The 65,602-nt window shown below is 42.3% G+C and overlaps 2 protein-coding genes across 2 annotated transcripts; one reads left to right on the top strand and one right to left on the bottom strand.

Moving 5' to 3' along the window:
- The first annotated feature begins 5,106 nt into the window (after positions 1-5,106).
- Arl6ip5 (ADP ribosylation factor like GTPase 6 interacting protein 5) lies at positions 5,107-27,267 on the top strand. Its single transcript, XM_027428942.2, has 3 exons — positions 5,107-5,343; positions 22,660-22,877; positions 26,342-27,267. Exons 1-3 carry the CDS (start codon positions 5,168-5,170, stop codon positions 26,512-26,514), a joined length of 567 nt encoding a protein of 188 aa, XP_027284743.1. The 5' UTR covers positions 5,107-5,167; the 3' UTR covers positions 26,515-27,267.
- Positions 27,268-29,669: 2,402 nt separating this feature from the next.
- Positions 29,670-44,578, bottom strand: Lmod3 (leiomodin 3). Its single transcript, XM_027428943.2, has 3 exons — positions 44,285-44,578; positions 39,388-40,758; positions 29,670-29,696 (listed from the first exon to the last, which is right to left on the bottom strand). The coding sequence occupies exons 1-3, from the start codon at positions 44,576-44,578 to the stop codon at positions 29,670-29,672; spliced, it is 1,692 nt and encodes a 563-aa protein (XP_027284744.1).
- Positions 44,579-65,602: the final 21,024 nt, after the last annotated feature.

Here is a 65,602-nt window from a genome sequence, read left to right as displayed (position 1 = left end):
CTGAACTGAATTTAAACCCTTACTACACAGCTACCAACTATGAGACCCTTGTTTGTAAAATGAGAGTAACAATATTTACCAATTAAGTGAAATCTTGATTGGTTCTCACATACAGTCCTTGGTCAGAATCACCTGAGTGTTACAAATACCAGGTTTTTTTTAGTTTTACAATAGGTGGTTTTATGGATGTGATGTTCAAAAACCAACAAAGTGCAGTAGATAAAGCTTTCAGGGTGCACATTAAAGTAGGGGCTGTTACTCGATTGTGGCATTTAATCTACTCTTTGTCCTGTTCTCCGTTGATCCTTAAGGAAGACTTGTCTGTTATGATCCCCCAGCTATGTTCATTAATAGCATGCATTGAACTAAAAAAAAAAAAAAAAAATCAGTCAGAGCCAGGCAGGGAGTCAAGGAATAGAATTCATGGGCCACACCAGGAGACACCCACCTCTTCCTAGGTCACATGCCTCAATACCAACACAGACATCTCTTTTTCTTGCCCAGACAGTCCCAGACATGGACCTTAGTAAGATGAAATCATTGCTGATCAAGATGGATTTTCTGTGGGCTAGGCCTTTGATACAAGTCAACAAATACCTTGTCCTCCTCAGAGAATAAAAATCAACGGAGATTGATTACCTATGTCACAGAGGGCGATACCAAGCCATAGAAATAAGACAGAAATGGCTACAAAAGAAGTCTGCAGAGATAGCAGTTAAGAGCCTTGCTGCTCTTCCAGGGGACTCCGGTTCAATTCAGTACCCATACAGTAACTCACAATAGCCTATACCTCTATGGGCACCCAGCACACAAGCAGTACAGATGTACCTGCAGACAAAACACCCAAAAAGGAGCCTACAGAGGTCTTCATCATTGTGTCTTGAGTGACATCATGCCTCACAATTTTGACTGCTGACACCAGACATCCATTAGATCAGCTGATTAGAAACTGTCATCTCCCTTTGCTCATACTGACAGTAATAGTGGCATGTGAGAAAAATCTTCAGTGGATTCATTTACAATGGAGCACATTGTAAACTGTTAGGCATCTGCTACAGTCTGTGGCCAGACAGAAGAATACTCAGGGTGATGCTCACAAAAACTTAAGTCCCTGTGGAAAAGCCCCAAGAGACTTTTTTTCTTTTAATTCTTTCTTTTTTATTTATTTAAATTAGAAATAATCTTATTTTATGTATCAATCCCAATTCCCCAGTTCCCTCTCTCCCTCCCATCCTCCCATGCCCCCCACCAACCCCCATCCCATCCCTCTTCTGCTCCATAGAAAGGGTGAGGCCTTTCATGAGGGAATCATCAAAGCCTGTCACGACATTTGGGGCAGGGTCTAGGCCCTCCCTTGTGTGTCTAGGCCGACAGAGTAACCCTCTTTGGGTAGCAGATCCCAAAGTCCATTCATATACTAGGGATAAATACTACTCCACTATCAGAGGCCCCATAGACTACCCAGGTCTCCTAACTGACACCTGCGTTCAGGAGGCCTGGTTCTGTCCTATGCTGGTTTCCAAGCTATCAGTCTGGGGTCCATGAGCTCCCCCTTGTTCAGGTCAGCTGTTTCTATGCGTTTCCCCAGCCTGATCTTGACCCCTTTTTATGTGTATGGACGTCATGTGTGTGTGCCCACAGACCAGAAAGAAAGGGCCAGATCCCCTGGAGCTGGAATTGCAAGCAACTGCAAGCCACTTGATGTGGTGCTGGGAACTGACCTCTGGTCCTCTGGAAGAAGAGCAAGCATTCTTAACTACTGAGCTGTCTCTCCAGCATTTGTAGAGAACATTTCTACAATTAATCTACTTACTCCTACTCCCCCCACCTAAAAACAGTGACAAAGAGCTGCTAATAATAGCTTTTAAACAGAGACTGGAGTAAAGTTGATTCAATGTGTGGTCATTGTCATTTAAAATCTTGGTGTGTGTGTGTGTGTGTGTGTGTGTGTGTGTGTGTGCAAACAAAAACCTACCCATAATCCACCCAGAGACAGAAGCATATTCAATATTATACTCCATATTTCAGAGAGAAATTTTATGCTATAAACAGAAAAACAAAAAAAAACTAGACCTTTTGGATTCTATTTCTCTTTTATTTGTAGTAATGAGGGATAAACCTAGGGATTTTTGCTTGCTAGAAAAAACTACCACTGAGCTACATCCATACCCATTTTCTTTTTATTTTGAAACAGAGTCTCACTAACCAATCCAAACAGGCCTTGAGCTTGCCTCAGTCTTCCAAGGAGCTAAGGATAGAGGCTTGCACCACTGTGCTCAACGGGTTTTGGAGGCTTAAGCAAATAAATAAAAATATAGCTGACTAATGTTTATTGACTACAGTTGCCTGTGATGGAGTGGTAATAATGTTACTAATACATTTTTGACAGCCTTTGTTCATGCAGTTCTGAGGAGCTGAACGAGAAAGCTCTTCCTTGTAGTTCCCAAAGCTCAGAGTTTCCTAACAGCTGTTGTGCTCTGTGTTCCCTCCCTGCCACTGGACCAAGATCATTTACTCAGGTTGCCCACACTGCTGCCTCTTTGAATTCTTACGCTCCAAGAATTCCTCCACACCCTCTGATTTCCTGTAACTGAGCACAGGCCTGGCACATCTCTATTTAGCACTCTTCTCACTGTCTCACACTTGAGTATTTCCTGCATTACAGGTCCTCTGAAGGGCAGGAGCTTCCCCTTTTTGAGTCCCCACAGTGCTTTCACAGAGCTTGGAAAGGACCTAGAATATCTATTGCACGGTACTAAACAGTCTCAATGTTTTCCTCCAATCCTGTCTATTCAGACAGAGCCACAGTGATCAATGGCAACATGATGGAGGAAAGTCAGTAGATGTTTATCACAAAAGTACAGAAAACAGGTTAAAACACTAGAAATACCAACCAGGTAAATCGCAGAGCTTTTTTGTTTTGTTTTTGTTGCAATAATGGGGACTGAACACAGGACCAATGTTGTTCCATGCGACACATGTGCTGATCACTGAACTATGTATTTCTAGCCCTCTTCTTTTTTTTTAATGTTCACCTGCTTTTGGGACCCCTTTCCTCCTACTGGGTTGCCTCATCCAGCTTTGATAAGAGGGTCTGTGTCAAGGCTTATTGTAACTTGTTATACCATGTTTGGTTCATATTCCTGGGTAGCCTGCTCTTTTCCGAAGGGAAAAACAGGAGGAGTGGATCTGGGGGAGAGGGGAGGTGATGGTGGTGGTGGTGGGAGGACAGACTAGGAGGCATGGGGGGAGCTGTGGTCAGAATATAGTGTATGAGAGAAAAATAATAATAAGGTCTGCTTTCCATCCTAGGACCTAAGTAAAAATATAGTCTTTCCATCTACTACCTTTCCATCTACTACCAATCACAGATTAAACCATACACGTGCAAAATCGTGTATGTTTTATTTTGATGAATATGTACATATTTTCTTCTTGCCATTATTAACTAAGTAACACAACACAGTTATTTGCAGCTCACTCAAGTGGCAGTGGGTATAATCAGAGCCTGGAGTTCCTCTGAAGTACAGGGTTTGTGTGTAAACACTATTGCATTTTGAATAAAAGCCGAAGCATCCAAGGAGGGTCCTAATGGGTAGGAAGAGCACTGTACCTTGTTCTCATGTTATTTGATATAAACGGTTTATTGGAGTGATGTTGCATATCCTTAGTCCCAGCACTTAGGTGGCTGATGCAAGTGGATCTCTTGTTAGTTCAAGGTCAGCCTGGTCTACACAAAAGAGGTCCAGGCCAGCTAGGGATACATACATACATGGTGAGATCTTGATTTAAAAAGCAGGGTGGTGGGGGGTGTGGGGGGGTGGTTAGGGCGTTATCCTCCCAACAAATACCTTACCTGGGCAAAAAATAAAAAATAAACAAAACAAAACAAAACAAAACAAAAACATGAGCCTTTGGAGAAAAATAGTGATAACCAATATAAGCTTTGGGGTAGGATGAAAATGTCTCTGTATCTATTAAGATCTGTGCTTGATCTGAGAAAAGGCTTAGTTAAGGTCCTGTAGGACTCCTACAGAGTACCTGAGTTCAGTTCCCAGAACCCTCACTGGGTGGTTAAAACTGCTATAACTCCAGTTCCAAGGAGTTCAATGGGGCCTTTTCTGGACTCCAAGGGTACCATATTCATATGTACACATACCCACACACATAATTTTTAAAATAAAATAAAACTTTTGGGCCTGGAGAGATGGCTCAGCAGTTAAGAGCTCTGACTGTTCTTCCAAAGGACCAGAGTTCAACTCCCAGTACCCACATTACAGCTCACAACTGTCTGTAACTCTAAGTCCAGGGGATGTGATTCCCCTGTACATACTTGCAGACAAAACACCAATGTATATAAAAAATAATTAAAAAAATAAAATAAAACTTTTTAAAAAGATACTGTTTTTTTTAGGTAAATGTTATTGGTTTAACATTGGAATAAAACTAAGAAAGCTTTTTGATGTGGAATCCATGATTGTCCAGAAACATGGACCACTGCAAGTGGTTGTTTGCTTTGAAGCTGTTAAGGGCACACCTAGCCAGAAGTGAAGCCACCCAGCACCTATGTGATCATCTATCTATTACGATGGCACGGCAGTTCAGTAATATTTGTCCCAAGACAACAGAAATGGAGAGCAAAGAAAAAGGTGAAGCCACAATCAGCCGTTCAACCCTCACTCCCGTTTTTCCAGTCTGATTTCACACAAAGTGATTCATGAAAATTGCATGCATATGTGAGGAGCTTAGCAATACTGGACGTCAAGTAGCACTGAGGTCGTCATTCCACTTAGATTGACATCCGAACAGCTGCCTTTTTCTCGCTCCAAGGCTGACAAAAAGGTTTCTAAAAGGAGATGGTTTATATTCAAACTGCTGGAGAGAATTGACACCACTTTTAGGCAGGGGATTTCCGCTGGTTACTTTCTGTCAGTTCTCTGTTCTACATTTGGTCCTTTGCTCAGTAGAAGGCCCCGGTTTTCTGTCACTAACCACTTCCAACCAATCACACGCAGACAAACTCACCCGCCCGAACCTAATTTCCTGGGCCCTGCGGTGCTCTAACCTCAGAGCCAATCCAAAGGAGCCGCTGTCATCTTTCACTCTACTGGGTTGCCGCTGCCGCCGCCTCCAGATTCCGGAGTCGAAGCAAGCTAAACGGAGGAACATGGACGTGGCTCTCGCCCCGCTCCGTGCCTGGGACGATTTCTTTCCGGGCTCTGATCGCTTCGCCCGGCCTGACTTCAAGGACATTTCCAAATGGAACAACCGTGTAGTGAGCAATCTGCTCTATTACCAGACCAACTACCTGGTGGTGGCTGCCATGATGATTTCAGTCGTGGGGTAAGTGGGGTCTCCCGCCCGCCCGGAGCACCTGCCCGCGGTCGGGACGTAGGGATTTCGGGGACAAGACCATGAGATGCAAGACTAGGTCCACGCAGAGCGCCTGCCCTACGCTCTCGGGAAGTGGCCAGGCCAGTGGAAGGAAACTTGTTCTCAGGGAGAGGCCGCATCTGCCTGGGGTCCCCGGTCTCTCTCTGCTCTAGAGCCTGAGACTTGACAAGGACCCTGGCGGGGAACAGGTGAGGGGAGCGCTGAGAACTTGGGGCAATAAAAGTTTCCCCCTCCCCACTCTCCCGTGCTGAGGTCAGGTGCCTGTCAGATGTTTTGTAGCACGCTGGGTGTTTTAAAAATAAGAAAAATGTGGTGTTGTAACCTTGTCCTGGGGCTGCCTAGAGAAGCCTGGAGTGACAGGGTGTGGACCTTGGGCGGTGGTTAAGTGGCTCCTCTGCCTAATGTTGGCAACACTGTACATGAGAGCTGAGTCTGGGCTCAAGAGGGTGCGCATCTCCGGGTGGCGCATCTTCCCGTGTGAGGTGACTCTGGGTACGAGGCCCATGACATTTTTTTCCCCCCAGAAGTTGCCAGACATGGTCATTTTAGCTTTGCTCCTTAGCCTGGGGTCTTATCCATATTTGAAAGCCCTTTTCAATGCTTGATTGTTAAGAAGAAGTACCTTGTGTTAATTAAGGTTATATGTGGGCATTCGGGCACACTCACGTACACATTTCCACACCTGTTTCCTTAGAAGTCGTCCTTCCTTGAGGTTTACCCTTTAAAAATGATTCTCCCACCTTTTACAAAATAAGTGGTTCTATTTACCATCTTGTTTATTATCTCTTACCTGGATTTAAAGAAAAGGCTTTACCAAGAAGTCCTTGTCTAAGTAAGGGCTGTCTTTCAGAACAGACCCAAAGAGAAAGAAAGCTGCCAGGAAAACGAAAAGGAGTGGAGGGCATTGAAGGGGTGAGGGAAAAGGTGCTGCCTTAAATTAGCCTGAGGTTAGTTGGCTTTATTTCCTGCATTACCTCTGGGCACCAGACCCCATGCCAAGTGCCGAGCAGACCAAGATGAATCAGACTTGAATTCTGGCCCAGGGACACTTGGTATTTGCTGAACCTCAAAAGGAGCAAAGTCGCACAGCACAGAGGAGACTGGCAGAATTCACCATACGGGTGTGGTTCAGAGTGGGCGCCAGTTCCCAAATGCAAGCTACGTGTGGGATCATTGCTGTGTGTGTGACTAGGGGAACTGCCAACTCTAGGGGTGGCCACACTGGTGAATTCTGCTAAGCTGGCAGCTGAGGAACCTTTAGTCAGGGTAAGAAGGCCTTGAGGTAGTTGTCCCTAAACCTGCCCCTAAGTCTGTGCTTCTTCCTAGAGAAAAACTACATGAAATAATACCTTTAAAACAAAATAACTAATAATGGGTCTACATATATGTATTTACTTTCATTTTCTTTTCTTCCTCTTTTGTGTGTATGTAGTTATGGGAGAATTTTCTTATCTTAAATAGAAAGATTTGACAGAGACCAATCAAATATAAAAGGAAAAAAATCCCCCTCCCCCAAAAGAAGTCTGTGCCCACAAGCTCTGGCCACCTTGTGGTCTTCCTAGTATCCATTTTTTCATAGCCAGCTCTTTAACTAAATATGGCTCTTTCATCATGGTCTCAGGCCACTAAAACAGGCAGTCTGGGAGTCTTAACCCTTATCATTCCCATCCCACATAGAAGTCTCAATTGTTAATGGCATCTTTGACAGAGAAAGAGAAAAAGTAACTGTTATTGTTATTATAGATCTGGAAAGAGACAGGCAAGGTACTGTGGCTCATACCTAGCACTCAAGAGGCTGAGGCAAGAGGAATGCCATGAGTCTCAGGCCAGCCAGGGCTACAGTGTGGGACTCTCCAGCAGTTGTTTTCAAAAACATGAGTACGTGCAAAACATGAAACTTTCTTTATACTCCAGCATTAATTTGGGCATGTATCCTTTGTTGTTGTTGTTGTTTTTCCCTATGCATCTCTAAACACTTTCTAGCTTTCCCCACAATTTCTTATTTTCTTTCTTTATAATTAATAATAAACATTTATTGAGAGTTCTGTGCTAAATACTTCTCGAAGTACTGTGTGTGCTAAGTATTTTCCTGCATTGTGTCACACATCTCCATAACTAAACTATTATTAAACCAGATGCTCAGTGAAGTTGAATGACTTACTTACAACCACAGACCTGGGCTTTGTCCCCTTAACTACTGTGGCATCTTCCCTAGGAGTCAGGAGGTTTAGAATTATAGTGACTGAAAGGTGGAAGAAATCCAATACCTTTGGGATCAGGGAGCTTGGCCGATTCCGGAACATTCCCTATTCTGAACAACACTGTCCCTGTCCTCTTTGGATACTGCAGTGGATGGGTGGGTGCGGACACTGCTGGAAGCTGCTTATCAAGGTCGTCTGCTAGTGGGTGATAGTTTCTCATGATGAAATGTGCAAATAAGGCATATTACCTAGGGTGAAAACCGTTCAGTGATTCCATCCCTGTGGCCAGGAGGCCCCCCTGGGGACAATGAATGGCTCTTGAGGTCCTTTAGTGTTTTGAGTTTGCTTGGCTGAGGACAGACAAGGGCTGGCTTTTCCAGATTTCGGCATAAAGAGAGGGAATATTGGAGGATGTGATGTAACTCCAGAAGCACTAGGAAGCACTGGCCCTAGGTGGAGATTAAGAGAAGTAAGATAGAGACAGAGATCCAGACTGGGTCCTGGTCAAGAAGGACTTGGGAGTCAGAAGTTAGGTCTTCAGGCCAGACATGGTGGTACACATTTTTTAGCCCAGTAATAGAGAGGATGAGGCAGGAGATAGTGAGCTTGAGGCCAGCCTGAGTTAAATAGTGAGTATGATGCTGGGTCACAAAACTTTATCTCCAAAAGAAGAGGAGGAGAAGGAGGAAGTTTGGTCTTCATCCTGAAACCACGGCTTTATTCAGGTCATGACTTCCGTGTGGTAGGTACTCTGTGTATCTCAGGTCCTGTGAGCTTGTAGCTGCTGCTGTTCCTCTCCTTCCTCCTCCTCTGCTTCTCTCTCCTCCTCTGCCTTCATCTTCCTTCCTTTTCTTTTCCTCTTCTCCCATGTCTTCTTTCTCCTCTCTTCTTTGCCCATCATCCTTCTCCTGCTCTCTATTTCTCCTCCCACCCCCTTTGGGTTTTTTGCTTGCTTGCTTGCTTGCTTTTTGTTTTGTGCCAGGCTTCTCAGTTTTGCTGCATGAAATGTTCCTTCTTTCTTATCACTGTTAGTGTTGCCAACTAGACAGCTTAGAAACCCCCGCCCCCGCATCTTTAGACCGGTGATTTCCACAGCCAAAGTCTAGCCCTTATCCATTCTCCCACTTCTGCAAGACTCATGGAGAAATATTGTCTCAATCTCATTGCCAGTGTTAACTGGATCCCATGTCAGTCCTTGTAGCTTTCCTGTTACCCAAGTCTTTTGTGTATACATGTACAGAAGAAAAGAAAGACATCTAAGATCAAAGACCAGAAACCATCTTCCTGTCCACTACAGGAGCCATAAATGCATTAAGATAGTATGTTTACATCACACTCATTAACTGAAGTTATCTTAGCCAATGTTCTATTGCTGTGAAGAGTCACCATGACCAAGGCAACTCTTATGAAAGAAACCATTTAATTGGGGGCTCGATTACAATTTCAGAGGCTTAGTCCATTATCATCATGATGGGGGCATGGGGCATGCATGGTTCTGGAGCACTAGCTGAGAACTGCATCTGACCCACAGGCTAACAGACGGAAGAGGGGAGGGTGGAAGAGACAGAGATACAGAGACTGGGCCTGGCATGGGCTTTTGATGCCTCAAAGTCCACCCCCAGTGACATATTTCCTCCAACAAGGTCAACTTTCTAATCCTTCTAATCTTTTCAAAGATTTCCACTCCCTGGTAACTAAGCATTCAAATATATGAGCCTATAGGGGTCATTCTTATTCAAAGCACCACAGAAATCTTTGCTTTTTTTTGTTGTTCAAAGTAGAAAACACAGGCAACAGTTGATTACATTTGAAACCTTAGTACCCTGCCTATGATACACTCTGGCTGTGGGTGAGGATTTCTGAGTGCTTGATGGAATGCCTACAGATATGAACTGAAAAAAATCTATTCAAAGACCCTCTGAACTGTTTCCGACCTCTTGGCTCTATATTTTAATCAGGATTTCAGGAATCTATTGATTCCCCTCCTTCTTTGACTCCTCAAGTAATTGCAATATGTATACCCCAAATCTGAATGAGAGCTAGTAATCCTGTTGGGTGACCACACATTTGGAAGCATGAAGGCTTGAGGTCATGCAGCTAATTGGAACCCAAACTCCTAATAGTAGCTGGGTTGATTACTAGCAGGTGGAATAGCTTTTCAATCAAACCACGTGGTAAATTTGCTAAAGTTCCTGCTTAATTGGATTTAACTGAATATTTGAAAATTAGATTTTTATTGCTATGCTAAGTTACCTTATTCCTTCCTGACACCAGAACTTACGTTTTCTGTTTTCCCGTGTGGCCTCAAAGTCATCAGCTACACTCAGTATTTGCAACTTGTAAATGCTTCCTCTTGCCTGCAAAGCACAGGCACACATCTCCCCCTCCCCCTTAACACAGAGAGGTGTCACTAGGTGAATGAGCCCAGGCTTTCTTGGCAGGAGTCACCCTGAGTCCTGATGGTTTGGCCTGTGGAAGTGTTAAAAGAGGGTGGGATCAACAGCTGCTACTTTATGCTGCTGGCTTGTCAGGTAAGAAGTTTCTAGAAGGCTAGTAATTATAGACTTGAATAATAGTATTAGGGTAATTCTTTTCAAAAGATGTATGGTTCTGGACATGCCAAAGGCATATGCTGTCAGCATCTGGTGTTAAGAATGCTCACACTGTTTGTGCTTTTAAAATGCTACAAGGAGAAAGAACGGGTTGCCAAGCTGGTGAGGGAAGAAAGAGCTAAGAAATAAGAAAATCCTGGGTGCTGTGCATGGGGATATATTTAAACATTTGTGGGAAGAAAAGGCTTGACATCTGGGTCCACCCCCTGCTGGCCTCTAAATAGCCCTTGAGGTGCATTTTTAAGTTCTTGCTTCCTTGTAGCTACTGTCCTTTCACCTGGCTTTGATGAGGTAAACCTGGTCATATTAGGGTTTGTTGCTGTTGTATTTATTGTGAAAGGTAGACCATAAGACAAAAGATTTTTGGAGTTTTTTTCAGACTATCTGTTGCCATTTATCAGTGAACCCTTCACAAGCCCGTCCCTGTTTTACTTGTATACTCACCCTGTTTGTGTTTGTAAGTTTATGCTGGCAGGTTAGTTTACTTAAAGATTTGTTTCTTTTTTTAAACTATTTTTATACTATTAGTGTAATTAATGCTAAAAATAATATGAAATGGAAATGACTAGTAATTCTTTTCATAGTCATTTACAAATACAATAAATTGTAGTCTGTTTATGAGTTAAGATTAGAGTCTGGGGCTGGACAAATGGCTCAGCTGTTAAGAGTACTGGCTGCTCTTCCAGAGGACCCAGGTTCAATTGCCAGCACCCACAAGGCAGCTAACAACTGTCTGTAACTCCAAGACCTGACCTCCTCACAAAGACAAAACACCAATGTACATAAAATAAGAAAAAATAAATTATTTTTTAAAAAGATTAGCTGGAGTCAGCAGTCTTACAATGGGATCCCTGTGTTACTTCATTCTTGTGCCATTTCATTCATTCACCCCTCAGAGTGAGAAGCATTTACAACCTTTCGATACTCCTGGGAGGAAGTGGAGAGTAAGACGTTATGATTCCTTCATGGAGTTCAAGGTCTAGAGGGGTAATAAGACAATGCTGAAAAGGTCAGAATTTTTATACAAGGCAACCAAGTCTACAGAAGTACACAACCTCAGTTGGGCGGTGGTGGCTCATGCCTTTAATCCCAGCACTTGGGAGGAGGCTCTCTGAGTTTGAGCCTAGCCTGGTCGAGTTCCAAGACAGACAGGGCTACACAGAGAAAACAAAACAAAACAAAAAAGAAGAAGAAAGAAATATACAACTATATAGGCACATGTCTTTCCCAACTGATTTACATGGTCTTTCCAAAACAAAATTCCACTTAGAAAATTCTCCAGTGTTGGGAATAGGTGAAACACTATTATGTTGGTAGGGGAATGGTTATTACGTTCTGATAATATTCACTCACAACTCACATCACTTCTCAGTTGGACAAATATTAAGCTGGGTGCCTAGCTGCAGCCCGGAGGATACAGCGAGGCATACAACATCCCCACCTGCCCCATCCTCCCAGAACATCCCCACCTGCTGCCCGCCCCACCACGCTTCTTTAGGTACACTTCATCCAGGGAAGACAGTGCAGGTGCATGGAGTCTTCTTCTAATGGGTCTTGAGTTTTTCCTGTGTGCAGACCTTTAAGAGATCTGTCACCATTCAGAGTTTAATCCAGAGATCCTTCATCTGAACTGGGGATGTAGTAAGAAAGCAAGTTTTGCATGCACAAGGCCGTGGGTTCTATCCCCTGCAGGCAAAATTAGCTCTCATTAAATATCCTTGGCATCATGTATGTCACTTGTGCTTCCTGGCTTCTCTTTGTCACCATCCTGTGCTTTTTATTAAAAGAAATAATTTCCCATCCTGTCTCTGTCAAGTAGTTGGTGAAAAAAAAATGTGTGTAGTCTGAACTCCTGGCCCTGTCTCTTAGAAGTTGGAGTTGTGAATCAATTTAGGGCTACAGAACTCTGAACAATGTTGGGATTGTATCATTATATATCATAGTGTATTATATTATTTCCCTTTAGGACTGGTGGGTTTTATCCTTTATCATTCATCTTTAGAAGGCTTACCCTTGCTGTAGCCTCTGTTCAGGCAAAGCTTTTGCAGCTTCTGATCAGAGATAAAACCTGCAGTTTGGCTCCCACTCAGCAGCCATTTACTGTAAATAGATAGGATTTTAGGTCCTTGCGATGACAGGCACATGTCTGGGCCTTCCCTTCCATAAGCATTCACTCACTGGCAGGCAGAAAGGCCATTTACTGTAGAAAACAGCATTTTGGTTGCTCCTTCTGCTAAGCGGATTAGTAGCCCACTGATTTGATGTGTAGGTTGGAGGTTAGTGAGCAGTAAATAAAACACTCCTATGGGGGGGGGGGAACAAACTCAGTGTCACCAATCTTATTAGCATGTGTCAAATCCAACTTCTCTCCCTTGCCATGTGACAATAGCTCGATAATTCTCAAGCTTTCCTTGCCTAATAGTACACCACTAAAAGCACTCAGGAGATCCAGTTTGCTAACAAGCAAGTGTCTTCTAACTCTTCCAAAAGTCCCCAGCCATGGCTGGGAAGGAGCATGAGCGAGGCAGCGATGAGTATATGAGCATCATTATGCCATTCTCTCTAACACTGTAGGCAATGAAAGCTCTCCAAAATAAAAAGTTTAAAAGGACTCACTACAGCCTAGAGTTCTATGACACTGAGAGGAGGATTAGAGTTGGGTTTCTAACTCAGGTCCAACTGATTTTCTATTAAAAGTCAACTTACCAGTCCTGGGTGTGGGGAATGGCTCAGTGGATGAAGTGCTTGCAGTGGGAACCTTGAGTTTGGAACCCTAGCAACCACAGAAAGTAAAACAGCCTGGGGAGGCTGAGACAGGAGGATCCTTGGAGCCTGCTGGTCATTTCAATGGTCAGTAAGATATCTTGTCTCAAAAAATAAGATTGAAGCCAGGCTGTGGTGGTGTATGTCTTTAATCCCAGCACTTGGGAGGCAGAGGCAGACAGATCTATAAGGTTAGAGGCCAGCCTGTAAAGCGAGCTCCAGGACAGCCAGGACTGCAGAGAAACCCTGTCTCGAAAAACCAAGGAGAGAGAGAGAGAGAGAGAGAGAGAGAGAGAGAGAGAGAGAGAGAGAGAGAGAGAAATGGGGGAAGACACTTGATGTCAACCTTTGACCTCCATGTATGCATACATGTGCACACAAATATGCATACACATAAATAATAAAGATAGTAATAAATAAGCAAGCGGCTCAGTAAATGTCAAACAAGAGGCTAGCAAAGTATGTCTTGCTAGGAATACATTGAGATGCCAACTGCATGAACTGTTGGTGAAGAATGCTAAGTTCAATGGTGCAAAGTATACAGGATGCAGTGAATTCTGTGGGCCTTGCCAATTCAGTAAGTTAAGAAATCCCAAGGTTATGTTACTTTGACCTTCTGTGACAAAGTAGACAGGCTCCTATGCCACCTACACTTCCCTTTGTCCCATCTAAACTTTTTGAAGTCTCCATTACCCTGGCGATCCTTGGATCCAGGAGATGATGGTCACGTACACTGAAGACTAATTTGTGTCTAAAGCCCATAGTTACACTTTACAGTCAGATATAGTTCTTGCATGCTGGCAAGATTGCTCAGTGGTCCTGGCACTTGCAGACAAACCTAATAGCCTAAGTCGGATATCTGGGAGGAAGGAGAGAGCTGACTCTTCAATGTCATCTCCTGACCTCCACATCAGCACCATGGTGAGTGTACACAGTAAATAAATACATGTAATTTTTAAAATCAAGGAGGAAAAACACAAATAGTGCTTGCCAGGACAGAAGCCATGTTGGGAAACCAAAACAGCCATTGAACACTCTTAGGGTAGGATCACAGGAAGCAAAAAGCACCCTCAAAGCATAGGTCAGTGGTATACCAATCCCCCTCCTTTGTCCCTGCTGTACTTCAGCCTGTGCTGGTCACACAGCCTGCAGAGGTGCCTTGCAGAAAGCCCACTGCCTTTCTTCCTTGTCCACTCATCTTGTCCATCATGTAGTAGCATGAGCTTTTCCCCAGTGCTTTTCTCACTTGTCCCTTAACAAGCTCTGTGAAGAAACAAAGTCTGGAACTATTTCCCTGTCCTCTCTAGTATACAATAGGAATACTAGTGGCTTGTCTATGTTAATCCCATGCCCTTTAAATTGATGGCCACAGAAATACACTGAATTTAATGAAATGGTATGAAAATGCACAAATCTCATACTTGTTTTCTTTCATTGACACATTTATCAAATGTGCCGTGGTAGGTGCTGGGGCCAAAAATGTGACATCTCCGTTCCTTATGGAGTGTTCTGTGTTCAGCACTCACATATGGTGCTATGTGCTGTTCAGGGAGACTGAGAAAAGGCTGCTGAACCGAACTTTAAAGAAGGAGCAAATCGGGCTCCAGGAAGCAGGGTGAGCTCTAACAACTGCCAGAAGCCTGGGCATAAGTGCAGAAACAGAACATGGCACCAGGAAGCTGGCAGGGAAGGCTGCTGCATGCCAGGTACCAAAGGTGCCCTTTAGTAGATGCAGACTAAGCCAAATGCTGAGGTTGGTGAGTAGAGCACGGATCTCACCCTGCAGCCAAGCTCCCTGTCTCAGGTACCCATTCCTAGTACAAATATGTGCAGTAGCCTGAGCCACAGAGGCCGGTAGGCCTTGTAGGATGGGTAAAAGAGTTCTGGTTTCATAAGGGCCATGAGAGGAACATGGGTGGGTATGTTTGTAATTGTCATGAGCCCCTGGCTGTGTAAAGACCACAGGAAAACCTCAGCTTCTTAGAGACGTGCCCCATGAGTACACAGGCCCTCTGCTCCTCTTCCCTGTGAGTCAGGCTCCTCTGGAACCGCTCTTCAAACAGCTTCAAACACAGAAGTCAGTGGTGTGAGGCTGTTTCTGCCTAGGAAGCACTTGTCTGTCTTGTGGCTTCTGCTTGGTGTGACAGAATCCACCGAATGTTCCTCACCAGCTCTAAATCCTCTGCTTTAGTTAGTTGCACTCATAACTCTGCAGTTGGTGGCCTTGGACACATTGACTGACTGCCTGGACTCCTTGGCTGGTTTCTTCGTGAATTCAGGGGGTTTTCAAGACCCTCCCAGCCCTAGAACACTGTGATTCGGTGGGATTCTTCCTCCTTCCCGCAGTCAGTTTGTGCTGACTCTGCAGATCTGGTCAGCAGTCACAGTGGCAAGTCTGGGGCACATTTCACCACAAAGTCACCTTCCTTCAGACCTCTCTCTCCCTTCCCCCCTCCACATACACACACTGGGCAAGTGCTCTGCCACTGAGATACCCCTCAGCCTCTGCCACCTTCTCTTAGAGAGAAATAACCTTGTGGAGAGATTCCTTAGTTGTTGACATCAAGTGGAAGAATAGAGCAGATTGGGATGCAAGGGTTAAGGCCTTGACAGCATAAGGTGCTTACCCACACAGGAAGGTTATATTGTGAACCCCAAACCTGCTACCCGTCCTCCCCCAAATCCCAAGGCTATGCATTTTCACTTCTTTGGATCTCAGTTTTCTCTCATACTGCATAGTGGGATTGCATTGGTTCATTCTTCGAGAAGGCTTCAGAAATTCACAGAGGCATTCTGAATGTTTTTACTACCAAGAACAAATCCACTACAGGAGAAGGTTTATTAATTAGTAGAATGGGGTAATTTATATGAGTATGTTTATCTCAAAATTGAAAACAGACTTAATATTTTTAACTTGCATAATTAGAATGTGTTCTACAAAGAACAGAACATCAAATATTCTGTCTCCCCATCTTCACTCCTCTATCGTCTTCTAGTGCTTTCTCTCTCTTTTCCTTCCTGCTTATTATTCATGGCAAACCAGTAATAAACTGCACCCTTAGAGCCTCATGAAAGATGAGTGTCATGTTTATGGAAACCACCCTTCAAAAAGCTCCTGAATTTTATCTTGACTGGTGTGACTAACAGCCCAACCATTGGCATCTCAGACAACAACTGCTTCCCAGATTCTTACACTCATCAGAAAAATGCAGTCAGTCTGGTGTCGTGTGTGTGTGTGTGTGTGTGTGTGTGTGTGTGTGTGTGTTTCATGTGGGCCTGTGTGTCATTTTGTTACACGTATAAGTGGCTACCGGGCATCTTCACGGCACTAATTTTCTGATTTTCAGAATGGAATTGCACTTACTCAGAATATGGGAGAAAATAATTTCTCCTCCCAGTAACTTTGTTCTCCCCCAACTAAACCCACTCAGCTTGGAGCTGGACTGCTTTCTAATTATAGTTTGTGGCTAGGCATGTTGCAAGCTAAAACCAGCTAAAAGCAGTTCTATAGAAACCCTTGCTTCTTTTCCCTTGAGCCTGAGCTACAGGAACAGGTGAACAGCAAATGTGGAATTGCTTGAATCAGCCCTGAGTTTTCCATTCTTCTTCCTCCCAGGCTTTATTTAGACATTCAGTTCAGATATCCACTTTACTTGTCCAAATTAAAAATAGAAAACAAACTTTATGGGAATTTTATTATAGGTTGCATAAATTATTATTTTAGTGAGTATTCTAGAAAAATCTTTGGTACTTTGCTGTGGACTGACAAGCTCCCCTTTGCAGTTTAGTTTGCAAGAGTTTTCTTCAGTTTCAGCCTTTTATCCTAGTCTCTCTCTTCCCACCATTCACCTTGTGTTTGAGACAAGGTCTCTCGCTGAGACCTGGGCCTTGCCAAACATATTCAGGTCATTGCATCCCAGGGATCTTCCTATGTCTACCTCCCCAGTGCTAGGACTGCAAGTGCACACCTCCACACCTAGCCTTTTTTGTGGGTACTGGGGACCAAGCTCATTTCCTCATGTTTGTGTAGCAAGCATGCTATTTCCTGGCCCTCTGTTCTAGTTCTTTCTGTTAATTTTAGTCTATGCTTTACAGCCCAGGAACATTTGAGTGGATCCTATATTAAAAGAATTGCTTCCTGAGGATATTTGTTTCTTATTTCAAAATGCCAGGTATTGTTAGTTATTCAAGTAGCATAAGGTAATTGAGAAATACAAAAACAAATGCTCGGACTGGTGGGCCATGCCTGTAATCCCAGCCATGGAAGGCCAAGGCAGAAGGGTTGCCATGAATTCAAGGCCAGCTAGGTTATGTAGCAAGACCCTGCCACAAAAATACATACACACAAAAGAATGAAGAAAGGAAGATGAGCCAATGAGAGAAAGAAAGAGAGAGAAGCAATCCCTGATGCCCCTACCCACTGTGACTACTGAAGTCTTTTGGTCAAATTCCTCCCAGACGTTCTCTCTGTTTTGGTACTAGGAAAATGATTTTGTTCATCTGTGAAAGTTTCTAGACCTCTAAAGCAAGTCTATCTAAGGCTTATTCAAGAGGGTGTACTTTTTGCATTTCCTGATTCTGTCTTTCTTCCAGCATGTAAAACTTTTGTCTTTCTCAGATTAGGTATTGGGGCATGGTGTCATGTGCTCTTAACCCCATCTCTTGGGAGTTTGAGGCAGGAGGATTAGAAACTTAGGATCATCCTCAGCTATACATTAAACTCCAGCTAACCTGTGCTATATGAGACCCTGTTTCCAATAACAAACAAAAATCAAATCAGAGGTTACATCAGGAGACAATAACCCAGATGAAAACATAAACTAAAATAATAATAAATAACAGAGGCTGAGTCACTCTGGGTGACTTAGAACTAGGAGGGAAGGAGGGAGAGTGAACGAGGCAGAACAGCCTGTGAGCTTGGTGTTGAGAACTTGGAGGAGGTCAGATGGTACAAACTGGCACACAAAGTACAGACAGCAGGAAGCCATGGTTGAGGTAAAGAAGGAAAAAACTCAAGGTCATGTGAACTCAAGTCCCAGTAATGTTATTAGATGCTAAGAGAACTCAGTCCTGGGCTGCAGACTGAGAAGCAGCTGATTTCATGTTTTTATATTTTTCTTTCTTTGTGTAGTTATTTTAATTTTGATTAGAAAATAATATGCAAATGATAAGCCAGATCTGGTAGTACAGATCTGTAATCCCAGCTACTAGGGAAGCCAGGGTAGGAAGACAGAGTTCAAGGCTAGCCTGGGCAACTTGGTGAGATGCTAAGACCCCAAACCTCAAAAAAACAAACAAGCAAGATAAAACAAAACCAACAGTGTGAGGATATAGCCTAATCATAGAACACTTGCCTACCATGCATAAGGCCCTGACCTCAATACCCAGTAGCACACACACACACACACACACACACACACACACACAGTGAGAGAGAGAGAGAGAGAGAGAGAGAGAGAGAGAGAGAGAGAGAGAGATCTGGGGTTATAGCTTAGTTGGTAGAATCCTTGCTTAACATTCATGAAGCCCTGGGTTTGATCCCCAGCACCACATAAAATGGTCATGGTGGCCCACATCTGTGTTCCAGGACTTGGGAGGTAGAGGCAGGAGGATCAGGAGTTTAGGCCATCTTCATCTGCACATTAAGTTTGACACTATGGTGGGATTACATGAGACCCACCCATCTCAATAAAAGAAAGAGAGAGTAGAAAAGAAAGAAAAAGGGAGAAAAAATGAAATGTAAATTATAGACATTTCTGTTTCAGGGTTATGTCACATACAGGATATGATAATTCTGTCTAGCAGAGGGAATGTGTTATCATAGCTTTTCAAACATAGCTGTATGTATCCCAGTCTAGTAAATTGTTGGTCACATAGATTATTCCTAACAGTTTCTCATATAAATAACACCAGCATGGCATGTATCAGTCTTGGCAATTTTATTTATTACCTTTGTATTCTCAAGCTTGAAAGGTCTCAGTGTTTTGAAGGCTTTTGAGTGAAATAGGCAACTGCCATTCTCCTACCAGGGATGGCACTGGTGGGAATGGATCCTTTGAAGACAAAAGCAGGAAGAAACAACAGTTCACTAGATACACTGTGGTACATCCACAGAGGGAAAGGCAGTAGAGAGAGCCCGTCTGCACGCAGCCATTCCAAGGAGCTGCTTTTTATGCTGGAAGGAGAATTTCCATGCAGGCAGTTGGGCAGTATTTCAATGTCACAGTGTTCTGGAGTAATTGGAGTTTGAGCTTATTGTGGTTAGCAACAGCCTGGCTTTGAGGCAGTAATGGTCTTGCCCTGAGTCAGAAGTGGCTCAGCATGGCCATCATCCTAAGTTGGCACCCATATTTTGTAACTGGGGCTTGTTAGGTTTCACCTTTCCTGAGAAGGTAACAGTTTTGCTTGGAGGTTAAAGTGGCCATGTTCTGAAGTGAGACTGGCCCAGAAGAGCAATTGGTCCCAGAACATCATCCACGAGTGTTATAGGCCATGTTTAAACCCTATCACACTACTCTCATTGTTGTTTAATTCTCTCCTTGATCACTCCCCTACTGCCTCACTTGTTTGTTTTAAAGGCAGGATCTCACTTTCTACTCAAAATAGTTTGTGCTTCAGTGGGCAAAATCAGAGCTAACTATAAAGAGATTTTCAGCTGGAAATGGTGGTACACATCTGTAATTACAGTACTTGGAAGGCTGAGGCAGGGGTGGGGAGGGTGGGGGATCATGGATGGGTTCAAGGCCAGCCTGGGTATCTTAGATACTTTTCTGTAACTTTTATAAAAACACCATGATGAAGGCAACTTATAAAGGAAATTATTTCATTGGGCTTACAGTTTCAAAGGAATAGAATCCATGGTGATGAAGCAAAGGCATGGCAGGAGGAACAGCTGAGAGCTCATATTTGGTTTGGCAAACAGGAAGCAGAGGAGGCACACTAGGAATGGCTTGAGTTTTTTTGAAATCTCAAAGCCTACTTCCTACTGACATACCTCCTCCAACAAGGCCATACTTCTGAATCCTTCCCAGTCAGTTCCAATAATTAGGAACCAAGTATTCAAACACATGAGCCTATGGGAGTCATTCTCATTCAAACCACAATATCAGGCTATATAGTGAGATTGTCTCAAAAAAAAAAAGAAGAAGAAGAAGAGGAAGAAGAAGAAGAAGAAGATAGGAAGGCAGAAAATTACAATGCTGGGTCCTTTTCATTCATAAAATACTTGTAGTCAAATACTTCTTCGTAGTGTTTTCTGCATTAGCCAGAGTTAGTGATGGCTGTCCCATGATGAAGACCTTTGTCTCGTGGACCAGTGAATTTAGAGGCTCTACATTTGGAATTCTTTTTTTTTTCTTTTTTTTTTCTTTGAATTACAACAAGATTGAATTACATGACAATCCCAGTTCCCTTCTCCCTCCCTTCCTCCCCTACCACCCCCACAACTAAAAACCCTGCCTATCTAATGTGGTTTTTACCAATACGGAGCCAGGTAGAAATACAAGGGTATTTAATAGGGAAAAAGCCTTACTTAGAGAGCAACCTAGCCAGCCAGCGCGGCAGCAGTCTGTACAGCAAGCCGAAAAGTGAAACCAAAAGTGACCAGCCACCTGACCGCCTCTCACTCTACATTACCCTGACCACGTCCTCGCAGGCATGGTCAGGCACACTTTTAGCCAGCCCCTAAGCAGGCGTGGCTACAGCTTCCCCTACAATTCCCCTTTTAGTCTAAAAGAGGATTAAAACTTAACAGTGTAAAGTATCCAAAATTAACAATCATAAAGGTGAAATATAAGAAGATACAACAATCTGCTTATGTCACATCTTAACTATGTCGATTTTAACTAAACCCTAAAGTCATCTGAAAGAGGTGTCCAAGCCTGAATACCTCCTTCCTATCCCAACCATAAACAATAGGAAGCTATCCCTAACTAGGTATATACACTATCCTAAGTGACAACAATGGGGAAAGGGGGCGTAGCTCGTAACACCTATCACATATCCTTTCTTCTAATCTACACCTGACTCAACATTTCCTTCCTTTTCTTCCCTTCTCATTCTCGTAGCTCCCTCCCCCCTCTTCCCATGCTCTCAATTTGCTCAGGGGATCATGACCCTTTCCACTTCTCCAGGGGACAAAGTTTGTCTCTTTTAGGGTCCTCCTTGTTTACTAGTTTCTCTGGCAGTGTGGATTGTAGGCTGGTAATCCCTTACTCTATGTCTAAAATCCACATATGAGTGAGTACATATCATGTTTGTCTTTTTGTGATTGGGTTACCTCACTCAGAATGGTTTCTTCAAGTTCTATCCATTTTCTTGCAAATTTCAAGATTCCATTTTTTTTTTTCCACTGAGTAGTACTCCATTGTGTAAATGTACCACATTTTCTCTACCCATTCTTTGATTGAGGGGCATCTAGGCTGCTTCCAGTTTCTGGCTATTACAAATAGTGCTGCTATGAACATTGTTGAACAGATGTCTTTGTTGTATGAATGTGCTTCTTTTGGGTATATGCCTAGGAGTGGAATTGCTGGATCTTGTGGTAGACTGATTCCCATTTTCTTGAGGAGTCGCCATACTGATTTCCAAAGTGGCTGTACAAGTTGGCTACATTTGGAATTCTTAGTTGACAACCTATGACAAGGATAATTGGGGCCTCTGGAAAGATCAATCGAGGGCTTTCTGTGTCAGAGATCATAGACACCAGTGTTTCTGTGGGACAGAATGATTAGATTATGTCAGACAGTGATTTGGATCATTTATTAGAAAAACAAAGTCTAGTGGCAGCTTGCTTTAGGCTTCCATGTCAAGGAAGCAGTAGTGGATAGGGAAGACTGGCTCTCTATAGAAGCCTTTTGTTCCCTCAAGGAGAAGTTATTCCAGCTGCTGGTTGCACAATGGAAGATGGATCCAAGGTGATTGAATTCTCTTATTCCAGGAGAAGCAAGTTAACCTGTGAATTGCATACTGGGTTTTTGCTGTTGTTTGTTTTGTGTTTTTTTTTCCCACAAGGATTCAAATAAACACTGTACAATTCAAACAGAAATGTGACTGTAGACAGGGTCTTGCTCAATGGAGGCCATTGTATAACCTCTACCCTACATTTATCCACCATGGATAGATGAGTTCATTCATCCATCATCCCCATTAAGACTGAAATACTTAGTCCTAAAAAGCAAATGAAACAACAAACAACTGGTGTGTGGTAGTGCCCAGCACATCTATAAGAAGGTGTGGTGTTCAAATTGTGGTGCTCTAGTAAGCTGTGTTAGCAAGACTTAGTTTCACCATTTTCTTTGTTGTTATTGATCATCTCTTCTTCCCTCCTTTTTTTAACCTTCTGTTTTGGTTTTGGGTTTTGTTGTTGTCATCTTGTTATTTGTTTGTTTGTGTCTTGCTATGTGGCTGAAGCTAGCCTTGAATTCATGATCCTCCTGCCTCAGCCTCCCAAGTACTAGGATTGTGTGAGTCAACAAGACTGGCTATATGTGACACTGTTTTCTAACTACTAAGGCTGTTTCTCTATTTAGAATCAGTCAGTCCTGTCTACTTCATAGGTTAATGGCTTTAAAGTTCTGGTGTTGACAAAGTACTTAGTAAGTACTCAATGGGTTTCACTCCTCCTCTACCCTTCTCCCCCCAAGCTGTATCTGATACTGAGCCAGTCTTTCTTTGTTCCCACATCACAGGTTTCTGAGCCCCTTCAACATGATCCTTGGAGGAATCATTGTGGTGCTGGTATTCACAGGGTTCGTGTGGGCAGCACACAATAAAGACATCCTCCGACGGATGAAGAAGCAGTACCCCACAGCTTTTGTGATGGTGGTCATGTTGGCTAGCTACTTCCTCATATCCATGTTTGGGGGTGTCATGGTCTTCGTGTTTGGCATCACTTTTCCTTTGCTGTGTAAGTAAACCTGTTTTCTCTTTCTCACTTCATTACAATAAATGTAGACATAGTTGGCCAGTGTACTAGATATACCAAGAGGTATATTTAGTACAGTATCAGAATCTTCTAAAAAGCACATGAAAGCCTCATAGTTGCTTATTCCACAAATACATTTGGGCACTTGCAATATGTGCACTTATAGAGAGATATCAATAAACAAAACAAATACAAATCCCAGTCACATAACAAGAACTGCTACAGCCTGCATGGTATCTGCATGATGGCTCACACCTAACCATAACTCTAGTTGTGGGAGATCTGATGCCTTCTGATCTCTGCAGGCACCAGGCATGCCTGTGGTATGCATACATACCTACGTATGAGTAAAACACTCACACACTATATATATTTATATTTTTCATATATATATATATGAAAAATAACTGGACCACAGTATAAACACAGAATACTATGATCCTGGTGCACTATATGTTTTCTAAATAGCTTATTTTCTAAGACCACAAACAGTATGAAATGAAATAAAGATTCAATTCCAGTCTCAGCAGCCCAAATCTGGCTGGAATGCTAGAGTAGCTGGTGGCAAGAAAGTGTCCCTTTACATCTGAAAATGTTTCACCTGTACATCTGTTCTAGTAAATAAAATCATTTGCTTATTTGAGATCTTATCAGATTGAGCTCACTTGTAGTGAGCTTGTAGCACACACTTGTAGCACACACTTGTAGTTTTGTTTTGTTTTGTTTTTCTCTTTGGGGGCCCACCACCCAGCTCCCAAATAAATACATGGAGACTTATTCTTACTTATGAATGCCTGGCCTTAGCTTGGCTTGTTTCCAGCCAGCTTTTGTAACTTAAATTATCCTGTTTCTTTTTAACCACATTTTGCCTCTGGGCTTTTTACCCTGTGGCTGGCAGTGTGGTTGTGTGGCTGGCCCATGGCATCTTCCTCTCCTTTTCCTTTTCTTGCTCCAACCCCCTTCTCTAGATTTCTCCTCCTATTTATTCTCTTTGCATGCCAGCCCTGCCTATTTCTCTCTCCTGCCTAGCTATTGGCTATTCAGCTCTTGATTAGACTAATCGGGTGTTTTAGCCAGGCAAAGTAACACAGCTTTACAGAGTTAAACAAATGCAACATGAAAGAATACAACACATCTTTGCATCATTAAACAAATATTACACAGCATAAATGAATATAACACATCTTAAACTAATATTCAAAAACACACACTATTTCAACCAGTAAATTCAAACTTCGGGAAAATTTCCGCAGATTTTCCTTGCTATACTGGATGTTAGCACCGGTACCATTCCGCTTAAATACACTGCTTGTTAAGTGTTGTCCCCTTTCTGCCTACAAGCCCGAGACAGTCAGAGTAATGAAATACATCACAGAATCAGGAGCCTCAGTTTTTCTCCAGATTCACAGGAAACCGGAGTGTGATCCTAAGTGAGCTTTGTTCACCCATCTCTAAGACACGGAAATTAATATCAGTTATCCTCAAGCTCAGATACACGAGGCCCATCTGTCCAGATACTTTATAAAAATGTGTCTTTCTGAGCCATAGCCTTTGGAGAGCTTGATTTTGTGGGTTGCTTGTGTCAGAGTAGGCTAGGAGCCTCTAGTCTTCCTCTCAATTATGCATAGAGGAGTGTGGGAATTTGCCTATAGTAGATTCTTGTTATTTATATATTTACTATGTAGGGCATGTGTGTATGCAGAGGCATACTTGTATTTTCCCATGTGTAAGGGTGAGCATGCAAACCCAGAGTTGACAGCAGGAATCTTCCTCCACTGCTCTCCACTTTATTTGAGGCAGGGTCTCTTGATGAAACAATCAGCTATTCTATCTAGCCTGTTTGTCCTTAGGATCCTGTTTCTGCCTTCTAAGTGCTGGGATTACAGGCTGGCTGCCATGCTTCCTGGCTTTTATATTGGTCCTAGAGACCCAAACTCCAGTCCCGACACATTGTCCATTGAGTCATTTTCCTGGTTTTACTTTTTGTTTATTTTTTAAAAAATGCATCTATCTATCTATCTATCTATCTATCTATCTATCTATCCATCAGTCATCTATCTATCTATCTATCATCTATCTTTCTCAAGAATCTGTGTTGGTAAGAGGACAATTCCTTCCACCATATGATTCCTGGGAATCAAACTCGGTCCCCAGGCTTGGAGGCAGGTGCCTTTACCTGCTGAGCCATCAACTCCCCAGCCCTATTTCATAGGCTATTTGGGTACATATATGGGGGAAAACAAAACAAAAAACAGCTGTTATAGATCACATAGAGTGTCTTAAAATACAGATTCTCTAGCCCAGTCCCTTAAGGTCTTGGGACAAGAGGTCCACAAGGAGGGACCATGGAGTCTGTTTCATAGTAAACAATGTCAGGTCATTCTTGATGATACTTTAGAAAACATGCCTCTGGGGCTGGAGAAATGGCTCAGTGGTTAAGAACACTAGCTGGTCTTCCAGAGGTCCTGAGTTCAAATCCTAGCAACCACATGATGGCTCATAACCATCTGAAATGAGAACTGCTGCCCTCTTCTGGCCTGCAGGGATTCACGTGGACAGGACACTGTACTCATGATAAAGAAATAAATAAAATCTAAAAAAAAAAAGAAAAGAAAACATGCCTCTATGGAGGCACCTTAAAGCGGGGTTTACCTGCATTCTGGAATTCAGAGAACAAAGTACAGGTAAACCCAGAATGCAAAAGTCCTTCCTGGGAAATTTTGGGTAAGTGGATTCATGTTCAGGTTAGAATCACACTGGTAGACAAGTATGTTGAATATCATGTTGTTTAAATAACATATGCAAGGTGGGAATTTCAGTGGGGAAGAAAGTATGTCGTGGCCAGATCAGAGCTCTTCCAAGGGACTACGTGTTTTCTTCCACTCACAAAGCAATGTGTGTAGCTTGACAAGTAGCTTTAAGTCTATGTAACCCATCTATCTGAAGGCCTGGATCAGCGAGGCGAGCAGACCTAACAGCTAAAAGGAGTGTGTGAGGAGTGAAAAAGAGTTATCATGTTGATGTGAAAAGGGGAACTCTTGAGCTGGAGAAATGGCTCAATGCTCAAGAGCACCACTTTGGTTCTCCACACCCATATGGTGGAAGGAGTTGTCCTTTTACTTCCACAGTTCCTTGAGATAGATAGATAGATAGATAGATAGATAGATAGATAGATAGATAGATGCAATTTTTAAAAATTAAAAAAAAAATGGGGCCAGAAAAATGATTCCATTGACAACAAGTGAGGACTGGGTAGCTCACAACCACCTATAACCCCAGCTCCATGAGGACCTGATGCTTTGGCCTCTGCAGACACCGGCACTCATGTGCATAAACGCACAGACACAGACATACATATACATAATTAAAAAACAGCAGTAGTTTTATTTTTGCGTAATTAAAAAATGTAAAGGGAATTCTTGCTTTGATGCTATCATTTCTTCCAGTGATGTTCATCCATGCATCCCTGAGACTTCGAAACCTCAAAAACAAGCTGGAAAATAAGATGGAGGGAATAGGGTTGAAGAAGACGCCAATGGGCATTATCCTGGATGCCTTGGAACAGCAGGAAGAGAGCATCACCAAATTGGCTGACTACATCAGCAAAGCCAGGGAGTAAATCTTCTAGCCTGGTGATGGGGCCGCAGCAGGAACCCAGTTGCACTTTCCCCTTGTTCAGACCCGTTTTCTGTCTGTGGTTTTGAAATAGAAGGTGCACTTCTTACCACCCAACTACCCACGGCATCATGCATGCACAGGCCCACCTGTCAAGATCTTCGCTATGACCCAAGGGAGGCCTCAGAAACCGAGGAAATACAGACCCAATCTCCTGTTATATCTGAAGTTTCCAGTATGTTTTTGAAAAAGAATTTCGGGTTGGACAGCAACAGTACCAATGTAGGGGAACAGTCATTTTGGAATCGGGAGGCAACACTGAGTAAGCGAAAAGTCGGTTAAAGTACAGGATGCCGTGTGTCCGTCTGTTTCTAACCCTGTCTGACATCTGCTCCAAAGTCCTCTATGACTATGATGTGTTGGATATGTTAGTTTAGTGGTATTATCTTTGTTGTTTTAAAATCAGAGGTGATTTCTATCCCTTTGGCGCCTGTTTGATGTGCATTGGAAACTGGATCAGCCAGTTGTTTATATTTTGTTTACGAATATGAACGTAGCTATTTAGAACAATGTTTTGTTAAAATTTTGTAAAATTTTTAAAAGGGTAGCGATATGCTTTCACCAGAAGGTATTTCTTGCGAATTAAATGTCATCCTCCTGGGGTGAGGGTGGGGGGTAGTTACAACTCTATAACTTCTGTTATTCTTGACTTGCTAAAAAATAAATAAATAAAATAAAACTTGAGTTCTGTTCATAAGATATGGTTTTGTTACTACAACGAATAAAAGGTGTCCAAGATAATGTTTCCATTGTTTAGGTATTTTGGTGGGGTTTTATTTGGGGGAGGGGGTTGGTTTTTCCAGGCAGGGTTTCTCTGTATAGTCTTGGCTGTTCTATAACTAGCTTTGTAGACTAAGCTGGCCTCGAACTCACAGAGATCTATCTGCCTCTGCCTCCCTAGTGCTGGGATTAAAGGCATGCACAACCACCAATCAGCTTTTGTTTAGATATTTTACAGATTTATTTTTATTATTTTATGCGTGTGTGAGTGTGTGTGTGTGTGAGAGAGAGAGAGAGAGAGAGAGAGAGACAGAGACAGAGACAGAGACAGAGAGAGAGAGAGAGAGTGCCCACAGAGGCCAGAAGAGGACATTGGACCCCTGGAACTGGAGATACAGGGGGCCATGAGCTACTTGTCATGGGTTTTGGGAACTGAACTGAGGCCCTCTGGAAGAGCAGGAAGTGCTCTTAATCACCAAGCTACCTCCAGCCGAGGTTGTTTGGTTTTTAAATAGATGAGAGCATTTGGAAAGAAAGAAATGAGTGTGTGTTTTATTAATTCCTTAGGAGCTCAGAGAGGACAACAGCAGTTGATCTTTTGAACGTGCAAAGCTCCCCTAGAGGGCCATGCCAAAAGAGTTTAAAGAGCTCCTGTACCTCATAAAGTTGCAGGCAGCAACTGTAGCAGCCGTTCACTTTAAAAATAGACATTAGAGTTGGAATGGTGTGAGCATATGTATTTCATTGCATTCATCCCTTTATTGCTCATATATTTAGAAATAGATTATGAGAAATGGGTGTTTGCCAGTTTAGTGACTTTACAGGTAAAATAGAAAACATTTAGGTTTTCCTCTCATTGGAAAGAGAACTGGTATAGTCTTTCCAAAGAGTCCCTCTGTGTGTTCTAAATAATCCACAGCCATTTTGGCAGCTTTGATGTTTTGTGTTTTAGTCCCAGGCAATCTGAAGCCTTATCTTTAGCTCAGAGCTTCAGATAGGGTTTAGAATCTATAGCATCAATCACATAAAAAGAATAAAATTTATCAAAAGCGTTTTAGTGAAACTTTAGACAATGCACGTCCACTGAACGTTATTAAATATCTAGGAAACTTGGTGGTAGCCTAGAAAAACTTAAAATCACACCACACAGCTAAAACATCCACCTTGTGTTTTGAAAGCTGTTTAATAAAACCTTAATAGGTATTTATTTGACGCTAGACAAACAACTGAAGTCTGGCAGGATCTTTTAAACGTGCCATGGATTTTATATACATTTAAATACCACCCATTTTCTGTGTGATATATTTTGACTATCATGAATTTGCAGCAAGTAACAGCTTGAATTTTTAAAAGATACTCATTGCAATTTCTAACAGCCAGAGATCAGTTCTGGAGAGACAAAGATAACATCTTAGTTTCTTTTCCTGATGTTGTGATAAGATACTCTGACCAATGAATAGGATATGGTAGAAAAAGACCAGGGGAGTCTGCAAGGGAGAATGCTGAGCAGTCAGCAGGCCAGGCTAATTAATCTTCACTGACAGCTTAACTGGATTTAGAACTACCTAGGAGACTCACCTCTGGGCATGTCTTTGGGGGGACCTTACAGAGAGGTTGAACTGAGAACAGAAGACCAGCCCTGAATGTGAATGGCACCATTTACAGCCTGGGTTGCCAAGCTGACCATACAAGAGGGCACCACTGAATAGTGCATCCGTCTCCCTCTGCCTCCTGTGACCAATGTGACCAGCTGCCTCAGGCTCCTGCTGCCATGCTTCCCCCTCCATGATGGACCCTCAAACCATGAACCCAAGCAAACTCTCCCTTCCTTAAGTCGCATTGGTCAGATATTTTGTTGCAACAGTCAGGCATGTAACAGGACAGTGAGACAGGAGGCTTTCCTGGTTCTCCAGAGAACCAGCAAACCATTCTTTATTCCAAAGCTGCAGCAGACCCAGGCATTCAATTCACCCTTCCCATTCTCAGAGGTTTCAACAAGATTTATTCCCTTTCGGATGCCTTGCAGTGGACGACAACAGAGATGGGAGAAGAGAAAAATGGGAGTGGGGGTATAATCCACAGTTAACACTTCTGTCAGATTTATTGTTATTTACCAGAAGAAAGCAGTAGTAAAGTGAGTGTTTACCCAAAATGTTAACTTCTGCTTCAAGAAGCATCACAATTTTCACCCAAGTCAGTCAAACTCTTAGAACTGGAACACATTGCTGTGAACGTTGATACTTTGTATCCTTCCCCTTGTGTCTTGTCATGGCCCAAACAATTCCTAGCCTGGATGGAGCTACATCCCGGTTCTGTCACCCACGCTGTTGGTGAAACAGCCTCCAGGCCAGATCTTGTTCTAGAGGACACTGCTGCTTTTTATGCCAGTTCCTTTGGCAGCTGCACCTGTGGTTGAAGCATTTGAAGAAGAGAAAATGAATCCTGGGAAGTTTAAGAGCTTTACAGCAAAAATCTTAAAATTTAGATGTCTTGGTGGATGCAGAAGGCATTGGAAATGTTGGCAGCAGAATGCTCCAAAATCATGATAAAGGCAGAACAACTAACGCCACTATTATTGGGCATTAACCAGTGTCACGGCTGTTCTAAGATCTGTGAGCCTGTAGTGAAGCAGATCACAGGAACCAGAGAAGCTCAGAGCCTGGTACTGGCGTTTACTTGCTGAGTACTGGCATTTACTAGCTGGGTACTTGAGTTTACTAGCTGGGTACCAGTGTTTACTAGCTGGTTTGTGGGTGCCGAGCGTCATTTTCCTGGGCTCTACAATAACAGTTAAGAATTTCCAGTCCCTAGTGTAAATGATCAAGTTACATAGTGGGGGGTGAGTGATAAATGAGGACACTTACTTTCCAAAACATTATCTCACTGTGTCCTACACCAGCCTTGCAAGGAAGGCAAGGGCTCTGAGAAGACAGTGACTTCCCTGAGGTCACACAGCTGGAACTGCTGGAGAGATGGCCCAGCTATGGAGAACAGCTCTTGCAGAGGACCAGAATGCATTTTCCAACACCCGTGTTAGGCAGTTCATGACTACCTGTAACTCCAGCTCCAGAGGATTTGACATCTTTTGGACTCTGCAGGCACCCATATGCACATACATATGACATATATATGTGATTATATATATATATATATATATATATATATAATTAAAAATTGTGTGTGTGTGTTCTATAAGCTGAGGAGATAGCTTCATTAGTAAAGTGCTTGTGTGGCAAATGAGTTAGATCTCCACAAGCCACATAAAACAGCCAAGTGTGATGGCACCTACTTGCTGTCTCAGCACTGGAGAAGTAGACAGTGATCTCAGGGGCTCCTGGCCAGCAACCCTTGACTGCTTATCAAGCTTATCAGGCCAGTGAGACACCCTGTTTCACAAAACAAGGTGGATAGAACCCAAGGAATGATGCATGAGGGTGACCTCTGACATGAAAATGTACTTACACACACACACACACACACACACACACACACACACACACACACACACACACAAACACACATTATTCTCCTTGGAGCACATTTCTACTATGATGTACAGTAAAATTTTAAAATAAAATATATTTCTCAAGAAACCAAAAAAGTAAAAAATGAAAATAGAGTATATTTTGGTAAACATCACAAGGACAAAAAACTGCAACAGACACACATCCATCCAACTCTAAAATCCACATCCTGCTTGTATCAAATAGCAACAGCTTGACTTTCTTAAAGGGTTTTAAGTGGTGCTCTATCTTAGCAGGTGGCTTGTCCATCGTGTGTGCATTTTCCAGAAGATGCTGATGGCGTTAAGAAAACACTTGGCATTTGTCAGCCGCTCAGCATATTTCCTATTCCTTGCCCAAGTGCACCTGTCAATGTGCTGAGCCCTGTGGGGCCTGCTGTGTCTCCTCCTGCAGCCAGTTCTTCGTCCATGGTCTCTGGAGTGGAATGTTTCACAGTGCTCTGCCCTCCACAGGGAGCACTGGACATCCCCTTCAGGCCAAGGCGAGTCTCTGGGTGCCTCTTACACTTTCCACCTCTGGTGCCAGACTTCAAGAGGAAGGGTGTGGCCGGTGTCTGGGTAGGGCTTACCCATGGGGAAACAATAATTAAGAGCAATGAACAAAAATACAGCGAGTGCTTTAAATAACTTGTAAGCTGCAACAAACAGCTTAAACAGTGTGATCTTTATTATGTTTGTACACACACGTAGAGGTTCTAAAATCATATTTTAAAAAGCAAAATGGGGGGCCGGGCGTTGGTGGCACACGCCTTTAATCCCAGCACTCAGGAGGCAGAGGCAGGCAGATCTCTGTGAGTTCGGGGCCAGCCTGGTCTCCAGAGCGAGTGCCAGGATAGGCTCCAAAGCTACACAGAGAAACCCTGTCTCGAAAAAAAAAAAAAAAAAAAAAGCAAAATGGGAGACTATATAGATGGAGTTTCTGTTCCCAGCATCCACATGGTGGCTCACAGCCACCTGTACTCCAGTCCCAGGGGGATCTGACACCCTCTTCTGACCTCTGCACACAACAGGCACACACACAGTGCACATACATACAAGCTAGCAAAACATGCACACACACATAAAATAAATAAATAAATATTAAAGCAAAATGTAGCCTCGACCCACTATAGGAACCAGACCCATAATACCATGTTCCAAATAGGACCAAGCTGGTGGTTCAGAGCACAGGATAAAGGGTTGAGCCACTAGATAATCATTAACTGCTTAGAAAAGACTAATACACCAGACATCTTGCATCATGCTTATTCTGGAAAATTTAGCCCTTTAGTTCATTCACTGCAGCAAACATTTTGTGAGAAACCTGGTCCTACTAAAGTTGCAAGGAAAAAAGACATAATGAGTAATCATTAGAGATGCCATAGCAGAGCAAGCAGAAACCATCAAGGAATCTGATGACACAAAAGATCAAACATGAGCCGGGTGTGGCAGCAAACACCTGTAATCTCAGGACTTTAGAGATGGAGGAAGGAGGAATGGGAGTTAAAGACCAACCTGGGCTATTTAAGATTCTGCCCCCAAAGTATAACAACAGCAGCAATGAATTTTAATTAAAGGTTAAAAGTATCAAAATCACAAACTGGAGAAAATCAATTCCTGTTATTATTAGGGATTCCTTTCTGCTTAACTTGCTAGTTTAGTTATTTTTTTAAAGATTTATTTATTTATTATGTATACAGTGTTCTATCAGCATGTATGCCTAATGGCCAGAAGAGGGCATTCAGATCTCACATACAGGTGGTTGTGAGCCACCATGTGGTTGCTGGGAATTGAACTCAAGACCTCTGGAAGAGCAGCCAGTGCTCTTAACCTCTGAGCCATCTCTCCAGCCCCTAGTTTAGTTATTTTAGTTAGTTATATGTATTTGAAACATATAAGCACATGCAGCTTTATATAAAGTGTGCATATGTACATACGTGCACACAAGAGTACACACACAGAGGTAGATGTGGTAGGATTGTAAGATTTATTTCAGTGGTGGTTATTAAGACATTTATCTTGAATCCAACTGGACTGATAGGGTTGTCCTTCTGTATATATTTATCATATTGGTTGATGAATAAAACACTGTTGGCCACTAGGGCAGCAAGATAGGTGGGGCTATGAGATGAGGAGGATTCTGGGAAACGTAGGTAGAGTCAGTCCCCATGTAGGAGGCCAGAGGACTTACAGGTCCCTAGACCTTTCTCCAGTAAGATAAGACCACGTGGATATACTTAGATTAATAGAAATAGGTTAATAATTAAGACAGAGCTAGCCAATAAGAAGCTCAAGCCAACGGCCAACGGTTTCATAATTAATATAGCCTCCATGTGTTCATTTGGGGCTCCAGGCAGCGGAACAGGGCAAGAATTCCATAACACTGGACCAACACCTCTGTGGGTATCCAGAGTAGAGAGAAGACATGCATTAAGGAATTTGAGAAATGTACACTGTGTCCAGAAGGGCCCTTACCCTGAAGCAGATTATGATAGAGGTATAAAAAGAGTTACAGATAACAGATACAATACATAGGATGGGTATGACTGTTGGTTTGATTTTGTGTCTAGGAAGTGAAGGGACCAGCTCCCCATTTCAGCAGCCATAACAGCCTAACACATGTTTGCCTGACCTTGCCTTGGTCACTAGGAAGTCAGATGCCTGCCTCATGGCAAGGAACCAATCAGAAGTTAGCTGGTGGTGCTATGCTTTATGGCTCTGGGTGTGCTTTACGAACAAGTGCACAGCAATGATGCACAGAGCATAGCAACCACCCTGATAGGGCCTATGGGGCCTAACAACCAGTTGACCAATCAACACAGGGCAAGCCCTCCAAGCCTGGAGGGCACACCAATCCTGAGCCTGTGCATACCCCTAGACACTTACGCTGCCCTATAATATCTTTGCCCCGTGGTCTTCCGGCGTCTTTTTCAAGCCATTCTCGACGGTGGGTGGATGAAAGGCCTGAGCTAACATGGGGTTAGCTCGATAAACAACTGCAATAAAAGACTCATTGCTTTTGCATTGAAATGGGCCTTTTGGTGATTTGGGGATTCAGAATTTGGGCACAACAGGAAGCAGTGCTTGATATGACTCAGAAATTGAATCAATTTCAGTGGGTAGAAGAAAAGATCATTTGAGGCAATAGTGTCCTATGAATGCTGTAAAGTCATGGTCATTGAAATAAATATGTTCCCTCAAACAAACAGCAGCAGCATCACTAGGGAACTGGTCAGAAGAGGGAATTCCCCATCTAAGACCTACTCAACCAGAGACTCCAGAGTACAGCCCAGAAACGTAAATGGAAATCTGAGAAATCACTGCATAGATTTTGGAAAAATTGTATGTCAAAAAATCCCTTCCCTGTGAATATTAGGGGAAGGCTTTGGCATTTGTCCACTCTTATGATTGCATTTATTTTTTAAGGAAGTAAAAAGGCTGTCAGAAGTGAGTCCAAGATTTTTGAACAAGAGTGTGTGAGAGGTAGACACACCAAAGGTCCCTGTATGAGAAGCAAGGCCTACACAGAGAAGCTGGGTCAGAGGACAGACGGAAGGACGACACTCAAAAATCCTGGATTATCCAAAGTGGAGGGGCAGTCAGGGGGCTGGCCTTCGACTGGCACAAAAAGAGAAGGTGGGGAGAGCTCCTACAAGGACAGAACTCAGAGAACCCGGAGAAAAAGAAAGAAGTGGGCGGGGACAAAGATGAATGCTTATGTCTGTCGTCTTTAATTCTGCAACAGCTCATGTGCCACCGAGGCTCTGTGAGCCAGGGCTGCACAGGATGCTATCAAACTGAAGTCTCACTGGAGGGGAAGCTTGGCAATGCTACTCCTTTGCTGACTTGGCTGGAACAGTCTAGACATGCAGGTGGAATGAATGGAATAGTCAACTTGTTTGGCACAAGGACTTGGTTTTGCTCTATACAAACTTAGAGCCAGTGAATTAAGCAGTTGCTGAGAATGGGGATCTTAACTCAGTGAAAGGCACAAAGGTTTCTCTGGAATGGTAGGTGGTAAATGAATCACCAAAATGTTAAGATAGATTAAAGAAAACCATGCGTTTGTGAGGGAGGGGGAAACTGCTTTGTGTTGGCTTCTGAGTGATTGACAATTATTAACTTGTAGGGAAATGGAGTTGGTTGTTACCTAAGGAACACACTTTCTTGGGCAAGACATTAAAAACAAGAGCAAACTAAAAACTTCTTCAGGAAACAATAAATGTGAATGAAGCAAGGTGGTTTGGAGGCAGCAAGCCTGGGGAAAAAAACCGGAGAGGCTGTTTCTCAGCCCCTCAGAGGTCACAATGCAAAAGGAGCTGATTGGAGAGTATTTGTGTAGCATGTGCAAAGCTCTGAGTTCAAGCTGGGCATTGGTGGTGCATGCCTTTAATCCCCAGCACTCGGGAGGCAGAGGCAGGCAGAACTCTGTGAGTTCGAGGCCAGACTGGTCTACAGAGTTCCAGGACAGCTTGAGCTACACAGAGAAACCCTGCCTTGAAAAAAACAAAATAAAATAAAAGATCTGAGTTCAATTCCCAGTAAACACACACACACACACACACACACACACACACACACACACACACACACCATTTGTGCCATGTACATGCAGGCTTTGCATGGCTGGTTTAATATTTCAGTGGTGCCAAATATTTGCATTTTCTGTGACATTTAGAACTTACAAAATAGTGCCTAGCCCAATTAAAGGGAGCCTAAAATCTGGTTTATAGCTACTAGTTTTCCAGATGTGACCCAGAAAAGAGATTTCTCTCCAATTGTATGGGCTATTTCTCACAGCATGTAGCATTTGAGCAAAGTGTATATGTTTTCCCTTATTCTTTGCTGTTGACTCCATTCAGGAGTCCCAGGCTAGGAGCACGTATTACTGAGAGAATAAGCATTAAATTAAAAAAATTAAAATGCAAGCTGATTTTTAGCATATGCTCAATCATACATAAAAATAATATATCTACGTCTGAGAGGGAAATAAGTGTGTTTTAAAGTTTTCCAAGATCAAATGATTGCCAGATGTGGTTTTGAACTGTCACTATTCTAATTTGAGGAGTTGGCTTTGTTAGGTTTCTATTGCTGTGATAAACCATGACCCATGATATATATATCATATATAATATACATTCTTACATACATACATACATACATACATACATACATACATACATATATAATCCCAGGACCACCTGCTTAGGGGTGGCATCACCCACAGTGGGCTGGGACTTCACAGACCAGTCTCCTGGAGGCATTTTCTCAATTGAAGTTCCTTCTTCTCAAATGACTTCAGCTTGTGTCAAGTTACCAAAAAACAAAAACAAACCAACCAACAAACAAAACAACCAAAAAATAAAAAGTAACCAACCAGGACAGGGATATTAATGTTTTAAAAAGAACAGAAACCCACAAAATATCAAAATTGTGTATTAATTTTTACCTCATTGTTGCACCCATGCCCCAGATCCACAAAACTTTCATTTCTCCTTTATAAAATGAACCTGGTCAGGTCTCATTTGACTGACCAAAGACATACACACCTTTGTGCTGGCAGTTATGGCATTGCCCCTGCTAGTGTTTATTGCATGTAACTGAGTTTAAGATGTAGCTTTGTGGTGTTTCTCTTCCTCTGGTATGAGGAAGCACCTTGCAGTGGAAGGTGTTTATAGCAGCTGGCCACAAGCAGGGCAAGCACATGCTACCATCACCTCCATTGAACCGCATGCCTTGGGATCACTCATGTGCAGCTGTATTGCAATATAAATAATGACAGCCACTGGGGAACATGTGATGGGTGGAGGCAAGACATCTCTGTGCTGGTTTTGAGTGTCTGTCAATCTAATGTTATTTCAAAAGACAAGCTAAAAAAATATTGAAATCGTTTGAAAGGATTGTTCTATGATCTGGCTTTAAAGCAGACATTCATTCCATGGAAAGAAGGCACAGACCAGAGCAGGGGGAGCAAGCAGACATGAATGAAGCATGTCCAACAGTGGAGTGATGTGTTTTCACATTGTCCTCATGGAGTACTTTACAGGACTAAATAGAAGATGTCACAGGGCATTTTGTAGCTGAGATGCATGCAAAAAGATAGCCATTGCAGCCCATGCCAGGCAACTGAAAGCAAGAGGAACTGTCAGCAACCAGAAGGTACAAAGCAGTTCAAAGCAGAGGTCAGTAAGCAAGGCTACCACTAAAAAATGATGTTCCTTCTTAGTTTATATTGAGGAAGAATGACATTAGGGAGCCAGCTGAGAGTGTAAAATCCCTACTGTTCGAGCATGAGTACTTGAGTTCAGATCCCCAGGATCCGCATAAAATGCTGGGTGTGGTGGTGCATTAACTGTAGCCCCAGTGCTGGGGTGGGGGCAGAGATAGGCAGATCCCAGGGGCTCATTGGCCAGATAGTCTAGCCAGAATATCAACTGTCACATTCAGTGAGATGGATCTTGAAAAAAAAAAAAAAAAAAAAAAAAAAACAAAGAGGTTGAGTGGCTGGAATGTTGGGTCAGTGGTTAAGAACACTGGCTGCACCCTCCACCCCAGCCCTAAGGTCATAAAAGAGGGAGAGCAGGCCCTGTCACTCATCTCCTGCAACACTCACTCCTATACCACACCTGGGCAACACAGTAGAGCTGGCCCCGAGGCCCCGCCCCTTGATCATTGCAGCAGGGAGTGAACTAGCCAAGGTGATGCAGGAGAGCTCACCTAGTGGCGAGGACAAGGGAGAGTTGGTGGGCTGACCAACCCAGCAACTACCTAGGACCAGAACCAGGGTTATGGGTTGACCCACCCCAACATCCACCCGATCTGTGTTCTGCTGGAGCTTGTGAAGGGACCGGTCCTGCAGACCCAAAGCAGCAAGATCTCTATAACACAGGACAATAACAGGATAACCAAGAGGAGTTCCAGTGAGGGTTCGGCATCTATATTTCAGCAGGTACCAGAACAATGACTGTCCACCTATGACTTCAAGTGGACAGTTTTCATAGACAGCATCCTCACCTACCCTAGCAGAGGTCTGCCTGCCCCAGGAAGAGCAGCAGGTGAAGGTAGTCTGTGTCCTGACAAAGGCTGGCAGAGGACATCTGCCTGACCTCATGTGACTTCTAGCATTCTCTCCGGACACCTGTCCCAGGACCAGTCCAGCACTCTACAAATTACAGATGAAAACTATCTTTGATAAGAAAATTGGACAATGACAATACATTTCTAGGAGATGGGAATTCAAGACATCCCTATACACATATGTGAAAGATAGCAGTTACCTTATGATTAGAAAGCTCAGTAAAGAAAACAGACTCACATGGGTATTTGTTTTCTATATTCTGAAAAAAACTGGACTCTCTGTGATGAAATAATGCATTGACTATGTTATCAACACAATCTCTTAGCTCAATTATAATATATATATATATATATATATATATATATGTCAAACATCAATCAATACAGTCTATAGCCATAGATCCTTCAGCCTGTATGACTACCACTGCAATAATGACTAAAAAAAAAAATCATTTCTGCAACCTAAGCTCAGGGAATAAAGCTCTCCTAGTCAGCTTTATCACAGACTTTTATAGAAACTCCATGAATATTAAAGCTGAAGTAACAGTAATATATTTAAATTCCATTGGCTCATGAAGATGGTAACCTAAGGTTTGCTGTTTGGCTGGCTGTCTAAAAAGCAAACAGAAATATATTTGCAGATGGTCCAGCTTTGTCTGCTGATAAAGAACTGATTCCCTGGAACCTTTATTCCAGCTACTTACAAATGGGGCTTAACTGGGTTCTTCCTCATTTGTTCCTTCAAGAAGGCTCCTGGGGTCTCTAATTCTCAGCTCTGTGTGCCTAGAACGGTCTGATTTTACATATGCACCTCAAGGATTCAAAATAGAGCACTAAATAAAAGCTTAACACCTCAAAACTGAGTTTTAACATCAGGGCCATCACTTCCTGGAGCTATCTGCTAGACATGTCATTAACTCCCCCAAAGCAGCAGTGTCTCCTTCACAGAATGGGGGGGAGTAATTGTGCCAGCCTTCTAGAATTTGGAAGATTGCATGACTCAGTTAGCTTATACAGGTGCTCAATAAACCTTAGCTGCAAGCGATATCATCGCAAGCCATAAGGGGCTCTGTTCTTGAGAGTAACTAGTAATTTAACTCTATTGGTGTTGCCTCTCTGCTTACCAACCATCAAAACACCGCTGTGTTAAACTAACAGGGCTTGGGGGTATAGCGCATCTGCTAGTGCACTTGTCCAGCATGCACAAAGCCCTGGGTACATTTCCCAGGGTCACATAAACCGGGCATGGTAGGGTACAGCACCCACAGTTACCAACAGGTTCAACAGCCGGAGATACATGGAGTCTGTCCCCAAAATAAAACCTAATATAAACGAGAGAGAGAGAGAGAGAGAGAGAGGAGGAGGGGGGAGGAGGAGGAGTAAGAAGAGGAGGAGGAGGGGAGGAGGAGGAGAGGAGGGAGGAGAGGAGGAGGAGGAGGGGGAGGAGGAGGAGGAGGAGGAGGAGGAGGAGGAGGAGGGCAACTGGGAAATACTCAGCTTCCCCCTCCTGTTACTTACCGGTTTTAGATAGGCGACATTGCTGTGTCGGATGTCATTCAAGAGCTGGTCTCTGGGAGTGATTTCCACCAGCGGGGGTGGCCTATTTCTCGGTACCGGCTTGAGCGTTTTGATTACATCTTTGAGGTTGGTTTTCTCCTGTGCCTCTCTGGCTTCCGGCATTCGAGATTTGCGCTGAATTCTCTTCAGTTTCACCACCCTGAAGGAGTCAGGGTCGGTCTTGTACTGTGGAGGTTGGGGTGGATTTTTGATCATTTCCTTTCTTCCACCAAAGGGGACTTCCTGAGCAGTGAGAGGATGTCCGGATGAAGGCTGAAAGAACTCCTGCATTCTGGGATCCGGCATGGGTCCTCCCAACCTCTCCCACATCCCAGGGGGCAGCCCCAACCCATTCTCCAGCATAGCTATCAGCTTTCTCTGCTCTTTAAGTTGCTGCTGCTGCTGCTCCTCTTGTCTTTTCTGCCTCCGTTTATCCTGGTTCCTGGTAAGCAGATTCGTTACCACCATTCTGGGACCCGGAAGCTCGAAATGGTAGCCCATCTTCAGCAGAGTGTTGTTGGCTTTCAGAAGCCTTGAGATTTCCATTTCGGCGTGGTGGCCCAGCATATGCCTCTGGTTGTGAAAACGAAGTTCGGTTAGAGTCTCATTAAACTGGAGGCACCTCATGATGGCCACGATGCCCTTCCCCGTGATAAAGTTGGACTCGATGTTAAGCGTGGTGATGCTCCTGTTTTCACGCAACATGTTGGCCAAGGCGAATGCTACACTCTCATCAGCACCAACGTTAGCCAAACTAAAGCTTTTGATGTGTTTGTTCTTCTTCATCGCATTGACAAAGTCCAGTAACATTTCTCTAGGGATGTTTTCAATGTTGTTCAGGTTGAGTTCCTTCATGTCAGGGTCGTTCTGTCTCACGCGTCTCAAGCTTCCGTCTAGGTCTGTCTGGTTCCCTGAAGGCCTTGCGCTTACCTTCAGAAAACTGGTATCTAGAGCTAACTTTTTAGGGTCTAATTTGGCTATTTTCTTCTCAGTTTTGTCTTTGGTCTCTGGTCTGTCTTTTTGTTCTTCCAGTGCTTTCGTAGTCGGCTTCTGACAAGCGCCTGAACTGTTTTGGATTTGTTCCTTTTTTTCTCTTTTGGCTTTTTCATCTTCATCTTCATCATCCTCTTCATCTTCATCGTCTTCATCTTCATCATCCTCTTCATCTTCATCGTCTTCATCTTCTTCATCATCTTCTGTTTCTTGTGTATTTTTGCTCCCATTGGATTCTCTTTTATTCGCAAGTATTTCACTATTGAGCTTTTCTTTTAAAAACTGGGGCATGTTTTTAACGCCTTTGTCTCTTACTTCATGCTGTTTTTGGGTATTTTCCTAAAAGATAGGTATATGGCAGTTAGAATACACAGGGCTCAGCAGTTAAGAGTATTTCCTGCTCTTCCAGAGGACCTGAGCTTGGTTCCCCCAGCCCATCCATGTCTGGCAACTTGCATGGCTTCTTCAGGGATAGTATGCAAATACACTAATACTAATTACACACACACACACACACACACACACACACACACACACACACACACACACACACTCCTCAAATGTGTGGATGCACACACAATTAAAAATAAAAACCAGGCCAAGAATTGGTGGTGCACACCTTTAATCCCAGCACTCGGGAGGCAGAGGCAGGCAGATCTCTGTGAGTTTGAGGCCAACCTGGTCTCCAGAGCAAGTGCCAGGATAGGCTCCAAAGCTACACAGAGAAACCCTGTCTCGAAAAACCAAATAATAATAATAATAATAATAATAATAATAAAGAAAAACCAATCTTTAAAAAGCATTTTTAGCTGGGCGGTGGTGGTACACGCCTTTGATCCCAGCACTTGGGAGGCAGAGGCAGTAGGATCTCTGTGAGTTCAAAACCACCCTGGTCTACAGAGTGAGTGCCAGGACATCCAATGCTATACAAAGAAACCCTGTGTCAAAACAAAACAAAACAAAAAACAAAACAAGAACTTTTTAGGGCTGGGGAGATGGTTTGATGGGTAAAGTACTTGTTACACAAGCTGGAGGATCCGAGGACATGAGTTCAAATCTTCAGCTCCTATATAAAGTACAATGAAAGATGGGAGATGGAGATATAAGAATCTCCGAAGGCTCATGGCCAGCTAGCCTGGCATATGCAGTGGTAAATAAGAGACCCTAACTAAACAAGACAAATGCTGAGGACACCTGAGGTTGTGTTCCACCCCCTCTCTCTTTCTCTTGCGTGTGCACCAACACACACACACACACTCATGTACACATGAACAATATATACATAAAAGATTTTTATAAAAACTTAAATGAAGCCAATCATGGTAGCACACACCTTTAACCTCAGCACTCAGGAGGCAGAGGCAGGCAGATCTCTGGGTTCTGGGCCAGCCTGGTCTAAATAGTGAGTTCCTGACTAGCCAAGCCTACATAGAGAGATCCTATCTCAAAAAACAAAATGAACAAAAAAATTAAATGAAAACACTGTAAGTGAAAAAACTCAAGTTAACAAACCTTGTGTATAATATTATTCAATGTATGTATACATACAAACTTATACATGTATAGGAAAAAATCTGGAATTATTACTGAATTCCTGATTTTTGTTTGTTTGTTTTTCCTGAGTCAGGAAGGTGACACCTGAGACAACTGAAGGGTCTGCTGGTTGCCCAGTGTTTATACTGTGTGGCCTTAGGTTTTAAGTTTGCCTTGTCTTTCTGATACAGAAGACCCTATGGTAAGCAAATACAACCAAATAAGTATGGACTTTGTAGACATAGTTGGGGCTGTGCTTATCTCTTTCCAGACACACTTGAAATTTGGGTTCTTTGGGAATTGCTTCCTGGAACACCAAAATTCATGGGTGCTTAAGTGTGTGTCCTACATACCCCTAACCCATACAAGTGCTATTTTACATTGTCTATAGACCACCTAATATCTACTATACAAGTAATGTAAACAGGAATACTATATTGTTTAAAAATCGAAAAGAAAAAAATCTGTATATATCCAGTCTACATGACAAAACTAAACAAACAACTTTTGCGTGTGTGTGTGTGTGTGTGTGTGTGTGTGTGTGTGTGTTTTCAATTCACAATTGGTTGAATTCAAGGATACACAAGGCCAAATGCATTAAAATAAAACCTAGCTAATTTTGTTTTTAGTGTTAGAACACATTTGGAAACTTGATGATACTGCTTTTAAAGTCCAGGTATCAAAGTCTTTATGTGTAGTTAAACAGAGGTGCTTGTACTCAACAGCTCTGTGTTAGAAAATAATTTCCCTCTACCTTACAGGAACTAGCCTTCCTAAAGTATCCACTGCTTTCATTGCCATGCACATTGCAATTCCTGAGAACATGTCATGGTACAAGGACATGAGAGTAGTCTGATAAGCTAGTGTGTTTTGTTTTGTTTTTTTAAACCTTGTTTTGGGTCCTGGCTCTGAGAAAGACACCATTGTTTTCTAGTCTCACTAGTCCCTGAAGCAAATCGCCTTGAAGGAAGAGCCATCCTTAAAATGGAACTGGATTAGGGTGAGATTTACAACTCTTTGCTGTGTCTGGGAAGGAAATGACGGTCTTTCGGATCAGTGTTCGCTCGAGTCTCGTGCATCGATTTGCCTCCATCTTTGCATCTTGTGGGTGTAATTCTGAAAGCTAGTGGAGAATTCTGGCACACAATTGTCTGAGCAAGAATTTAATGCTGATGATACATTGCAGGTTGGATTGACCAGTTGAGAACAGTCCTTAACGTCCTCCTAAAACCTGCACTATCGCATTCCCCATCTGTCCCAGCAGGGGGAGCCCGATCACCAAGCTGTTTAATGCACACCAGGGGAAGAAACAAAAACACTGGTTCTGTAACCCTCCTAAAATAGGTATTCAGGTGGGATTATCTTCGAACCACGGACTTACAATTGTAAGAAGTCTGCAAGTCACACGGTAAGCTCTAGTTCGATCAAACCAGAGATGTATTTCCTGGAGTTCAGATCGTGTTTATGTTCACTACTTGCTTTCATCACCCCAGTGTAACAGCAATGTGACAAGACACACCTGTATCTAGCGGGTGGGCCAGAAGAAATCATACTTGGGAAATCTGTCTTCTTTTTTTCTAAGTCATTTTTAAGTGCAACATTAAAATTTGTGCTTTAGAACCTTCAAGGTAGCTCAGCAGGTAAAGGCACCTGCCACCAGCCTGACCTACACACACACACACTCACACACACACACACACACACACACACACACACACACACACCTAACAATAAAATGTAATTAAAATTCGTAATTGTGCTTTATACATAGTAGGTTTGCAAAGCTCATGGCAGTTCTAGTTTTTAGATTAAAATGCTTCAAGAAGGGACTCTCTTAAAAACCAATTTCCAGGTGTTATCGCTGATGTCCTATATACGGTGTACCCACATTCTCAGTCTTGGCTTTGGTTTAGCGTGGATGGCCAGATTTCCAAAGAACTGGGGAATCTTTGACATTATATGTAAAATATTGTATGGGCAGAGGTAGACTGGCAAAAGAGGGAGTAGAGTTTTGATGACATTCTCAAAGGGAGAAGCCAATAAAGTCAGAGCAGCTGCTTCTGGCTTATGAGTTAGCATTACAGATCATAGCTACAGACCATGGGCTCCACACAGAGACCCCAGTGTCAGTGTTAAAACAGAGACTCTGACAAGAAGCTATCAGCTTTCCCCCTTCTTCCGAAAGTTACAGCCTGGGATAGGACTTAATATTATGATGTAATTTCTATGTGGCCAAATCCAAAACAGAACCACATCCTGTAGTCCCAAGAAACCACAATTCAGACCCTGCCTAGTCCCTGCAGCCATTTGTGTCCCACAGATCCCGGGTTACCTCGGACTGCACAAAACTGACAGGAACTCGTTCATCTTCCACCATGCGTCTAGACGCCTTTTGCAGATACATATAATCAACGAGAGATTTATGGTCGAAGTTTCCTGTAGGTGCCTTGTTGGTCTGATCCTTTTGGATCATCCCCACAGGAAGGTGGGGGTCAGGCGCCATGACTTCCATCTCTGACTGCAGTTCCTTTAGCTCTTCAGGGGACAAGTTGGCCAAGATCTCGTCTTCATTAAGCTCCTCACTGAGGGTGTCTTCTTGGTCTGAATTTCTGCTGTGCTCCGACATGGTTTACTGTCTCTATCTGTTTCTAGATCACCAGGAAAAAAAAAAAAAAGAAAGAAAGAAAGAAAGAAAGAATCCAAGATGATAAAAAAAAAGAAAGAAGAAGAATCAGTATGCCTCAATATCTTCGTTAACAAATATCGCAGGTCAACCCACCCTTGAGATATTTTCTCCCTCAGTGGTGTTTGTTGGGCTCCTAGGAGTGACTACGGCTCGGCTCATGTGGGATCTATATTAAGCAAGATTTTCTGGGCAGAGTCAAGTTGTGGAACTACTACATGACTCCCTTTTCGGCAACTTGAGTCAGCTGTACAAATCCATCTGACATTTCAGTACAGCTGCTACGCCGGACGGGAGTAGCCGTCTACAGAATCCGTGCAGAAAGCAACTGCATTCTTTTCTAAAGCCCTCCCGTGGCCGGGTCCAACTCCACGCTGCCCACACCCACTGCTCTAGATCCCTGGAGGTGGGGCGGGTGGGGAGCCTGCTGCTGCTTATTTAACCAGCTCACAAAGCATAAGAATGAAAATCCAGCAAATGCAGTTTCTCCTGGAATTAAAGGGGGGGGGGGGGAAAGTCCCTTGAAGGTGGAAGGCGAGCTTCGCCTCTTCTCTTCGGCAGGCTCTGGAAGCCGTACCCCTGAAGAGAACAGCTCAGCTCTTGCTATGGTACTCGCTCACCCCTGTGTAAGCGAAACTGTGCAAGCTGCCCTTATCTACAACTAGATCCTGTGACCTGACAGATGGGGATAACAAGCTCTGGATTTCCATGGAAGGGAGGGGCTGAACATTTTAAACCATTTATATCCTCAGTAAGCATCCTTCAAAGCTAGATGAATTAAGATGAATCTGTCGAGAAATTTTTTTTTTTGAATGAAACCACTAAAGTACTGGGGAAAAAACTGTGAAAAGAATTTTTTTTGTAAGGGTGTGGGGGCGGGGGCTGGGGGGGCAATAAGTTTTTTTCAAATTACAAATGTCCATTTCTGTTGACCTAGCAATCCTACTTTTCGAGATATATCCCTCAGATATACTCCCAAGCAGATGAAAGCCCAAGTGTATGCATTTATTGACGATGTCAAGCTCTAAAGCAGTGCGCATTACAGGATATTTTTGTGGCAAGAAGTTGAAAATATGTATTTAAGTAGAAATAAAAGCCACGCATGGGCGGGCGTTAGTGGCATACGCCTTTAATCCCAGCACTCGGGAGGCAGAGCCAGGTGGATCTCCAGGTGGATCTCTGTGAGTTCGAGGCCAGCCTGGTCTACAGAGCGAGTTCCAGGACAGACTCCAAAACAACACAAAGAAACTCTGTCTCGGGAAGCAGGCGGGGATGGGGGGTGGGGAGCCATGCATGGTTCTGCACATCTTTAGTCTCAGTACTCAGGAGGCAGGGGCAGGCTGAACTGCGTGAGTTCATGATTAGCCTGGTCTACAAAGCAAGTTCCAGGACAGCCAAGGCTACATCCAGAGAACCTGCCTCAAAGACTACCCATCCCCCCATAGATAAATATAAGAATATCAGTGAGGTATATTGTTGAAAAATAAATGGGAAACCAAACATTTCAGGTGCTTTGAGAGAGGGGCATGGGAGTCTGAAGGGCTGGGCTGGGGAAAGACTTTACCACTATAAATCCTTTTATTAGTTTTTTCTTTTGGCTTTTTTGAGACAGTTTCTTTGTGTAGGCTTGGCTGTCCTGGAACTCGCTCTATAGACCAGGCTGGCCTTAAAGTCAGAGCTCTACCTGCCCGTGTCTCCCGAGTGCTGGGATTAAAGGCATGTGCATATTAGTATATATCCAAGTTTATTTGCTTGGGGTAATTGGATAAATTCTAAGAAGTCAAATTACAGGATCAAAGAATATGAAAACCTAAATGTTTTTCATGCGAATGCCTTAAGTGATCCCATTAGTGTTTTTGCAATATATCCCCAGCATGAGTAAATTATATACATATGTTACTGTTTCTCATATATGTGTGTATTTATGTATACACACATATGCATAAACACATACACACATTCCTCCATGTTCCAAAGTTCTGCATCCAGAGTAAACAAATCAATAGATAAAAAAATTGGAAAAAAATTGCATCTAAATATGTATATGCTGTTTTCCCCTAGTCATTCTTCTCAAACAGCACAATGTGTTATATTTCACAGGCAGTCACAGAAACGGTTAAGGAAAAACTAAAACAACAATATATATATATATATATATATATATATATATATATTTTTTTTTTTTTAAAAAACCCTCTTCCATGACAGAAACCATTATATTAACGGCCATAACAAAAGAAATTTTAAAATTCTTGGTAATTTGACAGAAAGTAGCCAAGAGCCTTTTAGATGGGATTGCCTGTAAAAAATTGAAATATAAATAAGAAATCCTCCCTAGAAAAATTCTTTCAGATTATCTTTCGGTCCTGATGAATTCCACTTGTTGCCACATGCCCAAATGCCTCTGATGATCTAGCTGATTGAGGATTGCTACAAGGAGCCCTGATTCCTCTGACAGCATCTTCCAGGACCAGGAATTGGCCAAATCTCTGCCAGCTGCTTCCCCAAGCACCTTACCCACCTGCTGACAGAGAGGGTTTTGTGGGTCTAATTAGCCTGGTTTGACACCGAGTTAGCTATGTTTGCTCTTTGTGGTGCTTTACAGCAGCCACCTCAGTAGCTTCCCACATCAGCATCCAACATGATGACAAAAGCAAGTAGCTACCTGCAGGGACACCACCTGCATGACCTAACAGGTCACATATCAACTGGCTTTGGATCAGAGTCCAGCAGAAGAAATGAACTTGACTCCCTCTAGAAACCGTTGAATTAGAATTCTCAAAGTTGGGTCTTGGGATCTGTGCCTTTTTGAACAGTCTCTGATGATTCTAATGTATAAATCTAGAACATTCCAAGATTTTACCTGCCTCCAAGACTTTGTATATGCTTTCCCCCTCCTTTTTGCTGGTCTGAGCTCATCTCTCAGACTTTAATGCAACTAGAAATGATTGACACTACCCTGGGGAATGGGTATCCCAGAGGCAAGCACTCATCTGACAGGCCAGGCTCAAGTGGCTTGTCACAGTGTTTGCTGAGGGTCTGCTTTGTGCCTTGCACTATGTTAGATACCAAGGAATTCGGGAGTGATCAAGAGAGACAATCCCGATCATTTCTGGTTGCAGTAAATACTAGGAAGATGGATTCGTATGTTAGAAAACAGCAGTGGAGAGTGATAGCACCTACAAAGAGCAGTGGGAATTATATGTAAAAAATCTTTCTGGCAGGTAAAATCTTGGCATATACTTAAAAAGGTTCGTTGTCCAATGACTGAACATGAGCGGCCACTGTAGGGCATGGAGGATTAGGGGCAGGGCCAGGCAGGGCCAGGCAGGGCTAGACAGGGTGTGTGGCTAGGACTAAGTTTTTCATTCCAAGCATCATGGTGAACCAGCAAAGAGTTTCACATGGAGTTTACCATGGTTTATACATTCAGAAAGCCACTTTGGCTACTGCTTAGAAAGCTCATTGGATGAGTTAGAGGACAGGCAAGAATACAAGCAGGAGATGAGCAGATGTCTTCAGATAGCCTTTAATAATGAAGGAATGGCAGCATTTGGAAGGTGGTGGAGGTCTCAGGCTTTTTGCTGTGTCAGCCACAGATAAAGCTTTAAAAGCTCGGTAGGGTTTTCTTCTAGAGCTCTGATCTTTAATGACTGCAATATTTTGCTATATGCCCCATACTCCTACCCCCATGTCCAGCCCACATCTAATTTTAATGAAAGAAGAGACAAAGAGAAAGAGATTGAGGGAGGGGTGATGGAGAAGAGTAGGAGGGGGCAGGGAGGAGAAGGGAACCAGAGTAAGGGAGGAAGGGAGGAAAAACCATGTCAAGGAAAACCAATTGCTCTCTGCTCTCTACATCTGAGATAGTCTGATTTTTTTAATTGGAAAAAAGGGTAAAGAAATGGTGGCTTATCTCTGTAGGAGATTAATATTTATAACCTACAGTTGTGTGGAAATAAAAATATATACATATTTACTTGAAAATGAATTTAGTAACTTGGGAAAGCTACACAAGAGATGGGCACTTGGTGCTCTCTCTCTCTCTCTCTCTCCCTCCTGTGATGGGACATTATAGAATTCTGGCTTTTGTTCAACCTGAAGTAAGTGTGTGTGTGTGTGTGTGTGTGTGTGTGTGTGTGTGTGTGTGTGTGTGAACTTGTAGCTGGAAAGAGTCCCCTGCCACTCTCATCAAGGCCCCATAGCCATTCCTGTAGTACTAGGGTCCTTCAAGATCTGGACTCTGCTGCTCTACTCCTGAGTGACTCCCATCATTCCCTGTGACACACTGGCTGTTCTAACCACAGTCAACTTGAGAATTCCAGGGTTGGGAGAGGCCTTTGCTGTGATGAAGTTTGGAGCGCCCTCCCCCTCCCTGGCCTTTCTTAGTGGAGTAACATTTATTTGTTTGTTTGTTTGTTTATTTATTTATTTATTTATTTATTTATTTATTGTCTTCATCTTTCACTGAGGTCATCTCCTTTCCAAATGCAGTTCTCTCAAGTCCTTGTCTAGAACTGGACACCTGCCCCACAGAATCGTCATTGCCAGTCACTGGTTAATCCTTTCCCTCCAGGCAGGTTTAATCTGCAGCCCCACGGCCTACATACCCACATGATAGCAATGAAAGGAAGAATGCCTTGAAACTTTCTGTGATATTTTCCTAACTCAATTATGCAATTCTCAAGGGAAAACTACATATGACAACATAGAATCTTAACATCAAAAAGTTACACACGGGCACACACACACACACACACACACACACACACACACACACAGACTTTTGTAGGATACTTGGGAAAAACCTAAATGACATAATCCACAATAACTTAGTAAACATCCATTAACTGTGGCCACTATCTAGCAAATACTGTTCATAACTGAAAATAAAAAGGCTTTTCCAAGTTACTATCTCTAGAACACATATGTAATATTGTACAAAGATGTATATGAGTCTTGCTAACACATGGGAAGAACAGACACAGACGGCCAGAGAAGGCAACACATCTTTCTTGGGTCCATTTACTTTTTAACTTTTTCATTCTACACCGATCCTGGTTGTGAAGATGATAGATAAGCCATCTCTTGCTCCAGTTACATCCCCTGGTTAAAAATGGACACAACTTTAGAATGGCTTCCAAGTGGTACTAAATAAATCAGCTCTGGCCTGTTTGTGGCATGTTATTCTCTTGTGCAATTCTGCTTGGATCTCCAAGGCTCTGCCCATTGGCTACCAATTGCCTGAAAATTTCAAGGATGTCATACAAATGCCTGGATCTCTGCTCACATGTCCCTGACCCTTGGTGCAATCCCTCAGAATGGGCTCTGAAATCTATGGGGCAAATGCTTTTCTAAGGCCCAATACCCAGCCTGTTTTGCCTTCACCACATCTAATCATCTTTTTTTTTTTTACCTTTTTTGTTTTATAAAGAGGTAATTTTTATTAAATTATTAAATTGGAGCTGGAGAGATGGCTCAACAATTAAGAGCACTTGCTTTTGCAGAGGACCCAGCCTTGGTTCCCCGTACATACGTGGTATCTTACAACCATCCATACTCAGGTTCCAGGGGATCCAATGACCTATTCCAATCTTCTAAGATTTTTTTTTATTAAATTGTTCCTATTTTGGTTTCATTTCAAAGGTGTGTGAGAGTGCTGTGGCAATCCTATTAAGACAACTAATACAGATTGACCATGCAGCCCAGCCATCGTGATCTCTGTTGTAGCTACGGCTGCTACAGCTACTGTTTCTGGCAATACCATTGTCACTGTTATTGTAAAGGTCCTGCTGCTGTGACTGTTATTGATCTTGCTAGTCTGCTAAGCTTTATCAAGTACTTACCACTACTAAACACGTAACAAATGCTTTTTATACGTGTCAGATTTCCCCACACAACCTTGAAAGAACCACAGACATTTGTCAGAACCGATACAAATATTAGTTATTTACCTGAGGCAAAAAGCAGGGGAAGGGGATCTCATTATGTAGCCTGGATTGCCCTCTAGCTTGTAATCCTCTTGCTTCAGCCCTCAGAGTGCAGGGATTATAGGTATGTGTCAGAAGTCATAACTCCTAGTCTTCTGTTGCTTCCTATCATTTGTTCAGTTCAAATGCATTTAATATGCAGGGTTGAAATCACACAGCACCAAAAGCGACAATTCTGCTATTGCATATGTGTCTGAGCATGTGTGTGCCCTTGTGTACAGAGGACAGAAGTCAACCTATGGTGCCATTCCTCAGATGACATCCACCTTGGCTTTTGTTAGTTTTTTGTTTGCTTGTTTGTTTGTTTATTGAGACAGGGCTTCTTTTTGGCCTAAAGTTTGCCAAATAGGCGAGGCTTGCTGTAGAGTTAGCCCCAGAGATCTGTCTGACTCCACCCTCCCCAACAAGTGCTGAGATTACATGTGTGCCTCAGCATGCCTGGCTATTTTGTTCTCAGGGATTCCAGGGAATGCACTCAGGGCCTCATGCCTATACAGTAATCACTTACTGACTGAATCATCTCCCCAGTCCTGTTTTGCTGTTTCATATAAATCATCAGACAGTTGTTGGGGATGTCAAGACATTGGTTATGAAAAATTTCTATCGGAAGAATTGTATAGTTTGGATAGATGGCTTCTAAAAGCTTCGCATCTGAATATGGTTTAGTATGATGATGACATTCTATATCATCTTATAATATGTATAATGTATATACTATCTAAATGATTCTTATTATCATCAGACTAGCAATAGCTTTTAGAAAATGTTTTGTGTTGGGTGGTGATAGTTTACACCTTTAATCCCAGCACTTGTGAGGCTGAGGCAGGTGCATCTCAGAATAGGAGGCCAGCTGTTCTACAGAGTGAGTTCTAGGATAACCAGGGATACACAGAGAAACCTTATTTTGAAAAACCAAGAGAGAGAGAGAGGGAAAGAAAGAGAGAGAGAGAGGGAGAGAGAGAAAGAGAGAGAGAGAGAGAGAGAGAGAGAGAGAGAGAGAGAGAATGATGGGGGAGGTCCTTCTGTGTATATGTTTGTCTTATTGGTTGATAAATAAAGGACTGTTGGCCAATAGGGAAGCAAGTTAGGTGGGACAAGGAGAGAAGGAGGATTCTGGGAAACATAGGAAAGGGAGGAGGTGCCATGTGATCTCAGGAAGATAGGATGCTAAGGCCAGCGTCCTCCGTAAGATAAGTCCTTATAAAAATATATAGATTAGTAGTTATGGTTGATAATTAAGACTGAGCTAGCAAATAAGAAATCCTAGTCATTGGCCAGCAGCATTGTAACTAATATAGACTCTGTGTGTTACTTGGGGCCCTAAAGGAGCGGCAGAATCCAGGAAGCTGGCAGAAAGAGTTATCATTACAAGAAAATGATATTGAAATGTCCATTTCAGAGGACACTGGCCTCCTCAAGTCATCTTCTGACCTCTACATTGTGCCACGGCATTTTTTAAAAAAATTTAAATTAGAAACAAGCTTGTTTTTACATGTCAATCCCAGTTCCCTCTCCCTCCCCTCCTTCCCTGCCCCTACCCCTTCCACTTTCTGCTCCTCAGGGAGGGTAAGGCCTTCCATGGGAGATCTTCAAAATCTGTCATATCATTTGGGGCAGGACCTAGGAACTCCCCTCTGTGTCTAGGCTGAGAGAGCATCCCTCTATGTGGAATGGGCTCCCAAAGTCCATTTGTATACGAGGGATAAATACTCATCCACTACCAGAGGCACCATAGATTAACCAGGCCTCCTAACTGACACCCACGTTCAGGGGGTCTGGATCAGTCCCATGTTGATTTCCCAGGTATCAGTGTGGGATCCATGAGCTCCCCCTTGTTCAGGTCAGCTGTTTCTGTGGGTTTCACCAGCCTGGTCTTGACCCCTTTGCTGATCACTCCTCCCTCTTTGCAACTGGATTCCAGGAGTTCAGCTCAGTGTTTAGCTGTGGGTGTCTGCTTCTGCGGATATCAGCTACTGGATGAAGGCTCTAGGATGGTGTACAAGGTAGTCATCAATCTCATTATCAGTGAAGGGCATTTAAGGTAGCCTCGTGACTATTGCTTATATTGTTAGTTGGGGGTCATCCTTGTAGATCTCTGGATATTTCCCTAGTGCCATATTTCTCTTTAAACCTATAATGGTCCCCTGTATTATGGAATCTCTTTTCTTGTTCTCCTCTATTCTTTTCCTGACTCAATCTTCCTGTTCCTTCATGTCCTCCTCTCCCCTCCTCTTCTCCCCTTCTCTTTCTCCTAACTCCCTCTCCCCTCCCCCCATGCTGCCAATTAGCTCAGGAGATCTTGTCCCTTTCCCCTTCTCCAGGGGACCATGTATGTCTTTCTTAGTGCCCTCCTTGTTTCCTAGCTTCTCTGGCAGTGTGGATTGTAGGCTGGTAATCCTTTGATCTATGTCTAAAATCCATATATGAATAAGTACATACCATTTTTGTCTTTTTGTTACTGGGTTACCTCACTCAGGATGGTTTCTTCTAGTTCCACCCATTTGCCTGCAAATTTCAAGATTCCATTGTTTTCTTCCACTGAGTAGTACTCCATTTTGTAAATGTACCACATTTTCTTTATCCATGCTTCAGTTAAGGGGCATGTAGGTTGCTTCCATGTTCTGGCTATTACAAATAATGCTGCTATGAACATAGTTGAACAGCTATCCTTGTTGTATGAATGTGCATCTTTTGAGTATATATGCCTAAAAATGGAATTGCTTCATCTTGTGGCAGACTGATTCCCATTTTCCTGAGGAAACACCATACTGATTTCCAAAGTGGCTGTACGAGTTTGCACTCCCACCAGCAATAGAGGAGTGTTCCCCTTTCTCCACATTCTCTCCAGCACAGACTGTCATTGGTCTTTTTGATTTTAGCCATTTTGGCCAGTATAACATGCTATCTCAGAGTTGTTTTGATTTACATTTCCTTGATGGCTAAGGATGTTGAGCACTTTCTTAAGTGTCTTTCAGCCATTTTAAATTTCTCTATTGAGAATTCTCTATTTAGTTCTGTACCCCACTTTTTAATTGGATTATTTGGTGTTTTGATGACTAGCTTCTTGAGGTTTTTTTTTGTATATTTTGGAAATCAGCCCTCTGTGAGATGTGGGGTTGGTGAATATCTTCTCATTCTGTGGGCTGCCATTTTGTCTTGCTGACTGTGTCCTTTGCCTTACAGAAGCTTCTCAGTTTCAGGAGGTTCCATTTATTTATTGTCAATCTCAGTATCTGTGCTACTGGTGTAATGTTCAGGAAACAGTCTTCTGTACCAATTTGTTCAAGGGTACCTCCCACTTTCTCTTCTAAGAAGTTCAGTGTGGCTGGATTTATGTTGAGGTCTTTGATCCATTTGGACTTAAGTTTGTGCATGGCAATAGATATGGATCTATCTGCAGTCTTCTACATGCCAGCATCCAGTTATGCAAGCACCATTTGTTGAAGATGCTTTTTTTTCCATTGTATAATTTTAGCTCCTTTGTAAAAAATCATGTGTTCGTAGGTGTGTGGGTTAATATCAGGATTTTCAATTCGATTTCCATTGGTCTACCAGTCTATTTTTGTGCCAATACCAAGCTGTTTTCAGGACTATAGCTCTATATTAGAGCTTGAAGTTAGGGATGGTGATGCCTCCAGAAGTTCCTTTATTGTACAGGGTTGTTTTGGCTATCCTGGGTCTTTTGTTTTTCCATATAATGTTGAGTATTGTTCTTTCAAGGTCTGTGAAGAATTGTGCTGGGATTTTGATGGGGATTGCCTTGAATCTGTAGATTGCTTTTGTGCCACAGCATTCTTGTGTGCACCCATGCACTCATAAAATAAACAAAATATAATAAGAAAAAGTCTTTTTATTGATTGGAATACTTCACCACAAAAATAAAAATATAAACATGACCTATCCACATATGTTAATTGCACATAGCACAGTTAAGGATTCTCACAGATTACTTCAGTGTAAAAGGAGTTCTTAATTGTTCTAGATAATAAAAGGTCAGAGTCTGATATAGAGGGAAATGCTAAGAGATCAGAGAGAAGGAACAAACCAAAACATACTGTACCTCCTAAGCGTCTTCGTAGAGAAGAGAGATTTCCTGTTTGTCCCTGCTTATATGCTGATTCTGCCCAGCTATGTCACTTCCTGTCTGGCCAATCAGTCAATCAGTGTTTTATCCATTAACCATTAAGAGAAACATATACACAGAGTGAAGCTGTAATCTTTATGGTTGTTTGTTTTGTTTGGTGTTTTGAGATACAGTTTCTCTGTGTAGCCCTGGCTCTCTTGGAACTCATTCTGTAGACCAGGCTGGCCTTGAACTCAGAGGTCCTTATGTCACTGCCTCCTGAATACTGGGGTAAAGTCATGTGCCACCATACCTGGCTCTTTGTTTTCTTCTTACACATTTCAAAGTTATTTGAAAATGTCACTGATGCAGATACAATATTTTGACAAAAAAACAAAACAAAACAAAACCTTAAACTGATTCAAATGTTTGTGACACAGATGACAAATAGCATCATGGGACCCTCTGTTGCTGCTGACAGGTGGGCCATTCTGACTAGATTGTGGAATAAGTGTTAAGTTCATCTGGTTTGCTCTTTAAATAAATACTTAAGGGGCTGGAGAGGTGACTCAGCAGTTAAGAGTACTGACTGATATTCCAGAGGGCTGGGGTTCAATTCCCAGCACCCACATGGCTGCTTACAACTGTCTATAACTCTGGCTCCAGGGAGCCCAACACCCATGGCAAAACACCAGTGAACATAAAAATAAATAAATATTTAAGACCGGAGACAAGACTTTTCTTCCTCCTTTCCTCTCCCTGCTTTCTCTTACTTTTCTGGTAATATATCTAAAAGAATTGGAAACAGGGTCTCAAAAACATGTACCCATGTTGGTAGATCATTATTCACAAAGGCCAACCAGGAGTCTGTCTGTGAATAAATGAGTGAGCAGTACATGCTATGTACATGTGAACACACAAGAAATTGATTCTACTTCTAAAAGAATCGAGTCCAGCCACAGACAGCCTCTCTCTCCCTTTCTCTCTCTTTCTACGTGTGTGTGTGTGTGTGTGTGTGTGTGTGTGTGTGTGTGTATGATGCATGTATATGTAGAGTAAAAAGCATTTGAAACATCTGGTGTGATGGCAGTACTCAGTAATCCTAGTACTCAGCAAGTGAGTTTGTGAGTTTGAGGCCAGCCTGATCTATGTGAGTTTCAGATCAGTCTGAGTCTCATAGTATCTTAGCTAGGGTTTTAGTTGCTGTGAAGAGACACCATGACCGCAGCAGCTTCTATAAAGGAAAACATGTAATTAGAACTGGCTTGCAGTTTCAGAGGTTTAGTCCATTATCATCATGGTAAGAAGCATGGTGGCACACAAGCAGAAGTGTTGCTGCAGAAAGAGTGAGAGGTCTACATCTTGATCCACAGGCAGGAAGTGAACTGTCTACCATATTGAGTATAGCTTGAGCAAACAAGACTGCAAAGCCCACCCCCACAGTGACATACTTTCGCCTAAAAGGCCACCCCTTCTTTGACAAAGCCACACCTCCTAATAGTGCCAGTCCCTTTGGAGGACATTTTCTTTCAGACCACCACATTTAATGGGGCCTTCCAAAAAAAAAAAAGAAAAAAAAAAAGAAAAAAGAAAAAAAAAAGGAAGCAAGCAAGCAGGTTGCTAAATAGGTAGATTTGCTAATGTTTTCGGCATAACATTCTGTCCTCCTGTGTTTATCATATGAACTTCTTTTTCTGTATTATTTCACAAAATAAAAACTCATTAAAAAATATAGGAGTTAGGGAAATAGCTTGTTGGATAAAAGCACTTAAAAAAAAAACAAACAATTCATAGTATTAAGTCCTCAATAGGGTGAAGTAGAATAAGGTAGAAAAGACCAACTATTAGATAATGATGTATTGATTTATTTAGTGATTTGCTCAAAGCACTGTTTGTACTCTCTATTTGCCAAGCATGACTTCACTTGCTACCTGAAACAGAATGACCTGGAGGAATTGCTGAGACAATGGGTCATTGCCCTTAACAATGTGCTGACTGTCACATGTCCTCCTGTGAATTCTCACTTGCTTGCCTGCCCCATCTTGTGGTTTTAGAGTATAAAATAATAATGCAAACTGGACCTGGCATTGAAGACTTTCAGGAGTGTCCTGGTTGTGTCCACCAATGACATTTCTCTTCCACTCTCATTGGTGTTGGAATGCTTATTCCAGAAAGACTCTAGCTTTGTTGGTAGAGTGTTTGCCTAGCCTGCCAAAGCCTCAGGTTAGAGGTCAATTCCCAAAAACATAGAAAATGGCAAGGTTGCACAGGCCTGTAATCTCAGTGCTTGGAAGACAGAAACCGGAGGATCCGAAGTTCAAGGTCTTCCTTGTCGACCAGCCTGGGATTCATTGAGACCCTGCTTTGTTTTGTATTTTGAAGTCCACCAACAGAAACATGGATAAAGAAATTCTACTCTAGGAATATAAAGAAAGACAGTAATGCAAACACATGCCCAATGTTCACAGCAGCACCTCCATATTCCAAGAGTATCAAGTGGAATGGAAAAGGTCAGATAGGAAGAACACATGTAGAAAGATTCTGTTTTTATGAGGGCCAAGTGCAAGGTCACCTTCAGAGACTGAACCAAGGGCAGTTGTTTACATAGGGTGGGACTGACTGAAAAGCAGGTAGCAGGAAAGTTCTGGGGGTGACTGCTGTATCTCAGTTGGAGCGCTGGTTGCATAAGTGAATGTTTTTGCCAAATCTGATCTGTGAGTCTAGTTAAGACTCAGGTATTTTGCTTAGTGCTAGCTATATATCAATATGTCAGTGAAGTTTTAAATAAAATATGAAGGTTAAAAAAAGCAGGCTACGTGTATACCTACACAAGGCATGAGCACTTCAGTTAATTGAAATGCAAGGACAGGTTGTTACTCAAGAAGCAATAGAGACATTGGAGAAAAGGCCAGAGTAACCAGAAACCTTAGAAGAGCAACCAGGAACTGTGTGCGGTGTCTCAAGAATTTTATCAGACTTTACTAACTATAACAGGCCTCCCCTTTGGTCCTGTTCCAAAGATGTGACTCAAAAATATGGTCACTAGAAATATGTTTGCAGTTTGTCTTTAAAATAACTTTGCATATTCATTGTTTAAAAACAGCAAATGAAATATGTGGACAGGAAAAAACCTGAACTAACAAGTTCCCAGATGATTTCCCACAGTGTGGGCTGGGACTCCTCCAGGCTCTTTTTTTTTTTTTTTAATTTTAATTTTTCGAGACAGAGTTTCTCTGTGGCTTTGGAGGCTGTCCTGGAACTAGCTCTTGTAGACCAGGTTGGTCTCAAACTCACAGAGATCCGCCTGCCTCTGCATCTCGAGTGCTGGGATTAAAGGTGTGCGCCACCACCACTGGGCTCCAGGCTCCTTCTTAAAGACTGAGTTTTTTCTTTTAAGATTGTTTCCAGTCCTTCCTATCACATGGTTCATTCTCACTGTGCAGAAACCATGGCTGTCTTTGTTGGGGAGAGTCTAACTTTTGATGATATAGTTAATCACAGTTTCCCCAATCCCCTTACGATGTCATCTGGAAGTCCAAGGATTTTCTCTTCCCCTCTCCTTCCCTTTTATTTTCTTTTTGTTTTCTACGGTAGAGTCTCAGGCTGTAGCCTTGGCTGCCCTGGAAATGGCTATGCACTATGCTGGCTTCAGACTTGTAGAGGTCCTCCTACACTAGCCTCCCGGGCACTTCATTGCAGGTCTGGACTTCCAAATTTGTCAGGGTCTGGCTTTCAAGAATGGATCAATTGTTACCAAAGGAATGCCTTTCATAATTAAGCCTTTTAAAATAACCAGGCATGAGTTCTATGGTTCTGAGGGAAATCACTTGTTCAGAAATGGGTTTTCACAAATTTATGGGGCCCTTCCGTAGACTCGTGTATGAAGCATAAAGTTCAGTCATTGGACAATGAACTTTTTAAAGTATATGCCAGGTGTATGAACACAGATGAGTTCGTTCCCTTTTGTCCCTTCAGAGATTCACTTAGCTGATAGTTCTGCCTTTGGTCAAGTAATTTTAGCAATGTCTTTTTGAGACTTGCCTTTCTATCTCTGGTAGATTCTGTCACACTCTCTCAAACTGTAAGATACATGAGCTCAGAGACAGTGACTGCCTCAGTCACTGTGCTATCCCTAGGATAGATAAGGAAAAGCTCAAAACAGTTAAATAAGTAAATTATAAATGAATGAGTGGTCCTACCAATTCATTTATGGAAGGCCGGTGGATTGCTGGAATAACCATTCGTGCCCCTGTTTCCTACATCTTGCTACTCTTCCCAGGTATGTGGGAGGGGTTGGGGGGAGTCATGAAGGAGGATGAGGGTGATAAGAGGCAGAGTTGGGAGGCAGGGTAGAAAGTTGGGTAAAACCTTGTAGAACTTTTATTCTAAATGCAACTGGGAGCCATTACAAAGGGCTTAGAGGAACTCCAAATGACCTGTGCTTTTCAATGCCCTTGGACTGAGGATGTAGTTCCGTTGGTGAAATGCTTGCCTGGCATGCAGGAAGCACTGAGTTTAATCCCAGCACCCAGTATTTGCCTGTAACCCTAGCACTCAGGAAATGGAAGCAGGGGTGTCCAAAGTTCAAGGTCATCCCTGGTAACACTGAGTTCAATGCCAGCATGGGCTGCAACAGACACTGTCCCTCTCACACACGAGAGTGGGGAAACATGTTTAAAAAGTCCCTAATTAAAATTTCAGTGAATGTGTATCTGGCTCTCTACTTACAAATGCTTCTCTCTAATAGGGAAAAGACTCTTTGTAAAAGAAAAGGTTTTATGGTATATTAAGTAGCTGAATCAATGCTAGCTAATAAAATGACAAAGTAAAATAGCAGTGATATTAGCACCTGTATTCCCAGCACTTGGGAGACAGAGAGGACTACTTAGTGAGATCTCATCTCAAAACCAAACAAAATTAATAATGCCTAATGTTTTCCTCCCAATTCAAGTTCAAGTTGACACTTTGGTGTGGTGTTTAAGTATTCTAATAAGTTTATATCACTATGGTGACATCAGAGTATTGGATCTGTTTGCATCTACCAGAAGGGAACCATGGTCCCACACCCACCAGGAGAACAAGAAACACTTGCTATACCCACCAGAAGAAAGGATGAGAAGAGGGCAACGTAAAAGCACATCCAACAACAGAAAACCCAATATGACACCACCGGAGACTAGGAACCATACACCAATAAGACCTCAACATCATGATGCAAATGAACCAGAGATAATGACCTTAAAAACATCTTCAGTAAAATGATAGAGGACCTCAAGGAGGACATGAGAAAATCCCTTAAAGAAATGGAAGAAAAAACAAACCAAAAAATACAAGATATCAACAAATCTGTCAAGGAAACAGTTCAAAACTTAAAAACTGAAATAGAGACAATAAAGAAAACACAATCTGAGGGAATGCTGGACATAGAAAAGCTGGGTAAATGATCAGGAAATACAGATGCTTACATAACCAACAGAATACAAGAGATGGAAGAGAGAATCTCAGGAGTTGAAGACCCACTAGTGGAAATAGATTCATCAACCAAAGAAAATCTAAGTCTAACAAATCCCTAACACAAAATATCCAAGAAATATGGGATACCATGAAAAGACCAAACTTAAGAATAATAGGTATAGAAGAAGGTGAAGAAATCCAACTCAAAGGCACAGAAAACATATTCAACAAAATCATAGAAGAAAACTTTCCCAACCTAAAGAAAGACATGCCAATGAAAATACAAGAAACATACAGAACACCAAATAGACTGAACCAAAAAAAAAAGGTCTCCTCACCACATAATAATCAAAACACCAAACATACAGAACAAAGAGAAAATATTAAGAGCAGCAAAGGAAAAAGGTCAAGTAACCTATAAAGGCAAACCTATCAGAATCACACCTGACTTTTCCATGGAAACTGAAAGCCAGCAGGTCCTGGATAGATATTCTATCTCACTAAGAGACCATGGATGCCAACCCAGGCTACTATGCCCAGCAAAGCTTTCAATCATTGTAGATGGAGAAAACAAGATATTCCATGACAAAACCAGATTCAAATAATACATATCCACCAATCCAGCCTTACAGAAAGTTCTGGAAGGAAAACTGCAACCTAAGGAAGTTAACAACAATCAGAAAAATATAGGCAATAGATAATCCCATTTTACCAACAGCCAAAAGGAAAAAGGGATAGAATCCCATACATAATATCACCACCATCACCAAATCAAAAACAAACAAGAATGAAAAATCAATGGTCATTAATATCCATCAACAGATTAGCAGAATGGATAGAAGACAGAATCCTTCCTTCTGCTTCATACAAGAAACACACCTCAACTTCAAAGACAGATGGTACCTAAGAACTAAAGGTTGGGGAAAGATTTTCCAATCAAATGGAACCAAGAAACAAGCAGGGGTAGCAATCCTAATATCTAATAAATTGGACTTTAAACTAGAATCAATCGAAAGAGATGAAGAAGGTCACTTCCTACTCATCACAGGAGAAATCGATCAGGATGAATTCTCAATTCTGAACATTTACACCCCAAATACAAAGGCATCCACGTTTGTAAAAGAAACATTACTAAAACTCAAATCACACATAAAACCACACACACTTATAGTGGGAGATTTCAACACCCTACTCTTACCACTGGACAGGAACACCAGACAGAAACTTAACAAAGAAACAAAAGAACTAATAGAAGTTATGGTGCAATTGGACTTAACAGATATCTATAGAACATTCAATCCAAATAAAAAACAATTTACCTTCTTTTCAGCGCCACGTGGAACCTTCTCTAAAATCGACCTCATACTTGGCAAAATAGCAAACCTCAACAAGTACAAAATAATTGAAATAACCCCCTGTGTCTTATCAGACCACCATGCTTTAAAATTAGAATTCAACAACAACACGAACTACAGAAAACCTACAAACTCATGGAAATTAAGTAACACCCAATTGCACAATTCATGGGTCCAGGAAGAAATAAAAAAAGAAATTAAAGATTTCCTAGAATTCAATGAGAATGCGGACACAACATATCCAAACCTATGGGATACTTTGAAAGCAGTGCTAACAGGAAAGTTCATAGCGCTAAATGCCCACATGAAGAAACAGGAGTATAATCACACTAGAGAATTAACAGCACAACTGAAAGCTTTAGAAAACAAAGAAGCCAATACACCCTGGAGGAGCAGATGCCAGGAAATAATCAAATTGAGGGCTGAAATCAATAAAATGGAAACTATGAGAACAATACAAAGAATCAATATAACAAAAAGTTGGTTCTTCAAGAAAATCAACAAGATAGACAAACCTTTATCCAAACTTACCAAACAACAAAGAGTGAACATGCAAATTAATAAAATCAGGACTGAAAAGAGGGACATAACAACAGGCACAGAGGAAATCCAGAGAATCATCAGGTCAAACTTCAAAAACCTATATTCCTCAAAATTTGAAAACCTAAAGGAAATGGAAAATTTTCTGGACAGATTTCACTTACCAAAATTAAATCAAGAACAGATAAGCAACTTAAATAGACCTGTAGCCCCTAATGAAATAGAAGCAGTCATCAGAAGTCTCCCAACCAAAAAAAAAGCCCAGGGCCAGCTGGCTTCAGTGCAGAATTCTACCAGAAATTCAAAGTACAGCTAATACCAATTCTCCTCAAAGTATTCCACACAATAGAAGCAGAAGGGTCATTATCAAACTCTTTTAATGAGGCTTCAATAACCTTGATACCCAAGCCACACAAAGACACAACTAAGAAAGAGAACTACACACCAATACCCCTCATGAACATTGATGCAAAAATTCTCAATAAAATATTGGCAAATTAAATCCAAAAACACATCAGAGAAATCATCCACCATGATCAAGTAGGCTTAATCCCAGGGATGCAAGGATGGTTCAATATTTGAAAATCCATCAATGTAATCCACCATATAAACAGACTGAGGAAAAAAAAACACATGATCATCTCACTAGATGCCGAAAAAGCTTTTGACATAATCCAGCATCCCTTCATGATAAAGGTCTTGGAGAAATCAGGGATAACAGGAACACACCTCAACATAATAAAAGCAATATACAGCAAGCCGACAGCCAACATCAAATTAAATGGAGAGAAACTCAATGCAATTCCTCTAAAATCAGAAACAAGACAAGGTTGTCCGCTCTCTCCATACCTCTTCAATATTGTCCTTGAAGTTCTAGCTAGAGCAATAAGACAACAAAAGGAGATCAAGGGAATACAAATCAGAAAGGAAGATGTCAAACTCTCACTATTTGCAGATGATATGATAGTCTACCTAAGTGACCCTAAAAACTCTACCAGGGAACTCCTACAGCTGATAAACACCTTCAGCAAAGTGGCAGAATACAAGATTAACTCAAAAAAATCTGTAGCCCTACTATAAACCGATGACACATTGGTGGAGAAAGAAATCAGAGAATCATCACACTTTACAAGTGCCACAAACAACATAAAATACCTTGGGGTAACACTAGCCAAAAAAGTGAAAGACCTTTACTGTAAGAATTTTGAGTCTTTAAAGAAAGAAATTAAAGAAGATACCAGAAAATGGAAAGATCTCCCATGCTCTTACATAGGCAGGATCAACATAGTAAAAATGGCAATCTTGCCAAAAGAAATCTACAGATTCAATGCAATCCCCATCAAAATCCCAACACAATTCTTCACTGACTTTGAAAGAACAATTCTCAACTTTATATGGAGAAACAAAAGACCCAGGATAGCCAAAACAACCCTGTACAATAGAGGAACTTCTGGAGGCAACACCATCCCTGACTTCAAGCTCTATTACAGAGCTATAGTCCTAAAAACAGCTTGGTATTGGCACAAAAATAGACAGGAATAGAGTTGAAAACCCTGATATTAACCCACACACCCACGAACACCTGATTTTTGACAAACAATCCAAATATATACGCTGGAACAAAGAGAACATCTTCAACAAATGGTGCTGGCATAACTGATACAAACATGTAGAAGAATACAGATAGACCCAAGCCTTTCACCCTGTACAAAACTTAAGTCCAAATGGATCAAAGACCTCAACATAAACCCAGCCACACTGAACCTATTAGAAGATAAAGTGGGAAATACCCTTGAATTAATTGGTACAGGAGACTTCTTCCTGAACATAACACCAATAGCACAGACACTGAGATCAACAATTGATAAGTGGGACTTCCTGAAACTGAGAAACTTCTGTAAGGCAAAGGACACAGTCAGCAAGACAAAATGGCAGCCCACAAACTGGGAAAAGATATTCACCAACCCCACATCTGACAGAGGGATGATCACCAAAATGTACAAAGAACTCAAGATCACCAAACAATCCAATTAAAAAATGGGGTACAGAACTAAATAGACAATTCTCAACAGAGGAATCTAAAATGGCTGAAAGACACATAAGAGAGTGTTCAACATCCTTAGCCATCATGGAAATGCAAATCAAAACAACTCTGAGATACCATTTTTACTCCTATCAGAATGGCCAAAATCAAAAATGCCAGTGACAGTTTGTGCTGGAGAGGATGTGGAGAAAGTGGAACACTCCTCCACTGCTGGTGGGAGTGCCAATCACAAAAAGACAAACATGATATGTACTCACTCATATGTGGATTTTAGACATAGAGTAAGGGATTACCAGCCTACAATTCACATTGCCAGAGAAACTAGTAAACAAGGAGGACCCTAAAAGAGACAAACTTTGTCCCCTGGAGAAGAAGAAAGGGTCACCATCCCCTGAGCAAATTGAGAACATGGGAAGAGGGGGGAGGGAGCTACGGAGAGTGAGAAGGGAAGAAAAGGAAGGATGCATAGGTCATGAGGGAGCAGAAAGGTTGAGTCAGGTGTAGATTAGAAGAAAGGACATATGATAGGTAGGATTTTAGTTGGGGAGGTTGTAGGGGAGGAAGGGAGGGAGAAGGGAACTGGGATTGTCATGTAATTCAATCTTGTTTGTAATTCAAATATAAAAAATTAAAATAAAAATAAATAAAAATAAAATTTAAAGACAAAGGAAAGCAAAATGGGGGGGGGGGTGTCTCATAAACTATGATCTCAGCAGGGGCTGAGGGCAAACCACAGTCACCATTTATTTATTTATTTATTTATTGAATTTCCCACCTCTCCTTTTTACTCGGTGAAAGTGAGGAAGCATATTTTTTTAAAAAATCTACCATTCTAAAATTACTGGCATATTAGTAAAATGTACATTGTTGTTATATTCTTTTGAAAGGACCAGCTCCCCATTTCGGCAGCCATGACAGTAACACGTGCTTGCCATGACCTTGTCCTAGTCACTAGAAGTCAGATGCCTGCCTTGTGGCAAGGAACCAATCAGAAGTTAGCTGGTGGCGCTATGCTTTATGGCACTGGGTGCGCTTTACCAACAAGTGCACAGCAATGACACGCAGAGCATAGCAACCATCCTGGGAGGGCCTATGGGCCGTAGCAACCAGTTGGCCAGTCAACACAGGGCAAGCCCTCCAAGCCTGGAGGCACACCAATCCTGAGCCTGTGTGTACCCCTAGACACTCCCCTTACGCTGCCCTACAAGATCTCTCTGCAGCCGGTTAGAGCTGTCCTTGCTAGCCATCTGCCATGGCAGGTGGATGAAAGACCTGAGCTAATATGGGGTTAGCTCGTTAAACAACAATAAAGCCTCATGCAGTTTGCAGCAAGCTTTCGAATCTGCCTGGTGATTGGGGTGACTGAGGTCGTGGGCTGAGACCCTGGAGGCCTGAGTTTTCCGGGGGGTCTAACACTTTATATCAAAAGATTTCTTAAAATTTCAAGAACCAGGAGACTTTATATAGACAAGGACCAGATCTATTCAATCTACATTGTCAAGGTTCAGCGTGTACAAAACA

The sequence above is a fragment of the Cricetulus griseus genome, chromosome 8 (genome assembly GCF_003668045.3).
Source record: "Cricetulus griseus strain 17A/GY chromosome 8, alternate assembly CriGri-PICRH-1.0, whole genome shotgun sequence".
Taxonomy (NCBI): Eukaryota; Metazoa; Chordata; class Mammalia; order Rodentia; family Cricetidae; genus Cricetulus; species Cricetulus griseus.
This window is presented reverse-complemented; position numbering and strand designations above follow the sequence as displayed.

Bases quoted from the DNA above. Each gene is read 5' to 3' on its own strand.
- Arl6ip5 (XM_027428942.2), top strand. From the start codon at position 5,168: ATGGACGTGGCTCTCGCCCCGCTCCGTGCCTGGGACGATTTCTTTCCG. The intron at 5,344-22,659 runs GTAAGTGGGGTC...CCCACATCACAG, and splicing joins ATGATGATTTCAGTCGTGGG to GTTTCTGAGCCCCTTCAACA. The intron at 22,878-26,341 runs GTAAGTAAACCT...CATTTCTTCCAG, and splicing joins CATCACTTTTCCTTTGCTGT to TGATGTTCATCCATGCATCC.
- Lmod3 (XM_027428943.2), bottom strand. From the start codon at position 44,578: ATGTCGGAGCACAGCAGAAATTCAGACCAAGAAGACACCCTCAGTGAG. The intron at 40,759-44,284 runs GTAACCCGGGAT...CCTATCTTTTAG, and splicing joins TCAGTTTTGTGCAGTCCGAG to GAAAATACCCAAAAACAGCA. The intron at 29,697-39,387 runs GTAAGTAACAGG...CTTCAACCACAG, and splicing joins ATGTCGCCTATCTAAAACCG to GTGCAGCTGCCAAAGGAACT.